Source organism: Eulemur rufifrons, chromosome 7 (genome assembly GCF_041146395.1).
Source record: "Eulemur rufifrons isolate Redbay chromosome 7, OSU_ERuf_1, whole genome shotgun sequence".
Lineage (NCBI taxonomy): Eukaryota > Metazoa > Chordata > Mammalia > Primates > Lemuridae > Eulemur > Eulemur rufifrons.
Genome location: NC_090989.1, coordinates 48,056,596 through 48,128,684, shown reverse-complemented (window position 1 = coordinate 48,128,684; position 72,089 = coordinate 48,056,596). Strand labels below are relative to the sequence as shown.

Sequence of the window (72,089 nt, the reverse complement as noted above, 5' to 3'; positions counted from 1 at the left end):
AAAAGTATATTAATCATTTTCGAAGCAGCAGTGGCTAGAGGTAGGAGGTAGAGGAACCCCTTTCACAAAGCCACAGATTTTGCTACAAGGATGAACATCACTGCCAAGAGGTCACAGATAATTAGACAAAACTAAGATTATTTAATAGTACTGCAATTACCCAGTTTCTGTCCCTGATTTAATCCACTGAGTCACTCAGTCTCTGTATTTGAATTAAAATATCACAGTACAGTTTTCTCTAATTTATTTACTGATAATTGGCAGTGAAATTGCAGTTATATTGGAAAAAAATACAGGATAAACATCACAAAAAGGCGAGGAATTTTTTTTAATCAAATTGATTTATGTCTCACATATCTACTTCTTTGATGGTAGAACTTCAAACTTCAAAATAATAGTAACAATAATAATAATAATGTTTCCATTAATTAGACATAACCTGCTTTAGTTATGGGTTGACTATTTCATACAACAAATAAATGCAAATAGAACATATTCCTTTTTTCAAATAGATTATCCCTAATCTAAGTTATTTTTAATTGCAGAAGCTCATTTTGGTGAAATCATTTCCTAATGAGATTTAGCTCAATTTGAGTAAGAAAAAAATATATACTACATAAATGCCTCATTTGTTCCTGCTCATTTGAATAACAGCCAAAGTAATATTGTTGGAAAGAGATTTTTTTCAAATATGGTTTATGCAGAAATAAGTTATTGACGTTAACATTTCTAGTAATTATAATTAAAAAGCTAAATATTACCAAAATCCATTCATTCCTATTTCATACTCAGGATGTGGTCAAGGTTGGGAGGCCCTACGTTGAATATATCGTGTTTTCTCTTAGGTTCTCACAAAGCCAATGTAATTTAATTGCATCATTTTTTGATAAAGTGTTGATTTTTAAAATGCCCTTCTTCCCAAAGAACTAAAATACAAAACTAGGACAGAAAAGAAAATTAATGTTGTCACTGACTGCTTTTTAAACATAAAGGCTGTATTATTGGTGGTAGATGGATTTTTGTTCTGAAAAACTTCTTCTTACTCTTCTCTTTCCCACCAACACAAAATTAAGCGAAGCCTTGGGAATTAAATATCAATGAATTTGGATTTTGAAAAAAGCCATTTTGAATCTTGGATCATTTAGCATTTATTGTACATGACAGGTAAAAGTGAATGCTTTAGTCTGAACTGTGCTAACCATCTACAGAGCCATTTCATGAGACAATTGTAAATCCTCTGATATAACTCACCCCCTCTCAGTGGGGCAGGAATCCCCTGCTCTAGTTACACTATGTCACTAGATATATAAGCAAAAGCTTGAACATTTTCATCTTTATTCTCCACTTTGAGCAATTTAACATTATAAGGATCAAACTGTATTCAGTATTCACTGTTCCCATTATTTTACTTTTTCTTCATAGATGGAAAGCAAATCATAGAGTAGGAAATAAAGTACAATACATAGGGAGTCCATTATATATAAAATTATTTGCATACTGTTGAAATCAAAACATCTTTGAATTGTGCCTCCTGGCTTGCTCTGCCATTCTCATTATCACTTAAGGGTGGTGAGTCATCATTAATGTAACCACTCAAGCACGAACAGTGGCAGTAACGACCCTCAGAGAAAAAAGCTCAAGTTGTGGAGTCATTGAATTCCAAGTTTCAAATAGCACAAATATGCATTGGTATATTAATGGGTACATCACACCATTGCCTGGTAGTTTTTATCTTTCTACAACTAGATTATACTGGGCATTACCCCGTATGAATTTCCTAACTACAGGAAACCTATTGTAAGAGAACATTGGTGGAAATTATGCATGTATTTCAGAAGAAAATTCTGCCCCAGAGCTTGATTTTTAAAATGACACACTGCAAGAATTTGAAATTCATCATTTGCCATGACTGTAGAAACTGCCACATCGAGATGCTGAAGGGCTCTTCTGTCCGGTTGAGCCAATCCTTTCAATTGCCAATCTTTATAAATGTCTTCTTCTCTCCTCTAATCTGTCCCTGAGTCCTGTCAGCTGGTAAAACTGGAATCGTGCCTTGGGTTGTGACTGCAGTGGGCTTGCTTTGTATAAGAGAAAGTCCTCCCCATTTGAAAGTTCCTTATTTCTAGGCTGAAGATGACATTACTTAATTATAGACTGCTTATTGTAAAGTGTTTCTTTTCTTCCAGAATTTAATTTCCAAAGTTACTTAATCAGCAACCAATATAATATAATGCTAGGTTTATCTTTCATAGCACAATTGAGTGCTCTGGAAATCCATGGAATCCTCATGTTTCAAATATTTTGTAAATACTGTTACCTAGGAACTTTACCAAATATATGCCAGAAGAATTGCTTCAGGGCTGCTACTGTGGTGCCCAGGGTTGGAGAAAATTTTTTTAACCCATCTTGTGTTACACTGTGGAAATGCCATCTTAAGAGTGGGGAGGATCTCCCTTCGTATAGGTCAAGAATGAGAAAGTAACTTTGTCAGAGCAGGAATACACACAGGAATACATACAGCTTCTTGGTATGAGGAGTTAGGATTTGGGTAGCAGCTGTTTAAAGGAGCCGTCTGGGAAAGCTAGCTGCCCAACACCTGGAAACCTTGTGGGATGTGGGATGCTGGCAAAGCAAAGAAGTCATTAGTTCTATGGGAGACTGAGGTTGGATACAATGCCACCTTCCCACTAGGACAAGAGAAAGAAAGAAGGCATATTCACTGCTGCCCATTGTGCAGGAAACCTAGACTGAGTCCTTGGGACGCCTTTCAGATGTTCTGCTCACTGCATCACACATTCTGTTCAGAGAATGGTGTCGTGGTGATTTGGGAAAATAAGTCAGCAAAGCTCAGGTTAATTTCATTTCGGGACTTGGTTCCAAGAAGGTTTATTTTACTCATTACTAAACCTTCGATCATAACAGAAACACTCTGGTTATCCCAAAAACAAAGACAGAAAGGTCTTGAATGACCAATATTTTACCATCAAAGTACTATTGACTTACTTCTGTCTACTGACAGTTATAAAACACAGCAGAAAATCCCTTAAAAGATGACTTTGCCCCCAAAATACATTTAGTGGACAGAAATGTTGACTCCTTTAGAGAAACATGCACTCAGTTGACTTTTACTTGGTTTTGCTTTTGATCCAAGGATTGGAACACTACTAAATCCTTTGCCAGCACCACAATTGTGACTTATTCATCTTTTGTTTTATTATGATTATCTATTTCTATACTATTAATAGTGCATGTCTTCTCATCCATTGACAGGTTGAGCAAAGCAAGAAGGATGAATTGTTTCAGATTTGCAGGAATTCTAAGTGGGTATATTGCACACCATACTGGTTGGAAGACTGCTGGTGTGAATGTTTTTATGTTTCTTTTCTTTTTTTTTTTTTTTGAGACAGAGTCTCACTCTGTTGCCCAGGCTAGAGTGAGTGCCATGGCGTCAGCCTAGCTCACAGCAACCTCAAACTCCTGAGCTCAAGGGATCCTCCTGCCTCAGCCTCCCGAGTAGCTGGGACTACAGGCATGCACCACCATCCCCAGCTAATTTTTTCTATATATATTTTTAGCTGTCCATATAATTTCTTTCTATTTTTAGTAGAGATGGGGTCTCGCTCTTGCTCAGGCTGGTCTCAAACTCCTGAGCTCAAACGATCCGCCCACCTCGGCCTCCCAGAGTGCTAGGATTACAGGCGTGAGCCACCGCGCCCGGCTGTTTTTATGTTTCTGAACACTCGTGTATAAATCTTATTTTATATATGTCTGCAAAGGAACTTTGAATTTTACAAGTATTTCCTTCTCCATGCAAATAATTACCCTAAAAAGAAAATAATTAGCACCTAGTTAATTTGCTTTATAAATTTGATATCAGATTAATAATATTTTCTAAAGTAAGGGTATATGTCTCATGTCATAAAGAAAGCAAATCATCCCTTTCAAGTCGTGCACTTTTAATTTTGAAATAGCATTTACTAAATCTTTGGGATAGGTAGGACTGAAAAAGAGTGTCATGATAATAGCAGAGTTTGTGACTGATAGCCACATTCTACGTATTTAAGCTGGAGCTGCTCTCTCTCTGAACCAGAGTTTCTGTGTGGATACACTGTAGCATGAGGCAGTGCTAAGTTGATGCAACTGTATGTTAACGTTCACAGATTTACTGAGGCATCATATTACTAGAGTGATTAAGTTTGGTATACATAATGCCATGGTGTCAGCAATGTTGATGTTGGCTCAGAAGCCGTTCAAATTAGCATTGCTCATGGCATTTTTTATATACCAAGATGTTACTCATAATGACAATATTGAAGAAAATACTTCTTCTGTAGGTGTCACACAACACCCCCAACTGTCAGAGAAACAGATTAAGCAGAATTTAAAGTCAGCTTTTGGAAAACAAAGGGATGAAGCATTAGGAATTATGCGATCATTTACAAATGACTGTTGCAAAATTCTTGTGTTTTTATCTTTACTGCAATTTTAGGCTGTGTTTACATTATGAGGATATAACTCCTGTGTATGCTGTTGGGTTTTATAGAGGCTTCTTTCAAACATTTACATTAGGAATTCAGTTTTGAAATAAAAGTCATTCCCAAACCAGGCTGATGTTGTTTATTAAAATTAAATTCATGCCCAAACCCCCAAATGGCTCTGATGGTAATTAACCAGAATCAAGTACTGGAATACAGCAATTTTTAAAAACCAAGCTGACAATTAATTTTCAAAGAGAAGACAGTCACCTAATAGAGATCAAATTTTAATGCATTTACTTAGCCTGCCACCATTTCAAGAGCTTTGTCAGACATTTCCTATTTTCCCAGTAGAAGAACAGTAGCACATTAAAAGAAACCTTTTTACAATGGTATTTCTTTGCTGAAACATGTATTCGGTTGAGCTTATTTACTTGAATTCTTCCAATAGCTCATTGCATTTTGTAATACAATTTAATTTTAGTAACTACAGTGTCTCCATAATGCCAGCAAGTGGAAAAGACCATTCCCATTTTCCAACTGAGTAATTCCCCCCCAAAAAAGGGTAAGTCACTTTTCTAAGATCACTTAAACGAGAAAAGCACACAAATACCTAAACAGAATTCATGGCCCAAACACTTACAATTCCTAGAACACATCCCATGACTCTCCTGAGCTTTCCTAGTTGTGTGTGAATAAAATCCCACCATTATATAGCACTAAAAGTTTAGCTGGAACTTTAACATATATTATTACACATAATTCTCACAATACTGTGAAGAGGTGAATATTTTTTTCTTTTCGAGACAAGGTCTTGCTCTGTCGCCTAGGCGGGAGTGCAGTGGCACTAATGTAGCTCACTGCAACCTCGATCTCTTGGGCTCAAGCAATCCTCCTGTCTCAGCCTCTCAAGTAGCTGGAACTAAAGGTGCATGCCATCACAACCAGCTAATTTTTTAAGTCATTTTTTGTAGAGATGGGGTTTTGCTATGTTACTCAGGTTGGTCTTGAACTCTTGGCCTCAAGTGATCCTCCCACCTTGGACTCCCAAAGTGCTGGGATTATAGCCATGAGCCACTGCACCTGGCCCAAGATGTCTATTTTTTATCCCATTTTATTCATGATGAAAATGGGAACTTTAAAGACACATACAGACTTTTCCAAGGTCACATAGATAATAACTGGCAGAGCTGGAAGAGGAACTTCAAAACAACATTCTTTACTCTTCTCCATAACTACAGTTGCCTTTTCCTGAGTCCTTTCTGTCCCTGCCTGCAAAAGCACATTTTGTCCTTCAAGATATATCTCTATACCACCTGCTCCACAAAGACCCTGGTGTCCCCATGTTCCCACATGTTCCAAAATAAAACAGAGGGATAAAGGACTGGTGAGCCTTAGACATAGCAGTTGTTCAAAGAACTTAGATTGAACAAATGGATGGAATGGATTGATTAAGAAAAATATTTTTTTAATTTTCACTTAAAAATAGTCATAAGATAATAGTTGACAGTATATTTAGAATATTTTCTGGCCTCCCTTCCAGGAAAAAGAATATCTGTGATCTCCTCTGACCTAAGTGTAGGAGAAGACAAGGCTAATTCTCAGCTGTCATACAAGGTGGGAACTAAATGCCAGTCTCAGGTGAGGTTAGTCCAGGAAACCTGGCAAGTTTCTGAACATTCAAGCCTAAGGGAGCAGGTGGGTTTGAATCTTGGCTCCTACTCACAAAAGAAGGTTGTCAATCAAGCATTTTTATGAATCAAGAGGTATTTCTCCTGTCTTAGCACATTACCCACACAGGTCTCAGGACATATCATGCATCTAAATTCCCTGCAGCATTTGCAATCACTGTTGAGTATAAGTTAACACAGAAGAGGCATTTCTTACTTGTGACCTCAATATACTCTAAGCTCTTTGGCAGCCACGACTGTGTCTGGATCATCATTATGCCACCATGTCACCAGTACAAAGCAAAGTACCTGACACTTTAGGGATATTTAACACTTATTTATAAAATAAACAACCCAAAATCTAGAGTCCCATAGAAGGAAGGCATTTCCTCTACATCCTCTGTGTAATGCCAGCTTGTTCTCATCCCAAGATGCTTTGCAGGCTAACATTAACTCAGTAATTCTTCCATGGTAGAATATCTGGCCCTTAGCCATGAAAAGTATGAAGTCTTGTCAGCACACATAGAGTGACCTGTCTCTCAGATGCAGACTCACATTAGCTAAACTCACAAAACTAATACTAGAGTGACAACTGATTGATTTCAGTATAAAATCCATTTGATTCAGGTTCCTCAATTCTAGCCAACAAATTATCTCTCTGAAGACAAAATATATGGGAAATCCAATTATAATCAAAAGGTTGCTGGATGAGAATACAATCGAAAAATTGGATATTCAAATAAAGCCATCATCTCCTGGTAAGGATAGTCTTGATAAAAGAGCAGCAATAGACAGTCATTTGTCAAAGGTCTTCTCCACTCACCAGACTGTGCCAGCACGAGTCTTCCCCATCTACTTCTCCCTCTTTTTGTCTTTGTCCTGGAGGTTTTTAGTGCTTTCTTTTGAAAAATTCATTCTTTTTAAAAATAATCTTGGTTAATATAGTTCATTTGGGTTACTATCAGGTCTTGCAGACCTGGAAGCTGGTCTCCTTCTTCAGCAATTTTGTGCATATCTCTGCTCTATTGGTACTAAAATTTAACTCTCAGAGCAATCTCTTAGATTTTCTTTATTTCAAAGTTCCTAGAAGCTCTATTGTATCATTATGTCATAATGACAATTAGATAAAAGAATAATTAATAAGAGGAAAAGTTGTTTCCCAGTGAACTCTACTGGGAGAGTTAAATTCTCACAATGTCAAAAGAAGCATGATTACTACTGAGTCTTACCTGGGTCCATGATGCTCTCCTAGCATCACAGAGGAAGCCTGTTGACTCCACCTGCAGTGCAGATCCAGCTCACCCACGTCTGTAATCACAGGCAAAGGAAATTCAAGAAGTTCTTGCCCTACATTAGGGGTTTCTTCGTTAGGTCCCATTGCTATTCAGCTGTCTCTGCAGTCTTCCTACAGTATGACAACCAGGCATCTCACAGTGACTAGAGACTATGTCCCCAGCATGTGCTCTAGCATTAGACATTCAGTAAGAGAAGGGACATAGGCTCTAGAAATGATCCTTTAGAGAAGGTTGGGGCAGAATAAATACTTTGACCTCACTCTCTTCCTTCCTTCTCTCTAACCTCCTTCTAATCTCCTCCTGTCCACAAGAGCAAGGTGGAGAAAGATGCAGAGTATGTGTGAGAGGCCAAAAGGAGATACTGAAACAGTAGGTGCAAGCAAGCAGTGCGAATTTGGTCAAGTACCTTCTCTAAACCTCAGTTTTCTTATTTTTAGAATGGGAATAACAATAGCTACAGAATTGCTGGACTAATTAACTGAGTTTGCTCATGGAAGAGTGTTTAGCAAAGTACCGGGCATGTAGTAAGAGCTTCAAATCTGCTAAATCTCATTGTTTCTGGTGCTATTATTATTTCAACCACTACCCCAATCCACTCTTTGGTGCTGATTCACTTTGAACAATCCTGTCAGCAAAGCCCCACATTTCTGTGGCCAGATTCCTGTTCATGAACCCTGGCTTGTGAGCAGTGGCTTCTTACCTGGTGAGCCAAGTGGTCAAGGCTGAATCCTTGCCTTCTTGCCTTCAGGATTCCCCACTGTTGGGCTCCACTGACCATTGTCACATCTTTGACTGCCCTCATAGGCATTTCTTTACTGAACTATCCATGCATTAAGAGTGCTCCACCTACTAAATATTACAATCTTCTTATTACAAGGGTGGTGTAAAGGTAGAAATAAGCTTAAGCCCTAGGTTTTGGATCTTGTAACCCTATGTTTTTGTTCTTCACTGGCTGTGGTTAATATAATCATATTCCAAGCTATGACAAGAGCACAAGTTTTATTTTTAACACCTTGATATTATTCAGAACCATATGCATTACTGTAGCATTTAAGAGTGACATTTGGAGAATGAAAGGATGCACCATTAGGAATTATGGATCTGTAGACTAATGAATACAAATGCAAACACAAAATGCCTTGGTCATTCCCTGTTTTCTTCCTGAGTCTATGGTTTATGGGTGAAAGCTTCATTGGCCACAGAAACCATTTTGGAAGGATCATTACCAATTGCATAAAAGTTTGACAGTCAAAACATATTAGGAGATTGTTGGCCATAACTTACTGAAAATATGAGCATAGGTGTAGCAAAGCTGAGACTAGGGATTGTTCTGAGACTCTTGATTAACAACAACATAGTTGAATCCAGTAATTTACTGTTGCCAATGTAGTATAGCTCTGTGAAGCACTTTAAACTCTACTGCTGGCTGGAGTGGTCATTTGATGGGTGAGAGGTTTTTGTTTTATTTTCTTACAGCCTTAAATTGTTTTCTTTCCTTGGCAACAAGATTCTATTACTGCTCCTTTTCAATCCCCAAGGCCCTACTCTTTTGCCCAGTTTGAGGTGTTAGGAAATGATATGGAAAATAATTTAATCATTACTCTAGGATTGTGCCCAAAAAATGAGGTAGAAAGGCTGGTTTTGTTTTCTCAAGAATCAGGAATCACTGCCATAGGAATAAAAAAAGGGCAGACCTAGAAAGTAAGACATTTGTCTCTTAAGCCGGACACCTGTGAAGTACCTAAATGGACATAATTTACACCCCAGGATTTCTCAGCCTGATTTAATTTCTTGTCCTCTTAATGGCTGGCTTAGTGTGATATGTTTGATATATTCCCAATAGAAGGTAAAATTAAAAGATTGCAATTGGGAAGGCATAAATTACGATTTCTGTAATAATGGGCAATCAGAAGATGTGAGACATCCTCGGCCAATGCTGCTGATTCCTGGCCTAAGGCTTTGTATGCGTCTTTGAAAAGCCTCCACATATAGCCTTTGAAATAAACCAGGAAAAAAAAGAATAATTATGAGTTGTACTGATGCTGTGATTAACAGTAATATCAAATCCTTTGAAAAATATAAAATAGCATTATAATTTAAAGCTCCTTTAGTGTCATAGAAACAACATGGAAGAATAAATAAATTTGAATATTCCAACCCAGAGGAAAATAGCTATTTCATCCATTTTTCAGTCACTTGGATGAATTCTGTGACCTTTCTTTGATTTGTTGATTGGGGAGTTTAAATAATGGAATAATCACTTGAAACTGGTAGGATTCCCTTAGATGCATATAGAAGTACTACTGCTCATGATGTCCTAGCCAAAGCGTGGTGTTGGGAGTGAGGGGGAATGTTTCCCTAGACCATTAGAAAAAATCATCCCTCATAACGTGAGCCATCACCTAGGCACTTATTAGCTGTGAGACCTCAGAACTTTCACTTAGCCTTAATCTTCAATTATAAAATAGGAAGTTTGGTAAGATGATCTTATATTCTCATAAAACTATTAAATTACAGGATCCCAGGGTACTTATATCTGATATCCTCTGGAGTGGCAGGACTGTCAAATGAGCTGAAGTTTATTCTTATATTTCTAATTTTAACAATTATACACTGTACTCTTTGTCAATGTGGTTGACAATTTTAATACCTCAATTTCTTCAAGAGTAAAAAGAGAGTTCTTCCTAGAAAGTTTTATTATTGTCAGTTTCAAACAAAATATAAAAAGAATGTCAAGTATTACTTTTATAAATTTTTCCCATGCCATTTTTTTATCCACCTCCTTCTTTTCCTCCTCCTCCTCTTAGTTATTATCTTTCTTTCATATCACTCATTCATTTCCTGGAATTGTCTATTCACAATTCAATGCTCATAATAAAATAAGTGTCTTCTATGTAACGAAAAATATTCAATTCCAATGCACATGTCCCCAGGTTTTGGACTGTGTCACAGAAACACCTTTGTTATAGGTGAAGAACCCCTAACCCAAAGAGATTCAACGTTACAATGATCTATGCAGCCTATGAGGTGTGTCCTAAAATTAGACATCTACTAATTGTAGGTGCTCTATGTTGGACCATGATTATCTGTCCTGATTAGATCCTTTTTCTTGAGAAACTTAAATACAAAGAATCAAAAGACTCAGAAGGCGTAGTGGCATAGAAGAAAAGACCTGGAGTGTTTTCAATACACAGATGCCATGACATAGGGTTAACTGTGAGTAAATGAAGTCTGGAGTTAGCTCAAGTCCCACTCAATAGTAGAAACAGAAGTAGACAAAGAATTACAGAGAGTGAAACTGAGTTGGGGGAATAATTTATTACTAGAATAAATTGGGCCACTAAAGCATCTTGAACTCTTATTGAGTTCCAGTTTTCTATGAGGCCTGAATGTGCTTCTCCTGAGACTTTTATCAGTGCTTCCTATCTCCTCAGTGTGAATCCTAACCAAAAACTCATAGTATCTGAAGAAACCTGTGTAACTTTTTTGTTCTTTGCAAACTTGAAAGAGCCTGACATAAGTGCCAATAAAATCAACTTGTTGTATTTAGTCCAAAATGGGATTATTACCGAATATGCAAAAGCCCAGTGTATTTTAGGGTAGGCAGAAGGGAGTTACAGTAATGTCTAGACACATCAGGTCTATTGTATTTTATATGTCAGGTTTTAGTAAAGGGGCAGTCAAGGATTCTAAAACTAAAAGTTTACATGAGATGAGTCTCTATAAATTGTATGTTTTCATTCTATGCCTGTTTATCATTAGCAAGGATAATCACAATTGAGGTGTAATAAGATTATTTTGTAAATAAAGTTTGGTTAATGTTATTATTGCTTTCTTGAATCCCTGGTATCAGCAGTATGGTTTATCATTCCCTACCAGAGAATTGTATAAATTAGGGCACATAATGCTTACTCTGTCTGCTGGTTGTTGAAGTATTTATCAGCGTGCTAATTAGAGTCCTGTTTATGAGGCTGAAAAAGCTCAGGGCCAATTTCTCATGTAGCTCCTGTTGGTGGGCATAGTTTCCAGAAAAGCATGGTTACATCTGGTGTGCATGTTGTAGCTCAGCATTGATATTTTATTCATTTTATAGCTAGCAGCAGTTTTGCAGGCAATATCTGTGTGAAACAGTGGATTCAGTACAAATAGCAATGTAGCTATGATATGCTTTGTTCTATCAAGTGGAAACTTTAAAAGGAAAACCTGTGTGATTTGAATAGCCTTGTAAACTGTGTTTAACACACCTTTAAATGAAAGAGGAGTTGATCATAGAAACAAAAGCATTCAATGCATCCCTCTCCCCAATCTCTTATGATGCAAAGTAATATTCATGTGATGTCATAAGAATGAAACCACCATCACAGGGTCATTTCAGGAATCAAAGACCAGAACAACATTTTGACACATTGAGAAAAGAGAAACGCTTTCTTAAGTCTGATTTAGTTTGTCAGTGAGGCAATGGGCCAACAAAAAACATTTCTTTTGCTCAGCATAATTGCCAATTTGCAGATAAATATACTTCCTTTTTCCTTCTGTCCATCTATTCTTATGTTTAAATTGGTATTCTAACCAGGAAGGATTAATATCTTACATTCCTCACAGTAAAAGATGACTAGTTTTTATTGTCTCTAGGTCTAAGTGAGATGCAACTTTAGCTGCTGACCAATTTTATTCACTTATTTAGAAAAATAGGTGGCTCTGGCTGAATTTAAAGAGGGATAATGCTATTTATCCAGTTAGTTACTCTGCCAAATGTATGGCAAACCTTGTAACAGTATCTTGTCTGCAGCCAACAACACCTTGGTCCCTAATGACTCTTCCAGCTACATCATCCACACAGTTCATAATCGCATCCTGTGACTTACATGAAGGATGGAGGATGATGTGAAAAGCCTGAAGCAGTCTTTGCAATGTTGCTTGATTGATAGACATGGTAAACATTGATAATCCTGCACCTTGGTGGTGTCGAAGGCCAAGAAAGCATTTTGTAAATCTGTCCTTCAATTTTCAGTATCTCACCTAGAAAAGTAAATTAGGGCAAAAGAGAACCATAAACTATTGGGGTAGAAATAGGATGCAGAAAATGAGGAGAATCGTCATTGATAAAATGTCATTTTGCTCTGTGATGAATTTTCCCCTTACTCTGAATATCAAACTGACCAGGTCAGGTTAATAGATACTGTCATCAAATGATTGATAAATAATTAAATAAATAAATTGGGGAGGTATAGATGTACCTTGTTGCTGTTGAATGACAGTGGAGATTTGCATAGGACTTTATAAAACACTTCGGATTTGGGTCCACAGTGACACTTTCGGTTTGGGGAGAAACTTTTTTTCCCTCCATCTTTTATCCATGATCTTCACCTAACACTTTTATCCTAGTGAATTTTTGTTAAAATAAATGTCAAAAGAATGTGCAGCCTAAGAGAAGTACATAAAAAAGGGAAGAGAACATCAAAGCCTACCTCTCTCCCTCTGGGTTTGGGGATTTTTTTTTTTTAATCCAGCTGCTGCTCTGTTTTTTGTTCCTCTATTTCTTTACTGAAGCTCAGTATTAGAAAATACATCTACAGAGTAAAGGATAATATTTCCTCTTATGAGTTAGCATCTTCCCTGTGAAAAGTGTTCCACTCAACATTGTGGAAAAAACTGCAACTTGACCCTTGCCCTCCAGGTCTCTCAGTTTATGTTGAAAATGACAAATTAAGGTATAAGAGTGAATGTGGATATATTCTAGAAAATGGAAAACAAGTGAGAGAGAGATTGATTCCCACCTAGGAGATCTGAGAAAGCTAAATGGATAAAAAAAAATTAAAATTGTAATTTTCAGGATAGAAATAGTGAAAAGAGAAATAAACCATTTGGTAGAGAGAGGAGGCAATCAATATTTGTCCAATCAGCAGGTGCAGTGGCTCACGTTTGTAATCCTAGCACTCTGGTAGGCTGAGGCAGGAGGATCATTTGAAGTCAGGAGTTCAAGACCAGCCTGAACAAGAGCAAGACCCAGTCTCTACTAAAAATAGAAAAAATTAGCCAGGTGTGGTGGCACACACCTCTAGTCCTAGTTACTTGGGAAACTGAGGCAGGAGGATTGCTTGAGCCCAGGAGTTTGAGGTTGCTGTGAGCTATCATGACACCATGGCACTCTAGCCCGGGCAACAAAGTGAGACTCTGTCTCAAAAAAAAAAAAAAAAAAATTGTCCAATTAATTAAAGAGTTAGCTACTTATATAAGGCAAGAAAGGTTAGAGCAAATTCAAGGGAGGTCATCTTCTTAATGCTAGAGAGCAGGGTATTGGTGAGATGTGAGGAAAATATTAGAAGATTGGGTTATAAAGAGAGACAATGGTCACATCGCATTCAGTAGGTCATCGTCCATTATGCTGAGGGGCCATAGAAGGTTTTTGAGCAAGGGCATAATCTGAAAATACATGCTTTGAAAGGTACCTCTGGCAGCACTATTGAGAATAAAGTGGGGAGTAAAATGATTAGTGGTAGAAGTATCAGTTAATTACTGTAGGTCTGATAAGTTTCAATAAAATGTTAAAAATAACTAATAATTCCACAGGGTGTTATAAAGTTTACAAAGCTCACAAAGTTCTCTTACATACATTTTCCCATTTGAATAGAATCTGATTTAGGGCAGAAGACAAGGTCTGAAAATGAAGCGCACATGCGCAATATCAGAGAGGCCAAACTGAAGGATCTGTCTGCTATTTGAATATGGACAATAAGAAAGCTGTCAAAACACTCCACTCTTATCTCAGAGCTCCTCATCATCATCACCATTAACAACATATTGAGGATATACTCCATGATATAAGATCAAATGCCATACATTTGATAGAGTAACTGGATAAATAACATTGTCCCTTTTTAAATTTAGCCAGAGCCACCTATTTTTCTAAATAAGTGAATAAAATTGGTCGGCAGCTAAGGTTGCATCTCACCTAGACCTAGAGACAATAAAAACTAGTCATCTTTTACTGTGAGGAATGTGTGATATTAAGTGGTAGGCCCTGTGCTGCGAATTTATATCGGATGATCTCGTTCAGTCCTCACAACAATCTGCAGTTTACAGAGGGGGGAACTGAGGATTAAGGGATATAAGAAAATTTTTTCAAGATCACATGGCTGGTAAGTGTCAGAGCCAAGATTTGTTTGAATCTGAGGCTGTCACCCATTTTAACATGGAAAGTGCCTTCTGTACTACTGGTTAGTGATGGACATGGAAGAAATCTCTTTGTTTATATCTTCATGTTTTTATGTAAGAGATGCAGATCTTAAAAAGAATTTAATTTGACTTTTTTAAGATTATTCATTATTTGGTTCAAGATAGACAGTGTTTTATTTTAAATTATGAGCCAAGAGACTGTCAAATTTGATTATAATGGCAACAGATCCCACTTAAAGAAACTTGGCAATCTCTTGCCACACTAGATTTTAATCAGGATGGTGTGCAAGTAATGGGAAGCTTTTCTGCCAAGATGCTGTAGCATCGTGATAGAGTCACTTTGACTCTTAGACATTGTTATATCAAAAATCCTCAAGCCGAAGTGACAAAAATCATTTTCCCCTTACCAGCCATTCACATATGATGATATCTGCATTCTCAAAGTTATTGTCATGCAGCCAGAAAAATTTCCAACACTGTTGACTTTTAGCACTCCTGTGTCAACTATGGTGGATTTCTTTTGGAGCCCACCTTGAATCTTTCAGGCCACTGGGACCACTTAGAAGGTTACTGCTTCAATGCACTAAGTGGGCCCTTGGTGGCAAGAAGCAATTAATGAGTTGTCCAGATATGCCTAGTAATAGCTTAAATCAAGAATACAAATGAGGCTCTCAATTGCTACATCTTTTATGATGTATTTTAATATAAGTGTAAATGTGCACTATCAGATGGATTCTCTATGATTTTTATCTATACTGTCCTTACAACCACAGTATGACTAGTAAGGATATCTCTTTCTCCATGTACTTCATTTAATTGTACAATTATATACTCTAGAAAGAGGTTGTATTTGAAATGACTGGCAGAAAGAAAGGTTTAAAGGTGCAGAGTCACACTATTATGAGAATATAGGGTTCCTAGTTCAAATGATAAAGCCAATAAGTCACAAATATTAAAGATATTATAGGCATTTTTTTCACAAAGTAGTCATTATTATGTTTCTCATCTTATCTTTCCCTTATATGGGTGTATTACTTTATTTTATTCATAAATTTTTACTAGAGTAAGAGAGGAAATAAATAACAGGGTGTGTTAAAACTATTCCTTTCCCAAGAAAGCACTAGCAGGGGAAAATCTGTTTAAAAAGTATTGTTTCTTTGGTTAAGCAGGAAATGGATTTGCTACAAAGGGCTGTGGAACCCTGCTCTGATAGAATTGAAGGTAATTAAAATCTAATGGTAGAATCTAACCATTTAAATTGCAATTTAAATTGGTCAAATAGAATTGAAATTAGAATACTTGACAACCTTAAAATGGGACTATAAGAGATTCACTATGTGCATGTGAAATATTTTGCTTACTCTGTATTGAAATTAACATTGCATGGATAAAATGAAATAGTTTTTAAATTTATATGACTTTTCATTAGAATAAAAAGATAGTGGGGATTTTCATCTTACAAAATATAATGACAAAGAACCAAAGAACTGGCAGAAAATTAAAAGCTTTCAATAACAAACAAAAGATGATTAGGTATTTGCTGTTTATGAGATCTTATTATTTTAGCATGTATAGTTTATTATATGAAGTCTGAAAATGGGAATTTCAAATTATCAAATCACATTTATTGCTGGTTTAACTTAAGGCTATATGGTTAGACCTAGCAGTTATTCTCTTTCCAAATGTGGAAAACTTAGTTGCAATGCAAAAGTTTCTACATGTAATTATACTATTTTTAGTAAAATGTTAATATATTAAAGAGGTTTGACACATAGAGTCAAGGAAATGCTATTTGCATTTTTTTACAAGAATTAATAAAGCACAATAAGGACTCTAATGGAAGTTTACAGAGATCATGATTTACTAAAGAGAATGCAGTTCTTCCAAAATTTTGCTCAACACTCTTTCTAGTATAACACCAATTCCTAGTTTTCCACACGCTACCTATGGCCCTGGGTATAACTACGTTTAATACCATAACGATTACTCAGAAGTCTAATGTTTTTGAGGGTATGATCCACTGCATCTATGTCTGTTAGGCTGTATCTTATTTCAGAGGCTCAAAGAGAAAGTTTTTAGGCCTCACTGGCCAAATAAAACCTAGATCTCTGAAGCAGGCTATCAATTGAAATACACTGATAGAAGAATGGTTAGTTAAAGTGCTGGCAATAAAAGACAGATGTGAGTAGAATCAATTTTATTTTCTATTTTGATAGCTTTCTTTTTAATTGCAATTGTTTTCTAATTAAGAATTTTTTGGGTTGTAATACATTTGTATATAAAATCCACCTGCCCCCCGCCCACCCACATACAGACAGTCACTTTTTAAGAACTTTAGTTTACTGAGAATTTTGCATCTCAAAGAAATGTGTGTTTAACTCATAGTAAAAGGCTTGACCACCACATAACATAACCACATAATTTTACGAGAAATCATTATCCCAAAAGGGCAACACAGCGAGGAAAAGAGTTCTAACAGAAAGAAGAAAACCTGGGTCTCCATCTATTAGCGTCAATGAAATTATAGACAACATAATTTTAAGAGAAATCATTATCCCAAAAGGGCAACACAGGGAGGAAAAGAGTTCTAACAGCAAGAAGAAAACCTATGTCTCCGTCCATTAGCTTCAGTGAAATTATAGACAAGCAGATGTTCATGAAAGACAATATATTTATGTATTTTCCCATAGAAACAATGTTAAAATTGAGAGCTCTGTTCTTGACAAGAGACTTGGCATAAAAGTAAGCCTAGCTTAGGCCAATGATCTCATAAAAATAACCATAAAGTTCTTCCATATATTCAATAGTAAAATTATGCTCAGAGCCCAATAAAATGAGCATAAATATCCTATACACATTGATTATACAAGAGGGCACTCTATGCTATAAAGCATACATGCTACACATAAATAAAATTATACTATACTATAAATTAAAACTACTTAAAATTAATATGCTAGTTATAATAAAGATTGAACATTTAATTAACAATATTTTTGCTTGCCTTCTTAGAAATTTTATGATTTGAATGGCCTGGGTCTCTTAAATTGCTGTCTAGGGATGTTTGAAATGACTTTTTTTTCCTTCAAAAGATTCTGTCTTAACCCACATGATCCAGGGTATAAGAGATTCTGAGGCTGCTCAGCATAAGAGAAGTAAGCTGAGAATAAGCATGGATGAGAATGCACATGCACCGGACTCCCCGAGGGTAAATCTAAAATTCAAATTGAACCTCAGACAAAGACAAGATCTGGACTACTGCAAAATCCCCAGGGGTAGAAGTGAAAGAAGAGACCCAAAAGAGAAATCTTCCAACATTCGTGATATCTTTGGTCAAGAAGCATTGCAGCTCACGATTCCAGTTTACAGCAGGGCCTGGGTAGCAATATATAAAGATAAAGGCAGAGAAAAGGGCTAGGCAGGTTGTCAGAAAAGTGAATAAGTCAAGACTTAGAGCTGAAGCCCAGTCTTGAGAGCTGACAAAAACAGCAAAGGATGCCATTTGATGGACACACAGAGAATTCCCAGGGATCCAATGGCAATGGGTCTTAGAGGCAGCAAGACAAACCTAAGACCCTATCATCACCACCGACACACAGTCAGGTTTATCTTCATTGGCTCCAAAATTGGATCTACAGTAATCTGCAGTTAGGCAGCCTGGAGCAGGAAAGGACCGGCACCTCTCACAATAGACAGGAGCTCAAATGTCATCAGGTGACCCTAACATGATGCTCAAAAATCAAGTTCTTGTTTCCAGATTATAATCTTTAATCCATTTGGGCTGCTGTCACAAAAATGCCATAAACCAAGTGGTTTATAAACAGCAGATTTTTTTTCTCACAGTTTTAGGGCCTGAAAAGTCTAAGATCAAGGCAGAGTCAGTGTCTGGTGAGTGCCTTCTAGCTGTGGCCTTACGTGGTGGAAGGGAAAACAAGCTCCCTCAGGTCTTTTTTGTAAGGGCACTAATTCCATTAACGAGGGCTCTGCCCTCGTGACCCAACCACCTCCTGAAGACCCTACCTCTTAATACTATCGCTTTGGGGATTAAGTTTCAATGTATGAATTTGAGATCACAAACATGCAGACCATAGAAATCTTGGTGCAATTTTAAGTGTTTGTTAAAAAAATAATTTTGGTAGTACACAACATGTTTGCAGCAGTATCTAAAGCTTTAGTTTAAGTTCTTGAGGAAGAGCATAACCTCATGAATTTGTTGCTTTTATTTATTCATTTTCTTCCTTGCTGAACTGTTTACTCTTTTTCCTCATCTCATTATAGTAAGAGCACTAAGGCTGCCAAAGAAAATGCAAATAGGAAACGGGGAGATGTGTTTGGAAAGGAGAAGCAATAGCTTTCCTCATCTGCCCTCATGATCTGTGATCTGGGGAGATGTTGATGTTTCAATTATCTGCATATGGCCTTGAAGCTTTTCATTTCCGTTTTTGTAATCACATTGATTACATCATTCTATTTACAACAATGTAACATAGATACTGAGAGAATTGTTGTTATCCTCGTTTTCAGATTAGGAAACTAATTTGGAGAAGTAGTAAGTAGTAAATGCAAATCTATGCTTCAAAAACATGAGCTAAGAGATCTGTGCTCAAGTTCTCTCACGTAGTAGATCCTCAAAAATATTTGCTAAATGAATGAATTAATAAATGATTTTTTTCACCAAAGTACTATGTTTTAGGGTACAAGCAGGGTAAGGAAAAATAGTCACAACTAGGCCTAGGATTGAGGATAGTAGCAATAGCTAACATTAATTACATGTTTAGTATATATCAGTCATTTGATAAACACCATGTATTAATTTATTCCTTAGAAGAACTTGTGAGGGTAAGTAGTGGTATTTTTCATATTGTATACATGAGGAAACTGCAGAATATGTTTCAGAGTTGGGATTCAAACTCGGGTAGGCTGACATCACAGCCCATGCTCTTAGGCTCCCACCTCCATATAGAAACAAATTGACAAGTCTGAAGTCACAGTAATGGCAAAAAGTAGGTGCAATAGCAAAGAGAAATAGGCAAGCTGGAAGGTCTAATATTTATTATACTGTGTGCCAGGGCTTTGGCTAGCAACTTTACACAGATTATCCCTAGTCCTTAAGTTAGCCCTAAGAGTTGATAAGAGAATTGTACTTCATCAACAAGGAAGCTGAAAATTAAAGGCTGTGATTTCCCCGAGATCACACAGCTAATAAATGCCTCTAGTGTGATTCATATCAGGTCCGATTCCAAAGCATGTGATTTTTTCTATTATATACAATGTTGCCAGATATGAAATCTACACAATCTAGATAATAGAAAATTTCCATATCCAGAAGCATTCTTTGTCCCTAAGCAATGTGGTAGTGAACATCAGAGGAATTCTGATAAGTGTATCTTTGACCAAAGAACAGTCTTTCTCAGTCGGGAAACTTCATCCTCTTTAGCTGAACATATATATTGCTCCTCCAGAGAATAACCAAGGAGCTATGAGGAAGAAAGTACACAGTTCTAGATGCCAGGTAATGTATGTATTCTTTCTATTTGGGGATACACAAATGATGCCACATGTCTATGATGATCTCTTTTTAGCTTTCTGGAATTGACTTCAATCTTATTCTAGAGCAGCGATCCTCAAACTTGAGAATTGACTGGAGGGCTTGGTTTGTTAAACAGAAAATATGGGGTTCCAACCCCAGAGTTTCTGATTGAGTAGGTACGGACCTGGTCCTGAAAAATTGCATTTCTAACAAGTTCCCAGGTAATACATAGGGTGCCCGTCAGAGGACCATGCTTTGAGGACTATGGTTCTAGAGTTATTGCAAATTTCCAATTTATTTCTCTTACTTCAGACCAATGTAAGCCATCATATAATATTAGTTATTATGAATGAGCAACATACTTTTTAAACAAAGTGCTCAATTCCTTGACTTCAAGTATAGCAAGGACTCCAGCAAGTTCTAAGTACTGATTTGCAGAGTGTATGCATTTCATAGTGAGTTTCATATTTTCCCAAAGCTTAGAAAGCACTGATAAAGATAATAATTAAAATTAAAGTTAAAAACAATAATGCCTATAACTTGCAATTTATACATAGGTCTTACCCACTTTAGATTCCTTGGGCTAGCCCTGCATGATCAAAATAATCTAGAAAACTTCACCTAATCAATATTGTATAACTTGTTCATTTTTCTGCCAATAATCAGATAGAAATAAGGTTTTGCTCATGGTTTGCAAATGATTTTTTAAAATAATTTTCATAGCTTCACTGCAAGTCTTAGACTTTTATAGTTGTCAAAGCTCAGCTAGGGAAAGCTATGACTGTTTCGTTCTGACAGTCCCTTTGGAACAATTATTTAATGTGAACATTATTTGAATGTGAGAGTGGAATGAATATATCTTGGTGTAGTTTTTAAATTTTAGTCTCAACATCTTTTCTTCCATCTACATTTAAAACAGCACATTATTCTTTGCTGCCTTTCTTCCATTTGGTGTTAACACAGAGTTTAGATATTGGGAGAAGTAATGTTGACTAAAGAGCAAAGGATAAACACATTGATGTGCGATTCCTGGCTCTGTTACTCTCTTACTCCCATCTGAAGAAAAAAAAATGTGGATTTTATGCTGAAGTAAAATGTGATCCCTTTTGAATCAACCACACAGTCTTCAAAGCATGATTTTAAACCCCTGGGTATGTATAAAGTTGGTTTCAGTGGTTGCCATTTTGAGGAAAGATCCTGATAGGAAAAGAGTTAATGCGGGGAAGCTGCTGTAGCCTTTCTCTTCAGACTTGCAGGATTTATAGTTATATTACAATGAAGTTATATTATAGTTATTTTTATAATGGAGTCCTGGCCACTGACTCCAAGAGATACTTAACAGGTAATGGAAGGAATATGGAGAGTAGACAAAGCAATTATCATTGTTCTGACAGGGAGATGGGGTGAGGTGGAAATGCATAGAAAATAGATATTTGTTTACTTCAAAAAATGGATAGTGTTCAACTGAAGGGGATAATCTGGAGAGTTTCTCTGTCTTTTTCACGTGACTTTTCTCTCAAGAATTGGCAGGAAGGGATGTTATGCTCATTCTGAAAATTGCCTTTATGTGCAAATAGCATTCATTACATGCAGCTTTTCTCAGCTCTAAAGGGCAAGGGGAAAACAGATTATTTATAAAATAAAAAATAAATAAATAATGCTGGCATAGATATTTTTTCTCCTCAGGGTGAGAGAGAAAATGCCTGAATGTTGTTTTCAAACATTCTAGCCATCGACTCCAGAGAGCATGGACAAACATAATTTTCATTGTTGACATAATGAAGATGATGATGCTTTTCAACCATTTCCCAGAGCGTAAACTCGTCTTCTGTGTGAGCCTGGCAGTGTGACCACAACAAATGCTAGTGATGTGGGAAAAATAAATGTACAAATGAAAAACAATGAGTCAGATAGCTCATTCATTGCTGTCAGTATGAGCCATAGTTTCCCAAATCTGCTTAGTATCCTGCTATTGTATAATCTATAGTTCACTGCAGACCATTTTCATGTTGAATAAAATGTTAGAATTCTTTAGGAATAAACAAAGCCACTGCATTCTCAGCATCTCTCAGAAAAGATTTGAAAATTTATTCTCTTGGTGTGTGTGCTTATCAGATTAGGTACAAAGAATTATTTTATTTTTTTGGTAGATGAAAGTAAAGTTGAAAATTGATACAATTATCCCAATAATATAGACAGAACACTTTCTTCAGCTCCTAAATTACCAGACAACTACTATATTTTTTTTTTTTTTTTTTTTTTGAGACAGAGTCTTGCTCTGTTGCCCAGGCTGGAGTCTAGTGGCAGGATCACAGCTCACTGCAGCCTCCAACTCCTGTGCTCAAGCAATCCTCCTGCCTCAGCCTCCAGAGTAGCTGGGACTACAGGCATGCACCACCATGCCCAGCTAATATATATATATATATATATATATATATAAAATTTTAGCTGTCCAGATCATTTCTTTCTATTTTTTTAGTAGAGATGGGATCTCGCTCTTGCTCAGGCTGGTCTCGAACTCCTGACCTCAAGCGATCCTCCCGCCTCGGCCTCCCAGAGTGCTAGGATTACAGGCGTGAGCCACCACGTCTGGCCCAGACAACTACTATTGTTCTGGTTTAAATTATGTGGATATTTTCTCAAAAAATAAAATAACATTCTAGATAGTAGCATAAGACAACTAGTATTAAAACCAATTATTTTTCTTTACTGTCCATAGTAAACATTTCTTTCTTCTGTGTTAGCTCATATTATATACATAATTCTATATCCTGCTTTTCTCTTATAATATAGCATAAGCATTTTCTCCTTTGCTAAAAGTTTTTATAACTGATTTTCATTATCTACATATCATTATACCACAAAAATTCTGTATTTGGAAACCTGTGTCACTTAATAATTTTGTCATTAAAAATAATACAGTGATGAACATTCTTATACACGAATAGATGTATCTGACATTTTAAAGTTGTAAGTAAATGATGACACTATTGAGTAACGTAGGTGTAAATCAGATCCTCTGATGATAGCTGGGCACATGAACACCCACACTAAACACTTCGTTTCCCAGACACCCTTGCTGGTAGGGTGAATATGCAAGTGTCCTGTGGGAGCCTCCACAATCCTTCCTTAAGCTATTGATGATGTATGTCCTTTGCCCCTTTTGTGGACCTTTCTCCATTTTGAACCACAGGACAAAGGCTACAGGCCAGGGATGATGGAAAAGTGAGCCTAAAGTAGCCTCCATCCATTCCTTAGGGCTTTGTGGAGCAGAGCTGCCATGCCTACCTTGGACATTTACATGAAACTTCTATTTTTATCTTAATTGAAGATACTGTTATTATGTTGGTGCAAAAGTAATTGCATTTTTAACATTGTTGAAATTTGCCATTTGATATTGGAATGTATTCTTAAATAAATGTGGTTATGTTATACATCATTTTATTGCACAATTCTTGCTTTATGTTTTTTTGCTAATGACTTATTACTTATTGTTTATTTTATATTCAGACTATGGAAATGATGTTAGACAAAAAGCAAATTCAAGCAATTTTCTTATTCAAGTTCAAAATGGGTTGTAAAGCAGCAGAGACAACTCTCAACGTCAAGGACACATTTGCCCCAGGAACTGCTAATGAACATACAGTGCAGTGGTGGTTCAAGAAGTTTGCAAAGGAGATGAGAGCCTTGAAGATGAGGAGCACAGTGGCCAGCCATTGGAAGTTGACAACGACCAGCCGAGAGCAATCATCGAAGCTGATCCTCTTACAACTACATGAGAAGTTGCTGAAGAACTCAACATCAACCATTCTATGGTCATTGGGCATTTGAAGCAAATTGAAAAGGTGAAAAAGCTCGGTAATTGGGTGCCTTATGAACTGACCTAAAATAAAAAAAAAACATCATTTTCAAGTGTGGTCTTCTTTTATTGTACATAACAACAATGAACCCATTTCTTGATCGGATTGTGACATGCAATGAAAAGTGTATTTTATACAACAACTGGTGATCACTAGCTCAGTGGTTGGACAGAGAAGAAGCTCCAAAGCACTTCCCAAAGCCAAATTTGCTCCAAAAAAAAAAGATCATGATTACTGTTTGTTGGTCTGCAGCCGATCTGATCCAGGACAGCTTTCTGAATCCTAGTAAAACCATTACATCTGAGAAATATGCTCAGCAAATTGACGAGATGCACTGAAAACTGCAACACCTGCAGCAGGCATTGGTCAACAGAAAGGGCCCAATTCTCCACAACAACACCCAACTGCATGTGGCACAACCAACGCTTCAAAAGTTGAACAAATTGGGCTACGAAGTTTTGCCTCATCCGCCATATTCACCTGACCTCTTGCCAACCGACTACCGCTTCTTCAAGTATCTCGACAACTTTTTGTAGGGAAAACACTTCCACAACCAGCAGGATGCAGAAAATTCTTTCCAAGAGTTCATTGAATCCCAAAGCACGGATTTTTATGCTATAGGAATAAATAAACTTATTTCTCCTTGGCAAAAATGTGTTGATTGTAATGGTTCCTATTTTGATTAGTAAAGATGTGTTTGAGCCTAGTTATAAGGATTTAAAATTCCAGTCCAAAACAGCAATTACTTTTGCACCAATCTAATATTTTGTGTCTCTATTATTTGCAACTGACTGTAATTCTAACCAATACAAACAATGCTTATTTTTTTAATGAAATGAAACTAACAAAGTAATCTGACAAACAATGCTATATTAGAATTTTATTACACATCTAAATCAAGTTTTTAGTAGTTTGATCTGCTATTAATGTTGCAAAATATGTAAAACCATATTAATGCTAATAAGTTTCCTTTATAATCAATGTTCAGGTCTTCCTCCTTCATCTTTCACACACACTAATTAATATATAAGGAAATTTGATCAACTCTATCCAACATAGAGTTCCTTATTCTCTTCATTTCTGTCATGCCCCAAATGGTGACTGAGAGCCCAGTTAAGGGACATATTTAAGACATGAAAAGAATGACTCCAAAAGGTGAATTAACTAATTAATCAAACTTAGAAGGCAGATTAAACTTCAAATATATTCAAATAAAAATATGCCCCAAATTCCTCTGAATATATTAGGAAAATAACATTTATTATGTGAGGTCACTACAATGTGATATACAAGCACTTACAAATAATAAGTATTCCCTTCTCCTTACTTTTTTCTTCCTTTATATTACATACAGATTTAAAATACCACTTACATAATAGAAAAAGCTAGGTGATTAAATTATGATTCATAATTTTTCTTAAAAATAAAATTTACAAAAAAAAATTATGAGATCAAACTTGAATTTTATGAAGACTTTACCATCTGTCATTGCCTCAAAATAAAAACATTTAATTTAAACTAAAAATTCAGATTTCTTTTAAGAATGGAACATAATTTTTGAAAAGCTGTTGAAATATATAATTCTCTAGTAGATAAGTGCTTAGACTTCAATTACACTAAAGAGATATTATTACCTCCAGGCTTCTAGAAAAAGTAATATTGTTACTAATCCCCTAAGATAAGGCTTTTAAGAGGAATTCATGTAATTTATTTACAGTTCCTTTATCTTTCAAGGAAATCAGGAAATTTGGAACTGTAATGTAGCCGTTCTTTGACAATCTATGGGAAAAGCAATATAAGTTTTAATACCTTGTAAAATTTATCTTTCAAATTGAAAAAAAAGGGTATGATTTATAAATGACTACCTTTAGACAGAAATTTATAGAGGCAACCAGCCTGTAAATGTCTCTCCATGTCCTATCAACCCTATCAACCTGGAGGGATTAAAATGAAGGAACAAGTGTCATCATCATGTAGGCATCAAATAAAAGTTTACACACACTGAATCAAGCACTCAGCAGCATCACTATGAGACATGCAGTGGCGCAGTCACTTTTTCCCACTGCTGTTTCCACCTCTTCCCCCAGCAATTGCGAGATGAGAAGGCCGACCTTGGCCATCACCTTGGACGGGTCTTCTCTCTAGTCCAACCTTGCGATCCTCTTTAGAAGGGACAGATGGCTTATCTTAGCACCTTAAATGACCTCTCTGTGATCCCCTTGCAGGGGCTGCTTCCCTGTAGAGTTCCCCACCCCCCATCAAGTCAAAATTACATTGTTTGATTTGGGGCCAGTGCTGGGGGCAACATATGCAGCATATGATTCACTCTCTTTGGATCATGGTACAGTAGGTCTCTGAAAGCAATGTCTAAAACGAAAAGTAAGTTTGATGCAAGAACATAATAATAATTAACATTTATGTATTTACCAAATGCATCCACACATTTCATGTAAGAGCTGGCAAAGGGCGGTATCCTCTGATCACTGTCACTCGCCTACTTCTGCCAGGCAGAGTTTGACTTTCAGAATTAGCCTTGGGCTAATAACATTTCCAAAAGTTCCCATGACACTAAACACTTTCCTGAATGACTAACACTATATACTACCATTCCAAAAATCCCTTTTAAAAAAGTCTTCATGTCAGAGGTACAGATAATAAAATGTGATTAAATAAAAAATTCTAAGGATTTTTACCGAGAAAAGTAGAGTACTTTGAATGAAAGGCTTTGACTCAGGACCTCATTGTGGCCTTTGGATGCCCTTGAGCAGGTCTGAGGGGATCCACAGCCAAAGGGGTTATAACCCAAACTTGACACTTCATCAATAGCGGTAAATAAAATATAGAAATAAAAATCACTAACATTTGTATCCAGCAGCAATATGTAAGTAGAAAGTTTAGTTCTTAAAAAAATGATTTCATTTACAACATCCACTAACATCTATGATACCTGAGAATAAATCTAACAAAAGTTGTATAAGATATTATGAACTTTTATAAAGTATTAGACTCAATCAATTGAAGGTATTAATAATATAGGAAGATGAATAAATGGAGAAATAGAACATGATTGATGATGGAAAATCTCTCAGTATCAAAAACATGGCAATTGTTTTCCCAATTAATCTAAGACTACAATGCAATTCCAATCAAAATTTTAACACAATATTTTTCATGATATCAGATTTGAAAATACATATATAAAAGTAATGATCCAAGAATAGCCAAGGCGGTTTTGAAGGCCAAAAAGGGGGGAGAAGCGAGGACTTCCTTACATGACATAAAGACTTTTTACAAGGCAATAACTGTTAGAACATAATTAAAGCCAAAAGTTATTGAGGCAGTAATGCAAAGAAGTCATGAAACTGATCTCAGGATGAAGAAATTTCAATAACATGCTGTTGACTTCAAAAAATCAAGATGCAAAAGAAAACATACAGTATGATAAGGAAATGTACAATATGATAACATTAAAACTCTCAGTCATTTGGAAGATATCCAAACGTAGTAAATTTTAAAACATGGGTAGAAAGAAAGCACACCAACTGTATGATGGTGGTTCCTTCTTTCTGGGAACAGAGTTAAAAGAATTAGCTTAGAGAGAAGGACAAAATGGACTTCAACTTATATGAAAATTTCTTTTTATAGATCTGAAACAATTAAAGCAAAATATACATATTTGTTAATCCAGGATGGTAGAATCTTTTTGGTGGTTATATTGCTCTCTGCATTTTTCTGTAAGTTTGTAAGCCTCAGGATCAAAAAATGGAAAAAATTGTGGATACGTTTAACTTCTACATTTTTGACATGCACTTAGCTAGCCTTTCCTCCCTATTCTCCAAACCTCAGTTCCACCTTTTTTCTAATTAACTCAAATCATGTGTATATCAAAACAAAAAATTACATAAACTTTCCACCATATTGAACCTCATAAACAGAACGAAGGCAAAGTGGCAGAGAATTACTATGGTCCAGTGAAAATACCATGGGAAGGGGTGAGGGGGCACATAGGTTTGAAGACCACGGGGGTGGTAACTAGGTGAGTTTCTTTACATATATGACTGGGAATACAAAGCCAAATGTGTGCGCACTTAATTAGCCTAGAATTTGTAACTGTTTATTAATTGAATAACCATACTGTCCTATCAGTTTAATCATAATGTTCATAGTAACTTTAAAAAAGTTTCTGATCAAGGCTTAGTGCACAAATCAAGTACGCTGGTGAATAATTTGTGAAATAAGAGACATTCTCAATATACATCCATTGACAAATTGGAAAGAAAGCATTAAAATTTTGATAAATCTTTTAATCAGCGATAGTGAATCACCTTTGTTCCATGTTGTATTAGACAGTGAGATGCGCTATCAAAGAAGCATCCATGATTTACCTTTATGGAATTCAAGAGGGCTTATTGGTTTAAATTTCTCTCACAATGGGCACCTAACTTTCTCTACTATCTCATTTTATCAACCACAAAAATATATCTTAGCTTAGATATAATAGCTTAGAACAATAGCTTTTAAATAACAAATTAGTTCTAATTTCCAAATAGTAAATAATTGCTAAAAACAACTATATTTCCTCTAGAGTAATTTTTCTGTTTAGTCAATTGTTCACTACTGTAAAAAAAAAAAAAAAGTTACAATACTACATACAGGAGGATAAATAGCTTCAGGACTTGTATAACTTTGAGTCAGAGTTGCGTGAAATTGTCAAACCACAACTCTCCCAGGATCTTCCAGTGTTAGTTGATTTGTCAAACCAGCAGGATTATTCAGTAATGGATTCTGCTTTGGGCAATGCTAACATAGCTATGCTCCTGATGAAAATGAACCTCAAAATTTGGGCCACATTGCCTTTAACTGAAACTCCATGTAATGATAGCATTGCTCCTTTCTACATAGAAAATGAAAGGGAAAATTGAGGTAATTATGTTGGCAATTTAAGTAAAAAAGGAAATATCCAGATACTTGAGGCAAAAGGGAAATGGAGGTTTAAACTATGCAGATAACAATCTGAGTTCTCAATTTCACTTTGCCAAGAGTACAAAGCGTTTTATAAATGAAGATTACTGATCAGAAATTTCTAAAGATTATGTATAGTCTACATGAGCAGAAGCCCCAAAACCAATCTTCTCCTTGCTTTCTCAGCAAAATGTGGCATTAATTAAGGCTATTTTAGTTCTCCTGTGTCATTCAAATTTGCAGAGACTGATTCTATTTGCCAATAAGCAGTCTGGCAAGATGTTCTCACAAACACGAAAATATAACTTTTTAATTCCGTTTCCACTTACCTTTGAGCATCTGGAAGAAACAGTGTGCCGTCATGAGGAATGTGGTAACAGCTATCAAAGATTCTAGTTCTGTCTCCTACAATGAACTAGTTCCCTCTAAGAAGTGGCCTCTCCTTCCAGTGTCCAGCACTTCCTTGTTGCATTTGCCCGCTATTATCTCTGCTACCGTGTTTTATGTTCTTCACTGCTTCTGGCCTGTTGTCACTCCTGTTATTCTTCTCCTTGGCTACCAGCATCCTCAATGTCAACCCTATAGGACGTGGGTCCAGTGGGCACTGCCTGGCCATCCCTCCTTGTACCCTATTTCTCCTGAAGTTGTGGGATAATTCGGCACAGCTATAGAGCTCATTGCTGCCCACCTATTTATGACTTTGTCTTTCTTCCATTTGATCCATATTATTCAGCTAATATAAAAGACGATCCTCTATTCATGAACCCTTATCTCCAGATATTAAATATTCCAAAACCATTTCCATTCTACTGTCAAATTTTGTTAATACTTTTATTTATTCATTCCCTAATATCACTGGGATGATTAAGAAGTTTTGCTGTTTAGCAATGTGATACATTGAATCAGTTGAAAACCTGAATAGAAATGTCTGACCCTCTTATGAGTAAGAGGGAGTTCCTCCCGCCTAACCGCCTCTCAAACTTGGACGTTGTCGTTGTTGTTGTTGTTCCCGGCCACCCCCTGCCTTTGGATTGAACTGAAATATCAACTCTTCCTGAATCTCGAGCCTGCCAACTTTCAAACTATAACTACACCATCAGCTTTCCTGGGTCTCCAGCTTGCCAACTGTGGTTGTTAGGATTTGTTCAGCCTCCATAATTATGTTAAACGATTCCTTGTTTTATATATGTATATATACATATATATGTGCATATATATACACACACACAGTATATACACTCACACCAATATCCTATTGGTTCTTTTTCTCTGGAAAATCCTAATACTGATCCTGATATTTGTTTTGTTTACTATCCAAGTAATCAAAATTTTTTTTCTGAATTACAAATTTGGATTTTTTAAAAATGTCTCCCCATTTGTAAATAATTGAAGAACCTCATTCCCCAAAGTAATTGATCTATGACCAGCTTGCTCTTTGTCTTATAAATATGGAATGAAAATAAATGTGTGCTGGCCCTCCATCCCACTGCATTTCTCTCCTGCCAAGTGCTCTGGGAATTGCTCAAACTACAGCTTACGTGTATTCACAAACAAGTGTCTCCCATGAACTTCTGCTCCATTCTCACTTCTGGAAGTTGACTGCCTGTGAGGCTGTCTATCTAAAATAGCCTTACATTTTCCGCAGCCAACAATGCCCCTCATAAACCATCATGTCTTGTGATGTTCCCAGAACCAATTGCTGATATTTGAGGGCTCATAGCGCCCACCTGTGTAAGATTGGTTTCTCTCTGAGTCAGGTAGAGATCTCTCCTCAGTGCTGTGTCACCTGCCTGTTCACCCCCTCCTGAGACAAGGGATCGCAGCCGGACCCTGCTGGAATTGTTATGAGAGACTGTGAAACTCTGGACAGAAGCTGAGCTCCTTGTCTTTATAATTTTTGCTGTTCCTGTCAAAGTTTTAAAAATTGTAAGTTCCCTTTTCATCAGAGCTTAAGCCCACGGTACAGTGTACTTCCCGACCCTCAGCTGATTTCAGGACTATCTTCCAACACAAGGCCTTGGCCACGAAGCCCAATATTGACAGGGCAGACTCCATCTACCTGCAGAGATCATTGACCTGCCCTTGCATTAGGCAGTTTATTTTAGACTAATTCTTTCTCAATACAGACGCTCCTCAATTTACAATGGGGTTATGTCCCAATAAAATCATTGTAAGTCAAAAATATCATAGGTCAAAAATGCATTTAGTATCCTGATGAACTCATCTTAAAGTAAAAAAAAAAAAATTAAGTTGAATCATCACAAATCAGGGACCATTTGCATTCATGAAAGTGGGAATAGGATGTTGAAAGTAAGAAGGAGAAAATTTTTTTTAAAAAAAGATCAGTATTTTAAAGACATTCATTTACAATTATTTTATTAAACAATCACCTTTTACACATCATCAGACCTTACCCCTGAAGTGCAAAAAACAGTTTGAGGTATTAAAACTGAAGGAACATTTGCACATATTTTGTAAGGTTTTCACACTATAATAACTGGAAAATTCCATATATCTAAATACTACATATAACAGTAGGTTTATAAGAACAAAGCTGTATAAAACAAACCTGGTTTATCTCATTATAGCTCTGATTCTCCCATTTAGGATGAAAGGGAGGCAAAAAATAATATGAGACTTAAGTTGCTTCTCAAATGATATATGTCCATTATTCCATTCTGTAAAATGGAGTACAGAATTTAAAAGGTCAACAGCTGAAACAGCAGCCATCCCAAAAGCATAAAAATCAAACTGACAAAACAGCTTCAGTGATATAACGTCCTAGTCACAGAACTTAATCCTTGGATCAATGGCAATTCACTTAACGTATCTGAAATAGATTTACCAGAATATTTCAATACTATCCATGTGCATATAGGATCACATTAGTAGCATGGTCAGTTCATCATGTTAACACAGATAAAGTTCAGAATGGTCACTTCAAAGTTATTTTAAAGTAACACAGGAAAGAGGAGCTTGGCTTTCTAAATGATTTAAAATTTTTTTATATTAAAGAAATTACCCAGAAACTTTCCAGATCTCATTTTACTTTGTGTCTACACCTTGAAATAGAAAGCAGAGGCAATTAGATAGCTAATTATCATACTATAAACTTCCTCCTGAAATATCCAGGCAAATTGGAGAAAAGGTGTTTTTTGACTTGATTATTGATTTAATTATTAACTGACAATGTAGAACACTTCATTTGAAGCTAATCTAAAATTGCATAATCATTTGTATGTAGCATAATAAATTACGTCCTAACAGGTCACACATATTGCATAGAAATTAGTCATTACAGCAGTTTCTTACAGTTAACACGGCACATCTGGTAACTGCACATGCTTAGTTTTGGTGTTTGTCATTGAATTGTTTTATTTGTATGACTGTGCAGTTAGCTTGAACAAAGAGAAGGTTGATCTTTTTGTAGGAACGTGGACTACTTAAAATGGCATTTTTTTTTTTTTTTTGCAAAGCTGTTAAAGGATCAAATGCTTCTTGCAGTTTACTGTTAGAGGAAAATACTGTTTATTTGTGGCAATTATGACACCTACAAGACTCCAGACTGGTTTGCCTGGCATCAAAAATATGAAGGAAGGAACATATTTTATGTCAAATCCAACAGTATTCTGCAAACTACACTTAACCTAAGTTTCCTCTTTGTTCTAGGAATAAAAAAAAAAAAAACAACTAGATGTTAAAAACGCTTATAGAACACTATGCTTATGTAGTGGTGACAATGTTCTATTCCCACAATTACGGTTTTACTTTCACATGCAATGATTCTTGAATTAAGAATAATCTTTGCACAGTTGCCTCGCTGCTGGAAGCGCAGCTGCAACAGCAGCTGAACTGTTTACCTGGGAGGAGCGTTAACATGTGCTGATGTTCTCACGTGAACCAGAAGGAGAAAACTGATCACAGTCATTCCTATGCAAATGAATAATGATCTAGAGCCACTTAGTATCAGCTTTGGAAGCTAATAACTGTTTTTACCATTGGCTACACAAATGGATGCCCCAGGTTAACATGGAAATTAGCCAAAGACACAGGAGGTCATAGAACGTGTAGTTAAATCTCAAATATCCAATTTGGCCAATCCAATTAAAACACATCCCAAGCTGAAATGATATCGAATAAAACAAAAAGCAACTTTCATTTTAGTACCATATATGCAAATCTAAATGCCATTGCATTGGGCTTTGCTGCTTAGGAAAAGAAAATGCAAATTTCATTTTTTTCTATGCCCACCTTTTATCTTTATAACCAGTGATCAATAGAAAACTGAAATAAAATGAAGTATCTCTGATCTTGTAAGATCTAAGTCCTGAATATTTTTACTTATTGTCAGTATACCCATTGGTGCCATAAAAATAGGGCTGGCCACATACATAAGTGACAAGAGCAATATTATCAAAATTCTTTCACTATCATCATGCTGATGAGCTACACTGTAAAAATCTATCAAACCTACAAATATCAAATGCTGGCTGGCATTCAATTCAGATGGAACACTGACTGCAGTCACACGTATCATAGTCAGTGAAGCCTTTTCCCAGGAGCTGGAACCTGTCACAGTTAGTCAAAGACTGGGTTTCTTATGCCATTTAACACCAAACTGGTGGGTCCCTTCCTATGTAGAAGGGCCAGTGAACACAGGAGAAGAGAAAAGCTCGTGACTCCAAGAATCACCATTCCTGATATCAGTGCGCTGGTGATGGCATTCAGCTGGAAAGGAGGCACATTTGGAGAGCCTGCAAGCAATGAAACGCACACAGTTGTAAAGGCCCCATATTATTTATCTCACTTTAGCCTAATTTAGACCTGCAAAACATCTGTCACCAGTATCTTAAAGAATAGCAGCATGACACAGGATTATGCTACAGTCTATCTGTAATTCAATCCAATACCAAAGGACTGAATGATTTAGAGGTCAGCTATCCTATGGGCTGCCAAAAAAAAAAAAACTATAAAATGCTATAAAATTACAATTTATATCTGTTGCTATAAATTGTTATAAATTGACAATAGATCACGTATGAGTTCTAACCTTCTCAATGAACTGTTATTTATAATGTAATAAACTTGTAAAACTAAAGCTCATTACATTTAGTTGATTACAGTTTTGTAACTGATCACCAGAAATTCTTTTAAAATAGCACTTTTATTTTCAACATATGTTAATTATCTTACCAAGCTGTGAATTGTTGGTTGGAGTCTCATCTGGAAGAAAAAAAAATAGGAAAAGATAAGAGACATTGTGTCTCCAAATCTTACTCTCTAATTACTTTGTACCTACATTTTTACCTTTGTCTCCCCTTACCTCCACCCACAATCCCCTCAGGGAGGGCAAGAATGAAAGGCACCGCAAATCATTCTACAATCTCATTTCCTGTTCCACATCCTGGATTTCATCATCTTTCTGTTCCCCAAGCCAGCATCCTGCTACTGCGCTGGGTATACAAATATACTCTCAAAATATACTATGCTGTACTCTTGCCTGCCAACTTTGTTTCATCATTAGCTCTCCAGTCAGGTTAGTGGGGGCAATAATTGTTAACAGCTATTACATTTTTTATGGCCCTATAACCCACCATTTGTTATTCTGTTATAGAGAAATATTCATTATTTAGTGCCACTCTATTTTAAGTATTGCCAATTTGCCCAACATCATCTGCAAACACATCATTTTAAGTTCCAAGAAGATAAATTTACACTTAATAACTAAATGAAAAAAAAAATGACTCCTAAGCTTGAGTTGTAGTTTTATTTGCATCTGTTAAGTAAAAGATTGAAGCTGTTGATTTTTCACTTTTCTCTGGCTAACATAATAATAGATACAATGAATATATTCACTTGATTTCACAGTTTTTGTTGTCCAATTTGCTATTAACCTTTGAGCTTGTATAACAAGCTCATATTTCATATTTGAAACAATTTCATATTTGTGTTTTAATATGTGGGTGTCTGTGTTTGTTATTTGAACCATAAAATGTGTGCAGTCTCGACTGTTTACTTCTCGAGTGTAAATATTATTACAATTAATGCGTGTATAATGCCATATAGTTTATAAAGTGCTGTTTCATATGTTATCACACTGCATCCTCACGATAGCCATATGGTTTAGATATTATTGCCACCCCCATTTTACAGATAAAGAAACTTCCATCTGTCACAGCTTCTATGACAAAGTAAACATATGCTTAAATCAAAGCTCAGGACTCTTCCTTTTTCTAAAATAATATAAATTGGCCAACTATGGAAAATATTTTTGTTTATGAAAATGAATATCTCAAGCTATGAAACTCCAAGATTAGTATTTGAAACAAGGGAAAATCAGGTGAGATATTTATAAAATATTTTATGCCATTTCTTTCCAGATAACATGAGTCTCAGCAGAAATGACAGGTCTGCTATCTGATCCTGAAGTGCAACGAGTAAAATTAATACAGCACTCATGGATAGGATTCTTTCAAATGGTGCAGTGCATTGTTATAGGACAAAAATTAAAATAACACAAATTTTCATTATAGGATACTCAGGAAAATCCTAACCTCTAACCAGCACTACTTTATAAAGATACTTCCTTCTCATAGAAATAGCTGGGATGAATGTACTATAATCAATTCATCCAAAAGATCCATGTGTTCTTTTCCCAAGACAAGCTGCCTCACCAGAACATGGGGGGAGAACATATAATACTCTAAAATTTCTTTTTAAAAGTTATTCCTTTTTTAAAAATCACACAATTGCTTTAAAAAATTCCTCTTAAAGAATAGATGCCAGGTGTGGTGGATCACACCTATAATCCTAGCACTCTGAGAGGCCAAGGTCGGGAGGATGGCTTGAGGTCAAGAGTTCAAGACCAGCCTCAGCGAGAGTGAGACCCCCATCTCTACTAAAAATAGAAAGAAATTAGCTGGAAAACTAAAAAAAAAAAAAAAAATAGAAAGAATTATCCAGGCATGGTGGCACATGCCTGTAGTCCTAGCTACTCTGGTGGCTGAGGCAGGAGGATCGCTTGAGCCCAGGAATTTGAGCTTGCTGTGAGCTAGGCTGATGCCACGGCACTCTGGCCCAGGCAACCGAGCAAGACTCTGTCTCAAAAAAAAAAAAAATAGAAAGTTCCTTTCTATTAAGTGTCCCACATAAGACAAAAATGCTATGGATGCTCCTCTCCCCATTTTCTGCATCCTGAGCTTAACAGAGGTCAGACTATCCCCCACCTCCCCTCATTACCACTAATACTTCCGTGGGAACAATATCCCAGGTGTCATCCAGAAGGACTTGGCTGTGGACAAAATCTCCATGTGTGGGGACAAAACACCCTCCACTGTCATATGAGCCTGGAACCATGAGCTCCAGGTTCCAGAACTCTGGAAAAATGAAAGCATCCTACCTTTGGCAGATGCCTGAAATCAAAACACATAATATTTAAATACTGTTTGGAATTGTATTTGATAGTGGATAAAGGTAGAGAGAATTACTTTATCTGGCTTCTATTTCTGGTGTCCTCCAATTTTTGTATCATTGCAATAAAAAGCAAATCAGAGCACTATCTAGCTCTGAAAAAAGAAATATACATTTTCCAGGAGCATTTTGTCACCCTACTCATCTATTCTTCTCTTGAATCCACTTGGTCTTGACATGTACATATATGCTAAAAGAAACACATGAAGCCTTCTGGAATTAGAAGAACAGATTGGAGTACTAAAATTGGTGGCCTCTTCAAAAAAAAAAAACATTTCTATGTGAGGATGTAAAGGACAAAGGTATTAACAGGAATGCCACAGCCATTTGAAAGTCATATAAGTAACTGAAATAAATGGGAAAAAATGGTCATCAGTGCAAAGAGATATATGCAGAGCGAATATTTTTTCCTTCTTAGCACTAGCAAACTATTTTTAAAAAATATTTAATTACCTATACAGTAAAATGTATCATATATTCCAAGTTAATGACCTCCAAACTTTTTACTTTCCACTGTGTTATGTTGGTCAATAGTCTATCTCTACCTCTGAACGCTAAGATCCCTGAGGGCAAAGTCTGTGGCCTGTTCTCTATTGTATTCCTAGTTCCTAGTAGAGTGCCAGTCTCAGGTAGGGACTAAATACATAGGCTCAAATGAATTATTAACTACACATAAAAACTCAATGATACAAGTTGAACAGGAGTATGGCTTGGGTTTCTCCATAGGAATTTAGGTAAACAAAACAATTAGGTATTATTGTTTTCCAGTGTTTGTACTTTTACATTTCCAGAAGTGTAGCCTATGATAAGCATTTCCTTGCCTAAGCATTTTTAGCTTTTGGAAGCATTAAATAAGAACACTTCAGGAATTTTGAGGATTTTGCATTTTGAGGATGTGAATATTTTCCTTTATCAGCTAACAAAAGTATTAAAAATGCTAGGTTAAAATATACAGAATGGATTTGATTTCATCAAAAAAACAAAACAAAACAAGAGTTCGCAGGTTTAACATCTTATGCTTGACTTAAGCCAGATGTCTAGGGGAAAGGAGTGGTTCAATGAGTAAAACCTCCAACTATCAGTGAGCTTTTTTTTTTTTTTTTTTTTGAGACAGAGTCTCACTTTGTTGCCCAGGCTAGAGTGAGTGCCGTGGCGTCAGCTTAGCTCACAGCAACCTCAGACTCCTCGGCTTAAGCGATCCTACTGCCTCAGCCTCCCGAGTAGCTGGGACTACAGGCATGCGCCACTATGCCCGGCTAATTTTTTCTATATAGATTTTTAGTTGTCCATATAATGTCTTTCTATTTTTAGTAGAGACGGGGTCTCGCTCAGGCTGGTCTCGAACTCCTGACCTTGAGCAATCCACCCGCCTCGGCCTCCCAGAGTGCTAGGATTACAGGCGTGAGCCACCGCGCCCGGCCTATCAGTGAGCTTTGAAGAGAACAAAACAAGCCTGAAATTGGACTTGTCTATATAAAATTGGCCACAGGACCTGGAGAGGTAAATTCTACCTGACCTAAGGTAAAGATAAAGTGAAACTAAAGAAAGAAGATAGCCCTGGTCATTAAACTGAACGTTAAGTTTATATAGGTTTTGCCTGTGGAAGGATATGGCTTGAGTTCTGAGTTGTGTGTTCATGTAGAATTTAAAAAAACGAAGTTTGCGTGGATGTCATAATATTACAATGTAAACATTGTTATATATGGTTCTCTAAGTAGTGAGGCCCCCATAATCACCAAAAAGTGAAGATTGTCCTACTGTTATTTATCAAAGTTATTAAAAAATAAATCCAGAGAGTGAGAGAGGATTCAAGGGGATCTGGAAGGTCTGAACGTGACCTTTGGGGGACTTTGTCAGTGGAGAGACCTGAGGTGACTCAGTGACAACCCTAGTATGTTGGGGAATAAGTGACATCCTTATGGTGCAAACAGATTGTAAATCGGGAAGAATAAAATCCAGGCAGGACATCAGAGGCATTGTACTAGCTCTTTGAGGTTTCAGCATAGATATTTGGGGCAACTGGACATGGAATGGGAGAAACCTACAAACCTGGAAAGCTGGTTAGCTTTGTTAGAATCAAAGGCTTCTATGTGGTAATATTTACAGGGATTTGGGGATCTTAGAAACTTTTTTTTGTCTTTGTAAAGATTACCTTACACTAACAAATTATTTAAAAGTTGAAATATTTAGTTTGACCAGACAAGAAGGAAGCAAAGAGGTTATTAAGGAGGAAAAGCCATCTACCCAAGATGCCCAAGATGGACAGAGGAAGTGTCACTTACAAGGTTCTTTTTTATAGCAAACTGACTCTAGATGTGCTCCATAGAAATAAAAATATTTTTATTGTGCCTACTCAAAAGCATTCCTAATTATTGGCAACAAGAACTGAGTTTCCATTCAATGTAATTCTATGAAGTACTTCTGACAGCTAGACAGAGATAAGAATCGGGCCTTTCACAAACCACAAACCAGTCATTTTCCAACCATTCAAAGCACATACCAAAAATCCTCAGGGAGTACAGACTAAGTCTGAAATTTCATATTTAATAAATTTCTACACTATTTTAAAGGTCTTATTAGCTTGTTTTTAAATAATGTTATGTCTATACAAATATAGGGAAGTCACCAATTAAAGTAATTGTCTGATTTTTCAGGCCCAGATCATCTTTTGCTTAATTATTTTCTTATTTCAGGCAAAACTTTCTTTTCACTATGTGATGTGCAGCATGGGAGGAAAAGTACAGAAAATCTAATTGAAACATACTATCAGCTTAAGGATAATATTAATGGAGGAAATATTATTAGCACATAATCCAAATCAAAATTATTCTTTTTTTTTTAAGACAAATTTAGAACTATAGAGTTAGAAAGAATCTTAAAGGCTACTTTTAAAACCCTCTCATTTTAAAAATGAAGAAACATTTGCCCAGAGAAATGAAGTGAATCTCAAGTCACATACCTTGTTAGAACGAAAGCTAGACCTTAAAACCAGGTTTCCCAACTTCAGTTTCAGTGTTGCTTACACTCCATGTTTGTTTTATATAATTGACTCTGGATGTCTCCAGGTTCATGCTGACTTAAATCTATATCCCTTTGTAGGGTGTGTGTGGATTGGTGTGTATGTACATGTATTCACACGTATTTGTATACATGAGAACATGTGTGTATATGAGCGGTGTCCATTACATCATAGAAATTCAAGAGCATGAATGAGTGCGCTGGGTGGGGATATGTGAGATACAGTATCCTGGAAAGAAACAAATGGTACTCAAACTGGACAGTGTCAGGAATGTTTAATAGGACTGTTTACAAAGATGTAGGGAATTTACAAAAGAAAGTCAAGTTTCCTGGCCCGGGGTTAAGGACAGTGTTTCTAGAGTGGTTTTAGGGAGAGAGTTGTCTGGCAGGAGCAGTGTGGACTTCACGTTTTCTGTGCCCTCCCATCTACTGACAGCGCCACCTATTGGTCAAACCCGTCAGAAACAGGATAGCAAGGGAGCCCGTGAGCACAGTCCTCCAAGGGCAGGGAAGGGCAGAGCGGATCCGCGGGGGGAATGAAACATGCCCAACACGTGTGTGTGCGTGTGCGTGCGTGTCTGTGTGTGTGTGTGTGTGTAAAGGGAAATGCGGTACGATATTGCCCTTTGTGTGAAAGTTGAGTAAACAGGAAAACTACTGTGAAATTAAAGTTGCTTAGCAGTTTATCTTGTCTCACGGTTAATTAATGCTGTTTAGGAACCACTCTGAGTTCTCGTTAGAAGCAAAGTAAGGAGCCATCTATTGCTGCAGAGAGAAGGAGGAGCACTCCTACCACTCCGAGTGATGATGGGACCGGCAGAGAGGACCGCGCTTCCAGAAGTGCCCTGGGGGCTCCCAGTTGTCCTCCTCCCCGCATCTCTCCTTTCTCTGTGGCCGCAAATCTGAGGTGTTAATGAAAACAAATGAAATTCCACACCGGCACAAAATCGTTTCTTTATGGCCCTTTGGAAAGCAGATTCTTTTGGAAGACATACCACATGTTTAATTTTATTCATTTCCTTCTGTGCATTTATTTAATTACTTTGCATATAACTGCTACAGTGTTTCCTACCCTGGCTTGGGCCACATTTCTTATTTCCTCCCGCTGTAATTGTGCACTGCCTCATTAATTTACATAGCTCAGTGGCTCTCCTGAAAAAGAGCTGTGTTTATCAAACTTTTCCGCTTTTATTTCTCTCAAGCCTTTTATAAATGCTTCCTGGAAATGTTGGTCAGCGCGGACCCAAGGTAATATGGACTCTCCATTTACTCCCATCTGATACAGTCAGTTAGGCCAAAGAGATCAGTGATTCTGAAGAAATAGCTTCCCATTTATGCATGAATTGAATATAAACTGAAACATATTAAAGTTATTTCAAATTTTTTAAATTGCCTGCATTTTTCTCAGGTTAATATTGATGTGACCCTAAGGAGCCTGTCAGAACAGAATTGTTTCTTATTCACTACTAAATGGATCTATATTTTAATAGTGGCTGTATGCAATTCAGAGCCACACCTTTCATAGCTTTTAACTTTTAATCCAAGGGATTCCCAGGCCATCTGGCCCCAGTCTACCTTTCCAGCACCAGCCCAGACCTCTCCCTAGGTTTTCCCATCACCCTTTACTCTGCTCCACAGCTTTACTAAAAGGACTAGAAGTTCCCTGATCCCACTGGTTTATGTGTCTGTGACTTTGACCATCCTTTGCTGTGGAGTGTCTCTCACACTCTTGATTTTGCCCTTTTCAGGTTCATCTGTCCTCACAGTTACAGTTGGAGTTCTTCTCCACCAATCCTCCCAACCTCTCCTGCTCCAACTCTCTCACTATGGTGAATACTGCCTCGTACTACAACCCATGTATTTGTCTGCCTTTGCACCATAAGATTTTTGTCTTGCTTTTTTTTTCACGACTATCTCATGATCCTAAAGGATAAGCCGATTGAATTCAGAATGCATGCAGGCTTCATCTCTATATCCCTGGAATAATACTCAGCAAAAAGTAGACGTTCAATAGCTCTTTACCGGATGAATGAATAAATCCTACTTCAAACCGTTTGATCTAATGCATATCCACTTTCTATATAGAAATTAGTTCCTGAAGCTTGATAACCTTTCAACTTAGATCCATTCAACAATTTAGAATAAAGTTGCTTAAAAAACATACTGGCATAAGGAAGGGGCAATCATCAGCTCTGCAGAGCTTGGTAACGCAGTGCAGGAAGACTGTGGACATTTTCTGATTCTTGTGTTTCACAAATCGGAACACTTCGAATGAAAACCGGCCCCGCTGGCTTCTGCCATTTTCAATGACGGTGGTCTGAGGATCTTTGTCACAGCTACATTGTAGGAAATGTGAAAACAGGACATCACTGGAAAGTACCAACCTACTGTGGTTTGTAAATTAATTTCTACGTTATTAAGGGTACCCCATCACATTAACAGCTAAAAGAACCATACCATGTTATAGATATTTAATATGAGCACAAACTAATTCAACAGATATGACAATAATAACCTGGATCATAAAATTTAAATAAATTAGTTTCTGGTTATAATATTACTGTCAAATTTTAGGGGAATTACATTTTCACATGGCTCAAAAATATATAGAGAGAGAGATAGATACAGTGAAAAGTCTCCCTCTCAACTTTTCCCTTGTCCACACCATTCCATATCCACATTCAAACCTGCCAGAGGTGATCTCACCTATTTTTACATTCTCCAGGGGTATATGAAAATAGAAACAGAACAATATATTCTTATTGTTCCCCCTCCTCAAACAACCGTCTAACTGTTACAGACCTTGCCTTTTAAAGATTTAACAGTGCATCTTAGTGATGGTTCCATATGAATATTTAGAAAGCATCCTCTTTCTTTTCCTACAGCTATATTGTATTCCATCAGGCACATGTGCAAGAGTTTATTTAATCATTTCCCTGTTTATATCCACTTGCATTGTTTTTGAATCTTTTGCTCTTGCAAAACAGAGCAACAATGAATAGTCTTATAATACATTACTTTGAATATGTACAAGATTATGTGTAAAATATGTCTCTAGAATTGTTTAATAGATATTGCCACATTGCTCTCTATAAATGTTTTTCTATTTTGGACTTAACCAGCATTATATGAAAGCAATCCTTGTATCTCCAGAGCTGTATCAGCAAAGTGTATGGATAAAATTTTGGATTATTCCTTATTTGACAGTAAAAAGAAAGTTTCTTTTTATTTTTATTATAATTTTAATTTATATTTTTCTTAGTATTAATAAGTTTGTGTGTCTTTCCACATACATTACTGCCATTTGTGGTTTTTGGATCTAAAAATTGTCCAAATTCTTTTGTGTTTTTGGCCTTTTTCTTGCTGATTCTTACAAGTTTTTTTATGTATTAGGAAGAGTGGCTACTGGCTTGTGATATAAGTTGCATGTTGTTTTACTTTGTTATTTGGCTTTGGACATCCCTCTGTGTGTGTGTGTGTGTGTGTGTGTGAGCGTGTGCATGCTTGCTTGCGCCTGGACAGTTTCATTTTTGTGTAGTTAAACTTTCAATATTTTCTTTTATGGCCTCTAGTATTTTGGGCTGAAGATGGTTTTCTTGCTCCAAAGGTTTAAAGGTATTTTGCATGTTTTATTCTGCCACTTTTAAAGTTGTACTTTTTACATTTAAATTGATTATCTGTTTAGAGTTTATTATGGTATACTAAGTGAAGTATAGATTCAATACTATTATTTCTCCTGTGGTTATCCATGACCAGTGCTGTTTAAAAAAATCTGTTTATCCCACTGATTTGTGGAATATCATATACTAAATTCCCATGTTTTGGAATCTATTTCTCCACTTAACTGTTCTGTAACTTTTGTCTATGTGTCTCATTTTGCATAATATCATATCCCTTTAATAAGTGTAGAGCCTTTATTAACTATGATGCCTGGTAGGACTATATTCTCCTCATTTCCATGTTGATTCCTCACTTGTCTGTTTGTATTTTATATTTGTTATTTATCCTTTATGTTCTTGATTTGATTAGCTTGTGATTCTCTATTTATTTTTTCAAGGAATCAACTTTTTCTTAATTTATTGCAAAACGTTGGTTCATATTTTCACATTTGAAACAGTGTTATTTATGAGTTCTGCAATTTCCAGGTGGTGAGGACTTTCTGTTTTCTGATATTGTTATAAATTGCTGCCTCTCAATATATAGCTCATTGCTTCTCTCATTGAGATCTTCTGTGTCCTAACTTAATTGTTCACCAGAATTAAGTTTCCTGACAGGTAAAGTCTCTAATTTTTATTGTATTTCTGACTGCATCTTTTTATATTTCTCCTAGTTTCCACGTTATAAAAGCTTCAATTTCATCTAGGGCATCTTTTCATCATGTTGATGTAAGGTTTTGTTTGTTTGTTTTTTGAATTTAGGAAAGTGTTCCTGGATTATGTTTTTAAACATTTGTCCTGTTATTTTGGCTTCTTTTAAGGGAATCTAATTATGCATATTATACATATATTGAATTCCCTTTACTTTTTATTTCTGTCTTTCCTACTTAATCCATTTTATCTTTTCTTATATTTATTTCTTCTTATTTGCATTTGTTATATTTATCCTCTATGTCCCATACTGTGTTTCTGCTGTGTCTGCACTCCCTTGAATGCCTTCTAATTATGTCTCCCTTCCTGTAATACATTTTTTCTGTTTCCATCTATTTCCATTTCTCCAAGTTCACTTTTTACATTTTCATAGCCTTACCTTTTACTGTCCTATCCTTGCTTACCTGAGTTCTTATAATTCTATCTTCATAGCTATAATTGGTTTTTATTTTTTTAAATTAATGTTGGACTGTTTAATTATAAATCTTATCTGTTACATGGCAACATTTTTCTGATGAGTTTAATTCATCTTTAAAATTTCTTTTCTGCCATTTTTGACATTTTTCTTGTGGTATATTGGAATGCTGCAAGAAATTCCTGCATTTGTTTATCATTCATATTTGAGAGTTGGGTTTCCCTAGACCTATTATTTTCAGCAGACTCCTAAGGCCTTGAGGTAATGACTTTCCTCAAGGGTTTGCTAAACTCAAGGGCTCCCTCCTCTGTTTTACAATGACAAATATTTTCCTTGAATATAGCACTGTGTACCTGAGTTTTCTCTGCCTCTCTGAACTGAAAGATATTCACAAGGGTTCTACCATCAGCCCTGGGTTCCTCAGGTTTATTCACCAGCCTAGCCACCAAGGGTAGGGCCCTGGCTTTCCCAGGTGATTCTTTCACCTTTAGGAGATGTACTTTTTCTGGCTCTTCATGAGACCTGCTACCTCTAAGGTTCTAGCACTCTCTACTCCTTCATTCTCCAGATTCCTCACCCCTGGTGATTGTTCGATTTCAGCTGTGCTCCTAGCAGCTTCCACTCAGAGTGATGCTCTCTTCTTCCAGGAGTGCACTTCTCCTGGCTGGTTCTAGGATCTGCCACCCTTAAAACCCCCTACTTCCCCTGTCACCTACCCTACACTGCTTCCTGCACCATTTTCTCCTGATCTTAACTGCTTTTAACAACACTAACAGTTATTTTAGAATTTTTCAGGTTTTTTTTTTTCTCCTAGTTTCACAAAAGAAAATATTTGGGGAATTTTTTTAGTTATCCATTTCACTGTCTCTGGTCTCCAATAACATACTGAAACGTATCAGAACTAAGCTGCTGCCATATTCATACTAGAAGTTTGATGATCATTTTCTAGATTATCAATATGTGATGATTATAGAAATTTGGGAAAATAAGAGAAATGTTAAAACAAAATAATCCATAACCCTACCATGAATAAATACCTGCTATGAACCTCTTGGTGTTTCTCCTTACAATCTATCATATAAATGAAGTTCATTATATATATATAATTGTATATGTTCATTCTTTTCCTGCATATTTTAATGCATTTAAATTTTAAAGAATTACATATTTTCAAGGATAGAAATACCGAAAAGACAAAAAGGGAGAAGGTAAAGTAGAGCCAACCATTTTTTTTCTATTTAATAAATAACTTTATATAATTGTAGAGCCTGTGTGAACTCTCAACTTACGAGTTCATCATAATTCACCCAGCCATTCCTTTATTGCTGAATATGCCATTTGCTCCCATGTTTTACTATTTTAAATATCACTGATAGACTAGAACATCATAAATGTTTTAAAATATACTTCCCAATTTGCAAAACTTTAATAAAATAATATGAAATCTTCTAAGGCTTTTGATACATACTGACTTTTTTCCCAAAAATGTTCCCCAAATTAACACTTCCAGCAATAGGAGTGTCAGTTTGACCATACCCTCTGAACATCATCTTAACCTTGATTAGCCAACAAAGCATATTCTCTTGGTTTCACATTATATTACTCCCATCATGTGTCAATAAGCTTCAGTGATCTGAGCCAATTGCATTTTATAAGCATGATAAGAAGACATTGCTTGACTCTCAACTCTGTTCTGCTGTCAAATAAAAATGCTGAAAAGGAACTGGGATGATTGAATGGTTTTATGATCAATGTCCCCTTTCCCCAAATGTAGATTACATTCACTCTATCACTGTCTATTGGGAAATGAAGTTGAAGTTATTGGCTCTAATAAAAAAGGAGTGGTAGGCGATCTTATGGTTTTATATTAAATACTGATAAATGAACAAAAGTATTTTGAGGTCTAAATTATCCAAACCATTACTTTAACTTTACTCTCCTTTTGACATACAAGGAGATGGTCTAGCTGCAGATAAATAGTAATCTTCCATTGCCTTTTTCTTTTTGCGAATAATATCTTAGCTATGCTTTCCCTAGGACAGTGAAATATTCCCATTTCTCCTAAACATGAATAAAACATCTTTGGTGGACCTAACTTACAACTCTCATTCAACAATAGCCTTATCAGCATTTTGTGTTGAAAATTATTCTCAACTTTTATACTTTCAGCTTTACAAGGACTAAAAAGTTCAAAATGTGAAACTTGAAATTCAAAAGCTATTAACAGTGCCCTATAATTTGTTTATTTGATTTAAATTTTCTACTTCAGTTATCTACAGTTGGGTCTTTGGTATCAATACAGGAGTTAGACACCTACCTAAGGAAGAGATCATATCGAATGTCATCATTTGGGTTCCCTGATGGGGTTGTGTAGCAGTAATCCATTAGAACATTCCATCTGCAGGAATGTAAACAAACATAATCTGGAGTCAGAACCTCCTTTTGGGTGTTAGTTACTAATCCAAGGAAAGTAAATATTGACAAACTTCTTATCCCATGGAGTATAGTTTTTTATTACTTGTTATTTGTAGAGGCTTCTTATTTATTAAAACTTTCTCCTAAACTCAAGGTGTTTAAAATTATGCACCAAATTGTCATCCCCACATCAAGTGGAATTAAGGCTAATGCCACAAAAAATAAAATTGTGTGCGAAGCAACGGAATGGTCAGTCTAAAAAACAAAATCCCAAAGTGAGCTACATAAATACATAGGTGCTTATATATTCACTCTGAACAATGGCCTGATATTTTTAGAAGTTAATGTCTCTGACAGAAGACAGAGGATATGATAATACCTAATACACCATTTGGTGGATTTGGTAGATCAGAATCAGTGGGCTGGGAGTAGGAGTCCATAATTGACACTGTGTTAGGAGAAGAAAGCCATGAGGCACACACACAGCCTTCCCCCACAAGGCCAGACTGTGCCCGGATCTAGACATTACTTCATTCCAACTATGGATGTCATAAAAAATAGTAATTCATAGGAAGTAAATGACAAAAAATTGGGGGCTGGAATCCTGCATTTAGTGAGACAATTTTAAGGACTCACGTATATGCAAGAATAGATATATCAAGCAGGTGGAAAGGGAGAAAGTAAACAAGAACCAAATTTGTATGGTCTACCAATCTCTTCAGGATACAAAACGTGAATAATAATAATACATGAGAAACCCAAAATAAATCATTACATTAGACATTACTTTTTTTTATATAGGGCAGGTTTAGATCTTCAGCTTTTGAAGTGCCTTTCAGTTTTAATCATTCTGAATTTTCTAAGTATCATATGAAACTTTTTTTTTTTTAACAGAGATGTCTGAGGATCATTTTATATCATTTTGGCCCAGACCCTTATGGGAAGAGTTCTTTCGTACTTTAATAAATTTGCATTGAATAGTAACATACATACAGAAAAATACACAAATCAACAGTGTTCACAAAATGACTACTTCTGTTTAATCACCTTTCACATGAAGAAGTAGAACATTCCGGCATCCCAGAAGATTTCCCCAGGCCCTCTTCCAGGCAATACCACCCCACTTTATGGGAAGACTTGTTATTTTCCAATTAATGACAGAGAGTGTCACCCCTTAACTTTGTAATTTGTTATTTCTTTTTATTAGCATGCCTAAATGGTGTGGCAATGACAATATTTTTCAAATTGAATTTAAAAATGAATGAACATTATGACTCATGAGGCTTTAGGCAGCCAAAGTGTTTTAACCAACAAAAGATAAGAGTTTGGAAGTACCTGCCATCCAGATTAGTGGCTTGTACAGCTGCAAATACTTTGGTTTTCAAAGGTAATCCTGTGCTGGGGATGATTAACTGCTGATTGTAGGTTGAATCCTAAGGATGAAACAATAAACAATTAATCTATCATTACCTCCCCCAAAACAGCACATTTATCACTTAAAACAATGTTATAGAAATCAAGGAGAGTAAATCAACATAAATCTATAGAAGCAATTTCAAAAAGAAATTATTTAATCCTCTGGTTTCTTGGCAGAACTGTTCTTAAACTGTGTCTGTGTAGCAAATTAATTTCTATGGATAAACTATCTTTTGTTTTCATAGTTTACCATATATGGTGGTTAATGTTCAGTATATCTAAATTATATTCAATGGTCAGTGGCTAATATTCAGTTTGTTTAGTATTCAATGGTCAATATTCAGTTTATTTAAATTATATCTGACGCTATTTAAGCCCTTTACTGTTAGAGTTGTAGGTCTTATAACTTTGATAATCTTTCATTTATCCCAAGTCACTTATCTGGCAATTTGAAATTACCAAAATTTAGCTGATAAACAAAAAGGAGACAAACACATTTTCTAAGTTGCCAGAATGTATGTAATAAAGTTCCTGCACCAAATTGCTTGGTGGTTACTTACAAAAGGGTGTCTCAGGACTTCATCTCAACTTTTTACCCTTATTTTAGACCAATTCTAGAGAGCTTACTCATATTGCTTCCCAATCTACAATAAATTAGAGCAGCAAATTAGAAATGAATAAGTTGTAGGTGTAATTTGATAATGAAGAAAAACAGAAATTATAGAATGCAAAAAACAGATACCTCAAAATATAAGCAGTAGTATCATTTAACATAGAGGCCAATTGTTTCCCCAAGTTTAGTAACTCTGAAGACTTTGCTATTTGGCAGCAAAGGAAAGTTTTTAATATTCATTAAGAAATCTTAAAGTCATCAAGGCAAGACAAAATATGGAGCATACTCTGTTTAGAAGGCTGGAAAGAAAGTGACATATCTGGAATTTTATAAATTAAAACAATAATAGTTTAGATGCCTCACTTTTGAAAAAAGTTTATTCATGTGGAACATTTTATTCCCAAATAAAGCCAGATAAATGAGGGATTATATGTTATACTTGAAAACTGTTACTCTTCAGTCTTTTACTTTCTATATTTCTGTGATAAACGATAATAGCTCCTCTAACCATGTCTGATAGATAGTATTTTTATTTAATTGTCTTTCTGGCTCCCTTTCCTAACTTCTCCAAGTAACCCACACTTCATTAACTATACAGCTCTTTCATCTTATATTTGCATCAATACTGTCCAGAAGAATGCTTACTTTCTTTATAACATTATACTGCTGAGTCATTTCAAATGAAATAAGACCCAGCTGTGGTTTAATCATGAATCATCAGTTTTTTACTCCTGAAATTGCTTCTAGGAGGTAATTTTCTGACTTTATTTTGTGTAGCTGCCTTTACTTTTGTTAGTAATATATTGTCCCTAAAATCAATTATATTTTAGTCTTTATCGAACTTTTAAAAAATATTCATAATCATAGCCCTATTTCAGATTTGCTGTTTTTTTACCCACTCAGAAAACACTAACATTCAGGTATAATTCAAATACACAAAGACATCCTCACTTTCCATTTCTACAGTGAAGAAAACTCATATATTTATGTCACACAAAAATAAGGCCACATTTAACTAGAAATCTACATACATGGAAATCACATCCTCAGTAAAAGTCACTGTGTTTTCTAAATATAATTTTCCTTGAGTACACTTACTAAATCCCAGAACTCATAGAAATAAAAAATTGTGCTACATCAACTTGGGTTCAACTTTTCCTCTCCAAATCAGAAACCAGAGACTAAAAGTAGTAGGTCTATAATAAAACTTTTCATCATTCCTAAGGATTAGAAAGTAAAAACTTTGCATGTGAAATGGGAAGACAAAGCTCTTAAAGATTACAAAATGATATTTTATTTGAAATGCTAATAAAATAACATTTGACTAACTACATGTTAATGTTTTAAACAAATAACAAATATGATTTTGGATCAACTAATAAAAGTACACTGAATTTTTTTCCAGTGTAAATTACTAATTTTTTAATGGCCTATAACATGGTAAAATACTATGATGACACTATGTTAAGAAAAACTTTTAGTTTGAGGCAGTGAAACTTTTCCGTATGATAGAATAATGATGGCACATGCCATTGCATATTTGTCATGTATACAACAGGAAGAGTAACTTAAATGTAAACTATGGACTTTAGTTAATAATGTACCAATATTGGTTTATCAATTGTAACAAATGTATCACACTAATACTACATGTAAATAAAAGAAAAAAATGTGTACAGCGGAGTCCACGTGTATGAGAACTCTGTTTTTGTGGATCAAATTTTCCGTAAAGCTAAAACTGCTCCAGAAAATTATCTGTTAATTTTTTAAAATTTTAAAATTAGTTTTTAGGGCAATGGTTGAATTTTACTAAAAACCTGGTTAGTAAATAATTTTTAAAATTCAATTTATTTTTTAATTCAACCACTAATAATACTTTCATTGCAAGCTGATCAGAAATGAGAAGTATTTTGGGCACCACCTATTTCTTTTGTAGTCTGAGATCTAAAAATTGGTTGCCTTCTTATCATAGAATTAAAATATTAAGATTATCATCAAAATATAAGCTTTTATTTAGCATTAGCATCCCAGCAACTCTTTGAAGGATTATGTCATGTTAGTAACAGGACCACAATACCATCTCTAGTGGTAAAGAAAAGATCTTAATAACAAAGTTATCCTGAAATCCACACTTCTAAATTTTGATTTTCTGCTTTTCCAGTGAAAGAATGTTTTCATTTCACAAAAAATAATGGCATTATTAAATGACATGTGGATATATTTTTTGCTTTTCCAAGATCAAGAATTCTCATCTTTGTCTCACTCGATTATAACAAATAATGTTGAGTTCAAACCAGCCATCTCAATTCTACCTCAGAGAGCTTACACATATAAATCAATAAGTAGAAACTTTCCAACTTCAAGTTCTTTATATAAATATTGCTCATAACAATAATAAATATCTGGCCATATCAGGAACAAATATTGGCACATAGTTGCTGAGTGTTGTAGAACCAAGTAACTTGGCAGTTTCTCTTTGCAGAAGAAAGTTCAGAAATGACAGAAAGGCAATCTTAATTCTAACACATTTTAATTTGTTGTTTAGAACTCTGCGGTGTCAGACTACAAACTTATAAACGTGATTTTTTTTAAATGCCTTTGGAAAATGTCCTACTACAATATTTATAGCTCATTATATTCAAAGTATAAAGCACTGACTTTTAAATCAGTTGCATGAATTATAACTCAGTGCCATGATGACATGAATAATAATGCAAAAATCAGATTCATAATTTACAAAAATGTTGGTTGATAGATTGAAAAATTGATATTTAAATCAGGCATTTAAAATGTATGAATAAAAATTTTTAATCAACATGAAAATATCATTTGGGGGATTAATGTTGCAGTTATAAATAGAAATCCGTGTATTTTTCACGTTTTGCTGCCACCGTCGATATTTACATGACAAAAGTTTAGACAATGTTATGTAGTCAATCCAAATTATTTCAGATGTGACAGAATTGTCATCAGCCAAAACCCATATTGAAAATGTTAACACATTCATCACCAAGGATGTGTACAAAAGAAGTATCATTGGGACTTCTTAAAAATCTTTTTATCACAAAAAATATTTCCTAAATCTTAACCCTGAATATGGCTATACACAAACATGTATGCATATGTGCACATAAATAAATATATGTGTATAAATGTAGATAGACATTTGGAGTAATAATTACAGAGTCATATTTATGATATAAACTTTAAATCATTTATCAACTTTTAGAAAATTTAATGGAGTTTTCAGATATACCTTTATCACTAAGATATATGAAAATGGTAGTAATGATGGATAAATGTTAACAGAGTATAACAGGGTTAATGTGGCTTTCAGCAGATTTTTATATAAAAGCCATTCACATAAATGACTCCTCACAACAGTGAAAGAGAAAATAATATCCTTTACCCATCAACTTACGTTATACAATAGCAGGTTCAAAGTGCTGACAAATGTGCCATTGTTCTCTCGCACAGAAATAGCAGCTGAGGACCTAAAACAGATTTTTAAAAAAGGAGAGCATTGATGAGATTTTAAATTAAAAGTGATACCTGAATGTTAGATTTAAAGCTTTAAAACTCTTGAGCAAGCCTGATATACTTTTAACTATGTGTGGAGTGGATACACTGTTTAAATCACTAAACAGATAAATAAATAATCAAAAAGCAAGAGGGACCAAGTAAAGACAAACTGTTTTTATGATCTTTTTATTTTTAAAGTCATTTTTATTCATTTTGCATTACATATATGAGGGTTTTTGCAGAAAAATTTTCTTTCATAAAAACATGAATCTGATGAAAATATATTTTCATCAATTCCATTAGAATAGAAGCTTCATGAGATCAGAGAATTTATCTTATTTTGTTCACTGCTAGAACATTGCATGGTAAATAGCAAGTGTCTAATGCATTGAATAATGAGTGAACTTCCATGGGCGTTGAAGCTCTGGAAGGTATTTAGTGTGGGGCCCGGGGGAGGGGGGAGTGGAGTAAGAGAAGTTTCTCTCTACACCCATATCCTTTTGATTCAAGGTTTTTCTTTTCTCATTTTCCACATTGAAATCTTGTACCTGACCAAGGTGTTTATCATCACTGTGCTATTAAAACCAGCTACAAATATTTTTGACCAATACAGGTGATTACATTGTAATATGGATATAGCCCTCTCTTGGAGCATGTGCTTTGGGAATACTGAACAGATACATGGCTAAAAATAAAAGACTATAGTCCCAGCCCATGTTTGGAGCTCCTTGGCTATGGGTCATGCCACCTCTCCTGGGCAATCATGAGCACCCATGCAGGTGACACCTTAGCAGAGGCCTGGAGACCCTGAAATTGGGGGCAGCAGAGTCCAACAGTGAGAGAAAATAGCAGAGAGGGAAGCAGACAGGACTCAGCAGTGTAGTTACCAAATGCCCACACAGTGAAACACCACAGGACCTTCATGATTGGTTAAGCACCCAGGGTTCTTGGGCAAAAGGAGTGAGGAGAATCCAGGATAGACACCTGACTAGTTTGAGCCAGTTTTAATTTGGAAAACAAAAATTTTATGTTTCTAGTTGTTTTGGGTCATAACAATTAGATAAAGATAGATGGATAGATAGAGATATATAATATTAGACTTAATATTCTTTGCATTACATTGTTTGAGTTTGGCTATTCTCAACAAATCCTGCTTTCTTTCTAAGTCCCTCAAGGATATGATACGACTCAAATGTAAAGACAATATGAGAAAGCAAGAATAAAATGGGAACTTACGAAGCAAGCTGGGTATTGTTTACCAGATATTCCAATGGATAACTACAACTAAATTTGTAAAGAAGCCCAGGTAGATAGCTGATGATTGTTGGTGGATCTGGAGTGTCAATATATCCTGAAATATTTCCTATTTGTACTGAAGTTGCATTTCCATAAGCACTGACTCCAGGAATTGTGGATACCTGTTAGAGTGGTAGATCAAGTTTAATGATTAAATAGCTACATATGAATCTAGGCACTTCATATGCAAAATAAAACATGAGACAAGATCATTTCTAGGGTCTAATTCAACACAAAATGCTATCTGTAAGTGTCTGTCTATATGTGTCTTAGACTAAATGAAACTTCATATTTACCAAAGACACTTTACTCTTACATTATAAATAAGAAAGGAGAGAGATTATAGGTGCAATAGGCTACAACAAATAACTTGGAAACACTCATGGATATAGTCCAAATTCTCTGGTATGGCTGAAAAGACCCCTGTAATCTGACCCTGTTTCCCTGTTAGCTTAATATCTCCAGGCTCCCACTCTCCACAATAAGGCTGCTGCCCTATGGCCCTTGTTGCTCTGGCCTTTGTGCATACTCCTTAAGCCATTGCTCTCCCCACTTCCCCCATGATGTCTCCTCCTCCTCCCTGGGATCTCATCTTCCCTGGGAAACTTCCCCTCCCTCCAACCCCACATGCAAGGTTTATCTCCATGAGAGTGGCAGGCACAGCAGAAGCAGCCTGCACCTGGGAAGTCCCCTTGGCCATCATAGGAGCTCTTTGTGGGCAGGGAACAACTTGTTCACCTTTGCATCCTCGGTATAGCACAGTGACCAGCATCTTGGGCCCCAGAAATAATTTTTGAACAAATGAATGAAGGTCGTAAATTTTCTGAGGATTGATATTCTCAGGTTCTTTCTCTCTGGTTCATAAAGATACTCATCTACTTCTAGGGCAATAGTTTATAGATGGGTTTTAGAGGGATCATGAACTTCCAGAAGTTATGTGAAAATGTTAGACACGTGTGTTTTCTTGGGTCTGCTTAGTTTTCATTGGATTCTCCAACCCTACTAAAATTGAAGAACCACCCTTCAATTGTTCTTGGCCTTCATAAGACCAGAGAGAGACACAGCTTCTCCTACCATGGCAAATATAATATTGACTCAATAAATATTTTAGCAGATATTTCTAAGACCTGTAATAATTTTCAACAATAGAATAAAGTTTATGTATAAACCTAATTGCACATGGGCAAAGCTGAGGCAATTATCCATCTAATTCACGAATGCAGCAAGAATCTTTATGAATCAAAACATTTTGATTCTAATATAGTGATTTAGTAGTCTACTTAATTTTTCCCATGTAGGAATGCTTTTGGAGCAGATGCCAAAGCTGGTGGCATCTAGGGCAAAAACAAAATAAGCCAATCTTCTCCTCTTCCCACAGTTTGCCTGACTCAATAGCTAAGCATATCAATTCTTTCTATGAAAAGACATACACGCAATCATATAACAATTTCTATACTGGAGTTATTCAGCTCTTAAAAAAAAAAAAAGCAAAAAGCAAGCACACACACAGAGACTCTTTTCCTGGACTTTCTCCTGAATTGTTTGCTAGGCAGCTGGGCAAGGTGCCTTAAATCCAGAGAGGAAAGTGGAGGAAAGGCTCCAGGGCATGGTGGGGGCGGGGAAACGCTGCAGATCTCCACACAGGCTCCTCCCTCCACAAGGAACTGGGGCCTGTAACAGTCTACCTGTGTCACTCTCCCTTGGCCCCCCTTCATAACCTCTCTGCACACAACTCAGAGAGTTGCATAAACATTTTTAATAAAAAGAGTCAACAATACCCAAGCTGCAGGCTTAGAAATGGTCATATGGGTGCAATATTCCAACCATCCTCTGGGAAAAGGAAAAGAATTAGATTCAAACAAATCTCTTTTCTCTGTCTTCCATCCCCTACCAAGTCTTAGAAACCCTGGTCTCAGAATATCAAGCTTTCCTTCATAATATGAAACAAGAACTGGTGAAGAGTAAAATCCAGTGTCTCCCTCACTGAACTAAGTGGTCATGCTAATCATATCTCCTTTTTAATCTTTAGTCAGATTTACCAATAAGATTATATTTAAGCAAGCAAAATAAAAAATAGCACTAAGTGAATTTCAGTGTAAGTAATACCTCCCCCAAATCATAATATATTCACTTCAATTAATTTTAATTTACTGGAAATTCAATTCCTTATTCAATTCAATTTTTGCATACAACACATTAATAAATAAATGAATGGTATAGACCAGTAGTTCTCATTCGGGAGGAAATGTTTGAAGTGGTGCTTCAATTTTCATGACGACAAAAGAGCATTGATACTGGGATTTCATAGGTAAGATAGAGCATGATAAACATTTGAAATGCAAAGGACAGTCACATGCAATGAAGAATTTTATATGAGAATACCGACAGCCTTCTTTTACAAGGCACTGGTGTTGATCATTCAATGGTAAACATGAAAGAAGATTCCAAGTTTCCCATTCTTTCATCTTTCTTTCTGAATCTGGTCACTAAGGCAACAGGCAAAGTAGTTCACTGCCAGACTCACCATAACAAACTTTGAATGATCAGACACTTCCATAAAAGTCATAGAAATATGGCTAAAAATAAACTGCAGAGACACATCCGTCTACGCCATCTACACAAAAGAATGTTGCTTAGAAAAGCACAGCTGACCTCAGGCCACTTGACTGCTCAGCTACTATAAACAGAACCATTATTAGAGACAGAATTGTATATTTGGGAGTTCAAGTCTCAAAGAGTCAGAGGGAAGTGATTTTTTCAGTTTTATTGAAATTTTCTTGAGAGATAGATTGGGCTTCTGATTACTTCATGAAATGGTGGGATTTTTTATTGATGACCCCAGACCAGCACACAATTTCACACTAATCTTACCACCAAGGTGTTTCCACAGCCCTCCAAGGTGCTGAGATTGATGATGAAAATGACCACCGCTGGGAAGGTGTTGTTATTGATGAACCCCCTGCAGTGGGAGTCCCCATGCCTTCCATTGAGTGCCAGATCTGTTTCCGAATAACCCGAGAAAAGAACCGTGCAAAAATTAATCTTCATCGTAATGGTCTGTACCCCACAGTAGACATTGATATCTCTTTCAGCTGAAAATAAAAATATATAAAAAACAAATGTTAAGTCACAAAAGCAAGCAAAGTAGAAAATACTCCTACATGAATAACTTTAACATCTCCCTGATACATTTAATCATCTCCTTTGTCTAACCCATTTTTATATTTGAATACATCATATCCAATATGCAAGTTATTAAGAAATGTACTAGGGAAAAAAGTCTTTAGTTATTTAGGGAGAGATCTCTGTGTGTAGATTATAGTTCATCTCCTTGTGCCTGGTGTTCCCTGGATGTGCATTAAATGTTAACTGACTATTGCTGAATGACCAAGGAATTAAGTGGAAAACAATCAGGTTACTGAGGAAATTCAGAACTAGAGTGACTGAATTATTCAGATCACCTATGTAGATCAGTGAAACTCACTGCAAATGATGCATTTTCTCAAGTGGAAGGAGGAAACAGTTAAAATCCACCCTAAACCAAATTGTTAAGCACTTTCGTGTTTGATAGCCCATCTTATCCAGGATGTATAAACAAAAGCCATCCATCAGAATTCCATTTTATTTTGCCTAAATTAAATCACACTAGAGAGAAAGGCAATGAAAAATAGTGTGCTGATATTATGAACAAAAATTTATAGCTTACTCTAAGAAAATTTTGCCAATGACTATGCATGCCTCAATAAAAGGAATAGACTAGGCACGGAAATGTATTATAAAATACAATTTGCATAGTTCTCTATGACTCCATGAGTAATCAGTGGTGGGATCCATTCTATGTATGCAGAAGTCAGCACTTGCGCACGCATGCACATACACACACAGAGCTTTCCATATCTCTATTTAGTTATTTTTCTACATGTAGTGAAGAAAATGTATGCAGGAAATGGAGAGTTGGCTGTTAGCTAATTTCAAAGTGGCAGAAGACTTTACTTTTATCAGTTTTGGTAACTGTTAATGGGTTGAATTGTGTCCCCACCTTCTATCCTCTGAAAACGTATGCTGAAGTCCTAACTCCCAGTACTTCAGACTTTCTTTGGAAATAGGTTGTAGCAGATTCAATTAGTTAAGATGGAGTAGGATGGGGCCCTAATCCAATATGACTGGTGTCCTTATAAAAGAAACAGGGGCACAAGGAGGACACCACATGAAGACAGAGGATCTGAGTGATGCATCTACAAGCCAAGGCACATCCAAGATGGCCAGCAAATCACAGGAAGCTAGGAAGAGACAAGACAGGATTGTCTCTCAGAGGTAGTGTGGTCCTGCCTTGATTTTGAACTTCTGACCTCCAGAATTGTGAGACAATAAATTTCTGTGTTTTAAATCATCCCATGAGATAATAAATTTCTGCTGTTTTAAATTACCTCATTTGTGATACTTTGTTACAACAGCCCTAGAAAACTAATACAGTAACCTTACCACTTTTTATCACTCTATTTTACCAGTTAGATAAAAAAATCTGAAACAAGCATTAGGTTTTCAAAATGTGGAAACAAACAAAACCTAATTAGGCTATTTGGACAAATAACTTTGTTCAAAAAAAGAAAACCAAACAAAATAAAATATATTTTTGGCAAATGATAGGATGTCTACCTAAGTAATATGTAAATGTCATTCAAGATTTTTAGCATAGGATTAATTTGCTTAAATAACTCAGTTCTACTGTAAGAGTAGAAGTGTTCAACAACATCTCTCTTTGGAATATGGTATTTATTCTATATACTGTTTTTTTTTGCTGGCAAAGTGAGTCATATATTGAGCATGTGAATAAGTCAATATGGAAATTTCTATGTGTAGGAATAATTTTAAGCTAATTGCAATTAGCTACAAAGAAATAGTAAAATTTTTTTCATAGCCAAGGGCAAATATTAGAAATTTTATAGAAAATTCCAAGCAATATTTCCTTTGTAGGTGGAAAAATAAAGTGAATTAATTATGTAGTATACTTTGCCAACCTAGAAAATAATAAATAACATTTAAAATTAGGGGACTATCTCTATGGCCTTCAGTAAATTAACTGTTTAAAGGCAATCATAACTTTTAAATGATGCTCTTTCCCAAAATAATACTGCTCATTTTAATAACTATTTATTGTCCATGAACTTCAAAGTTCATCTTAAATCTATTGATTTTTATCCCTCTACGAGCTATTGCTTTGCCTATGCCATCATTATCTTTTCCCTGGAATATTGCATTAACTTCCTAATTGTTTCCATAATTTCCACCCTTTTTTTTTTTTTTTTGAGACAGAGTCTCCCTCTATTGCTCAGGATAGAGTGCAGTGGTGCCATTATAGCTCACTGCAACCTCACACTCCTGGGCCTAAGCTATCCTCCTGCCTCAGCCTCCCAAGTAGCTGGGACTACAGACATGCACCACCAAACCTAGCTAATTTTTCTATTTTTTATAGAGACAAAGTCTCACTCTTGCTCAGGATGGTCTTGAACTCCTAACCTCAAGGGATTCTCCTACCTTGGCCTCCCAAAGTGCTAGGATTACACCACACCCAGACTTATTTCCACTTTTAACCTCCTTCAATTAGTACAGCTGTTCATACATTAATCTGATCATGTCACTGTCTAGCTTAGATCTTCAACAGCTGCTCATCACACCCAGGCCAAATGTCCGAATCTTGATCCAGGGCCTCAAGACTCTCCATGATCTGGCACCTGCCTACCTCTGCATTCTTTCTCTCTTCCTCCTCTATCACCCTTCCTCCATACATTTGTTATACCGAACTTCTTTCAGATCTTTAAAAGCATCATCCTGAGTGATAGAAGCCATGTGAATAGTGGTAACCTCCTGGGTGGCATTATCTAGTATAGGGGGCACGAGAAAAATTTGGGGGCAGATAAAAATGCTTTCTATCTTGATTTGGGTGGGGGTTATGTGAGTGTAAACATATGTTAATATTTAAAGCTGTACCCTTAAGATTGGCACATCTTATTATAGGTACATTATTCCTCAGTAAAGTACTGTGGAGCATTTTGGAAAGCATAATACAGATTTATGAACAAAGCTTTGAATCAGTGTTCTTTCTTAGCCTTGGAGCGCTCTTCCAGCCCCAAAGCATTGCCTGGGTAACTCCTACTCATACTTCAGTTCTCCAATTTGAGTTTCTTTTTGCAAAGACTTCCCTGATTCCAAGTCTAAAGCATGCCACTCTGTTTTATGCTATTGTATTCTCTTAGGGCCATATATGTATTTGTATATTTGTCTTCTCAATAAACTGAACGTCCCAGAAGGCAGTAAAGCTATTATGTTCACTGATGGGTGTACTCCAGTGAGTAACAAATTAATCACATAAAGTACTGGGAGATTCAAACAGTAGTGTCCCGTTCTCAAATATGATATCCCCCCTCTTAACCTCAGGAAATATGTTCCAAGACCCTTAATGGATGCGTGAAACCATGGGCAGCACCAAACATACATACTCATGATAAAGGTAAATGTATAAATTAGGCACAGAAAGAGATTAACATTGATAACTTATGATTAAGTTATTTTTAGTAAAGTATTAATATTATTGAGTAACACAAGGGTTACTTGAACCCAAGCACTGGTATACTGCAACAGTTGATTCGATAACTGAGATGAACACATTAACGTGGTCCCTATTGACAGAAAGATTTCACAGAGAGCTATGGGGTGGCCAAGAAATACAACCTCACCCAGATCAGCTGGTTAGGAATAACTTCCTTGAGAAGATGGTATTGAGCTTAGTTTTGAAGTATCAGTAGGAGTTAGCTACCTAAAAGAATGGAAAATGAATAGCACAGAGGGGACAGTGTGAATAACGAAACATGCTCAGGCTGATGGGAGCTGGGCAGTTCCATTTTCATTAAAATTTAAAATGCAAAGGAGGAAATGGCAGGGAATGAGTCCAAGTGGCAGGCACAGGTACGATCACAGGAAACCGTTACATGTAAAATGGTCTCTTGAAGGAAATAAAACGTCTACCTGAATGTCAAATCAAATCCTCAACTTTTAAAGCGTTCACTAAAAGCTTGCTTTATGCTCAGTAATAGAGAACAAGCATCATCGCATTACTTGATATATCATAAACTCACCAAAGTGAATACATATCAATAAATACGTCACAAAAGAGAGGTATCATTCTTCTCAACTTAAATCATCTAAGGAACCCAGCTTCCTTACCTCTATCTGAGGGGTTAATTGATGCTTAGAATACCTTAACAAATGACAATGATTTCTATGACTAGATGTAGAGCTTTCTTCTGTTTTCTGCTTTATAACTGAAGATTTGTGACCCCTGCAATGGAACTGAATTTGCTACAAGCTGATCCCACTTGAAGATATGATAACAAAGTAAAGGCTTTTTGTAGTGTGAGAAAAGAGATTTGCTCAAATCTATCCTAACCCAGTTTTCTGAAGACTTTTCACTATATTTCAGAGGAACACATTTTTTCTTGGTTGTAGGTACTAAAGACATCCATTCAGCACAACTTTACCATTTGTGAGGCTTTGAGGGGGAAAAAAATGATACTTCAAGTTGCCAAAGGGCATTTTCTTCCAACAGTTGAGTTTTTTTTTTTTTTCCTTCGGAGATATTGAATGACAGTTGCTCTTAGCAACTAAATTTTTTGAGCCTTTTACTATCCAATCCCTGTCCTGACTATTCCTTTGAATGATTGTCCAGTATTAAATAACCTAATGAGTATAAGCTAATGCCAAAAAAAAAACAAAGGAATACATATCTTTAGGGGTTTGATTTTAATATTTTGTGTTTAAAGATACTAAATATGTTAAATAGCAGTCTGCTTGTAGAGTTTATGTGCAGTTACATTGCCAAAATAGCAATGTTTCTCCTCTGGTATTTTAACCAAGCTAAGCTTTCCATAGGAATTAAATGTAATGTAATTTCCAATCAAAAAGGGTAAAAATAATATTCTGTACTCCTCTCACCCATCAATCAGGCAATGGGCTTGTCTGTCTCAGATTTTCTAAAATTATGCAAATTTTAAATATCCTGTCACACTGTCAACCATCTATCTCACCATGTATAAAAATGTTTCCTGATTTGGGTTTCATAGAATGTGGCTATCATATAAATGAGAGTAAAGAGGGGCTGGATTCAATTATATATTTATGAATAAGGATTCATCCAACTTCTATATCCCCAATAAATTTCTATTCCTAGAACATCTAATTATACCCTTGCCTTTAGATACAATTACGGAAAATATATTTGCAGTATACCATTTACATATCTAATAAGTATATCTAATTTTGTTATTTTTTTCAACAATTCCATACTCAACTTGCTTAAATCCAACAGCATCCAGATGCGGCTAAAGATTCCTAGCTTTTGATAGACTGAATCATTTTCATTTCATCTTAATACTGTTAAATTCAAGACCTATACTTCCTCTCACTAGCATCAGAATGTTTATTTTAACATTTTCTAATTATTTATAGAATAATGAGTACAGACAAATGCAATTATCAAATTACTTGCACACATATATTCTGCAATACAAAGATTACGACTCTTCAAAATTTGTCTGTAGGCTGGTACTTAGCACTACAGTGAAGTGACTCAAAATGTTTCTGCACGATTGATCTAAAAAAGTAAACATCTCTATGAAAAGCAATTCTGGAGGTCAGTCTATAAAGTAAAATAAAAAGGTAGAATGTACCAGAATTGAATATACAAGATCAATGCCACCAGTTTTGTTCTAAGCTAGAGGCTATCGGTTCTATTTATTTTCTAGTTCTAAACTATATGTCACTTCATGTGAACAAAGTATTCCAAAAAAATATTTATTGTGTAAATATTATGTCGGTGTCTGTGCTAGGTTCTAAAGATAAAAACATCAACAAGAGGCTCCATTCCTTCAAGGAGCTTCTTTATAGAGGAAAAGTGGACAATTAATATGTAGCATGGTAATGATGTGCTAGAGGTTTGTAAACAACACTATATACAACCTTGTCTTGTTAGAGAAGAGGTGTTTGAAAGGGATTGTAAGGAAGAAATGAAATAGTTACAACCGGTTAAATTTTTATAACAAATTCACTAAATGAATTTGTTATTCATTTAGTGAATAACACTAATGAAGAGAAGGGGATGTCACTAATGTTTAGGTTTCTAGCTTTGATGAACAGGTGGATTATCCCTGAGACAAAGAATTCAGAAAGGAGAAAGATAATGAGCTCGGTTTTTAAGAGGCTGAGGTACATATGGAACATTGAAGCAGACATGTACAGCAGGTAGTTGGAAATATGAGTCTAATATTTGGGGGATAGAATAAAGCAAGAAATACAAATTTGAGAATTACCAAGTATCAACATACCAATAATAATAGTAATAGCTGAAATTATCCAAGAGAGCGTTCAAGTAAAAAGAGAAATAAACTGAGAACACAAAAATAATATCAAAGTTGCCCTTTGATGAGACTTATGAGTCTTTCCCTAGTTTTCCCAATGGAGTGTAATCCTCCTCTTGTACTCTATCCCATATCACTTTAACTGTGGATCTACTATATCACTTACATAATATTTGGGAGTGAATATTTGCTTTTCTATTAGATTATGAACTCACTGAGAGTTCTGAGTTTTCCCAGAATGCCTAACAAGTACTCAGCAAATGTTTATTAAGATATATTTAATTCAGTTCTTTCACAGCCTGCATGGTTTCTAACTCTTTAATATCAAGTTCCAAGATTCACAAAAAATATGTGCACAATTGATATGGGTTCATATTGACTGTTTGTCCAGATCTCCTATTTCCTATCTGTACTCTGCCAATTGCCTGAAATTATGCCCCTGTTTTCAGAGTTTTTGATGAACATCAAAATCCTTATTGTCATATATTTTCTGGCTTAAAATTGAGAAAATGCAACCCATTAAATAATATTAAATTAATAGATTTTTGCAAGGTATTTAGGTATTTTACCTCTTTAACTGTATTGGTCTTGGTAACTAGCTATCTTGCCTCGTTTTAAAAAGTGAATTTTTAAAATGAATTTTTAACGGTGATGTATTTTTTTTTTATTTCAGCTTATTATGGGGGTACGAAAGTTCAGGTTATATATATTGCCCATGCCCCCCCATCACCCCGAGTCTGAGCTTCGAGCGTGTCCACTCCCCAGACAGTGCACATCACACTCAGGTGATACATTTCTTGATGTCTACTATCATAATAGCAAGCAGGGGCATGATGGTCTACTAGAGTTGGCATAAACACTATGATTCTGTAAAAACAAAGCTAGCAAGGTCATCATGAGGACCATGCTTTAACCAGCACTTCATATACTCTACTGTGCAGATGAATCACCAAACACTCTTGTTAAAATGCAGATTCTGATTCAGTAGATCTCAGGTGGGTCTTGAATTTCTGCATTTCTTACAAGCTTACAGGCGAAACCAATGTTGCAAGTCTCTCAGTCAGTGCAGGCGCTAAGACACAACTACACATTTGGGTGGGATAGAAGCTAACTCTTAGGTGCATTCCACTTGGTGGGGTTAAGCACTCCCACCAAATCTCTATTTGCATGATTTACATGCTTAAAAGAGGGAAAAGTTTGTAAAGTGACAGGAGAGAAAAAGACAAAAATCATTAATGGGGTAGGAGTGTGTCAGGCTGGCTTCTTTATCTGAGGAACTAACTAGTTTGAATCTCAGGGAAAGAGGGCTCACAAAAGGCTCTGTGAGACAGCTCAAGTAAGTTTACTTTAGTGCTCTGGTAGCAACAGTGCAAAACAAAACTGGGAAGAGAATGTCTTCTCTTACCCTTATCTCTACCCCATTCCACAAACCATGGCAGTTTAATAACTGGAAGAAGCAGAACAGCCCACCTCAAAAAGGCAGCTATGACAAGTGGCCCATTGTTTTCATGAAAAGCACTTCTACCAAAGGTAGTGCCCACGATACTGTGGTCAAGAAGTTCAGAGTAAAATAACTTGAGTGGATTTTTCCTGAGCATGGTTTAAATCCCACCCTGGGGACTCTGAAACAACCGGAGAAGACATAGGGTAGGGTGGTGATCCACAGCAGAGGTTCTATGCAATTCGGATGCAGGGATTTCTGAGAATATCATCACACTTGTATCGATGGGCTGGTTTGTATTACTTAAAAGTAGTATTGGTTTAAAACTAATAGTATAAACAAAAACCTATTCAATATAGTAGGAGGAACCTTTTCTGTATGCTGGAGGGTGTTTTGTAGTGCCACGGAAAATCTCACCTGGAAATAATTTACTTACTGGGTTCCAATAAATATTCCAATACTAATTTTTACCCTTTTAGTAGATTATGAGTTGATTTATATATCATTTCTGCTTTTATCTCTAAAATAAGAGTAGGGATATCTGGCACTACATAAACTTACAAATTGCCTACAGAACAGATGCCGTATACGTTGTTTTAATTCTTTTTTGAAAGTTACATTTCCTTTCACCAAGCTTTTAGACAATATTGAGGCTTTGATGCTCAAAGAGCAAGAAGTCCTAAAGGGGTATTGATATTTCATCTACGCAAAGTACTAACAGCTGATGAAGAATTCAAAGTGGATTAGGAATGCAAGTTTCCTCTCTATATTGAACAGGTTTCTTGCCACCTCAGTTTTTTATCACAACATCTGTTTCTCGTTAGCAAGTGCAAGCTGTTTCCAGTGCTGTAGGACATGCATACCCTGTCTGAGGCAAACTTTGCAGACCTATAATCACACTTGCTGCTTCACGTTCTTTGGCACCAGAAAAGTTTGGTCATCTTTTTCAGGCAGCAAAAAAGCATATGGGTTTTACTTACAAAAACAGAGGAAGTAGAAAATTCATGCAACTATAGAAAGAAGTATAGACCCTGAATTATTCAGTCACTGAACTTACTAATTGCTCTCTTCACTGCACCTTATCACTGTAGATTACTCAGAATGTGATAAACAACGGCTGCCTGGATCAGTTCTTCTGCCTCATCTGGTCTAGTAATTGCAGTCATATGTGCAGAGTGGGAAGCAGCATCCTCTTGACAACTTGAAGACAGCAACACTACTACCAAGTAGGAAGACAGGAGAATCAGCCTTTCGCATCTACACAGAGGGCCAGAACATATTCCCCGGGAGAATTACTCCATTAACCACTCTTACTTTGCCTTTGGGCACAGGACAATGCAATGGCTAAGCAAAGCCTAACATGAAATTAGACAGTTCATTTTGTTTAATTCACCCATGAATTCTATTGTTTAAATCATTGAATCTCAATTTTATTTCCTGTGGAACACTCGTGTTCATTGAAATATTAATAGGTATTACGGGAAAAAAAGATTTCCTTCATGAAGCAGGTCTTGAAAAGGCTAAACAAATTCCCCTACCACATGACTTTTCAGATTTTTTAAGGTGGTAATTTCCATTGTGATTCTCCATCCCAACATCATTTTAATCCTCTGTTTCCCTAACTATAAACTGAGGATTAAAAAAGATTTTTTTAGGTTTTTTTTTTTTTAAGAATAGAAGAGAGAATTCTGCAATGTGCCTAGTACTCAATACATGGAACCTATTGTCTGCTTCCTTATTAGTGTTAATAGAATATACAAGTTATGACAAGTTATAAAACATGGACTCACATTCAGTTTTCCCTGTTTATTTCACCATTAGACAGTGTCAAGCCATGAAGTTTCTGGTGCCATAAACCCATTTCTCTCCTTGGTTGTGCCTTTATCATTATAGACTTCTTTAGAGGCCAGAAATTTTAGCCTGACCCTCATATGTTACCCCCTTTCAAAACAGGGGGCTAGTTTCAGAAGATATCCATCCATCATAGTGGCCAAGTGAATTTATCTGTATATTTTACTCTGGCCAAATAATTCCTTAGTATTCTGAAAATCAACTACGTTTTGAGTTTTATTCTGGAAAGATCACAACTAAAAGTGGTACAAGAGTCTGCTCCTTGCTATTAGTTTGGATATTCAAGAGTTAACTACCTTTAAAAATAAATGGTATCCCTTTAAATTTCAATGAATTAGACCATGGTGGTTCTCTTGGCCCCACGAAAAATGCCGTGGAAATGAAAGAAAATAGTTTTAATGTTATGAAACAGCAAAGGTCAGATAGGGTGAGATGATTACTCTCATCGTTATTAACATTGCTTTGCATTTAGATAGCCCTTCTCCTTTGCCAGACTCATTCTCATTCTGTCCCATTGCTTGGGTTTGGAGCAGCTTGTGGGGGTCCTGATGACATCTAGGGTGATCCTGATGTGGAAGAGAAGCTGTAAGTCAAGAGGGCAGTACGCAATTAATCTTTAGGCTTTATTTGCTCACTCTGATCTTCTTTCTGCAAACAACCTGCAAAAAGTGGGCATTAAATACAAACTTAAAGCCTCTCCTGGGGCTTCTGCTTTATTTAGATTTTAGGTTTTTTTTTTTTTCAATACAAATTTTAAATTGTAACTCTGTGTCTGTATGTGTGTTTTAATGGGTGTGTGCACATATGTATGTGTGGAAAGTTTGGAAATTTGTTGTCTAAGCCAGATAATACTAAAATGAGTAAGGAAAAACACAAATTAAAAATAAGAAGCTTAATTCTCCCTGTTGGAAATAAAGGAAGAGAATTCTTCTCCCACCTTTTTTCTAGAGCATTTACTTCAGAAAACTTGTATAATAATTACATGTACTTTCTCCTCTCTTTGAAATGTGTATAAATCCTTTTGAAAACTAGATGAAACTTTCATAAGCTTTATGATCCAGGAATGTCTTTCTCAAGGGCCTGGGAGCCATCTCTTTGAAATGTAACTGTCAAGGGAGCTAATACCCCTTTCTCCTAGTTTCTGTGTAAGGGTAGGAGGCTAACTTTGGTGTGAACCTCACTCCAAATGACAAAACTACCTCCTGTCTCAAAGACTTAAGTTAATTTTTCCTCTGGATAAAGGCAATAAGTTAACACAGATGATCACCCTATTTACCAGGTAAAGTTGGGATGAACTAGGTGTGACAAATGGTACTGTCAAGTCCTCTTCTTTGAGAACTAGTTATTGTCTATCTTGAAAGCATATATGTAATGGGTTCTATCTGCCTGGCTATATAAAAAGGTGAGATTTGTTCTGTCTTTGCAATTCCCTTCGAGATTGCCTGTGATGCTCAGCATACTCTGGTTTAATGATTACTCAGTGATAAAAGTGTTTTCTCTCTCTGCTACCTTGGCAGAGAGGATTTCTGGATTGGGAGATTTTGTTTTTAATTATATTTCCCCAACACATTATTATGCTTTCGATTAGAATAATGGATGCAAGCAAAATAATAGAATATACTATCACTTCTTAACCGTAAATGTACCTTAGACTTGTCTGCAGGGTTTAAAACACAGATTCCCAACACTCCATTCAGGGACTTTGACATCACATATTTGGGGTGAAGCAGGGGAGTCCCCACTTTTAACAACTATCCCAGGTGATTTTGATGCAGATGGTCAGTTGATGCCATTGCAAATGGATGTTTTAACATAATTTTTTAACTTACCATATGATAAATACTTCCTTCTGCTGTCCTAGTCACTTCCTGGCTCATTAATATGTTTTATTTACCTTTAAATAACTACCACACCAGCCAAATCCTCCCTGCTGAGCAATCTTTTTATGATTTGGCCTTCGTATCCATCCATACCAGGGTCACGGCTTGACCACCCTCCCTGGGCCCCAGTCACTCTGATGAGGGCCACTACCTCCCACTCCACTGAGACGGTGAACAGGGTTAGCATCTGTCACCTTTTCCGCTGTGTCTGTATCTCTCCCTCTCTCCTAAATCAAAGGAATAGCTGCTATTTTCCCAAGGTTAACTCTTTCCCACGTACCATTGATCTCTTCCATATTTTCTTTCCTCATTACATAATTATTTCTTCATTACTATGTCCAGTTTCTGAATTACTCCCCCCCCCCCCTTTACTCACATATGCTCAGGCCTCTCTAATCGAGAACACCTTTTTTCTCATTTCAATTTCTGGTTCAGGTTACTCCTCTCTTTCTTTCATCACAAAGTTATCTAAATAGTAGCCCGTTTTCATACCTTTCATTATTCTACCACCTATTCATTGCTCACTCACTGTATGGGGATTCAGCCCTCTATCTTTAGTTCAAACTCTCTTCTCAGACCCAGGTCCCTATTTCCCATGATTGGATAGAAGCCGCCACTATACATTCTAAAAACGACTCAAACCTATTACTTCCAAACCCAAACTTTCCTTTCTAAAACATGCAAGTGCCCTATGTTTTTGGTGTCAGCAGCATCAACATGCAGTTGTGCAAGTTCAAATTATCCTCTAGCTATCTTTTCTCTCACCTCCCAAATAGAGTCACTTCTCAAATTCTGCTCAGTCCACCACAGAAGTATCTCTTAATAGTTGTCCCTTTGTATTGCTTCCACTGCCTTGCCTTCGTAATATTTCTTTCTGCTTTTCTAGTCTCTTCTAACTATAGTCCATTGTTCACATTTTTTCCCAATATCTGCTTTCTAAAACAAAATATGACCACATCAAACCCTTAAAAAGGTTTGTTTTAAAAAACTCAATGGCTCTTCGTTGCCTAAAAAATAAAGACAAAACACTTTCATTGTACGAAATAACACATAAAGCATTATTGCCAAAGCAATTGAACCTGAATTTACCCAAACCTCTAGCTCTAATTAGTTTACAGGGTAGACAGAAGAGGAGCCGTTGCAGTGAGCCAAATCCAAGTGTCACAATTCTATAAGACAAATGACCAAATCACTCAAAGAGATAAATAGTATTTTGAAAATGCAAAGGACAGAGGGGATATAATTGAAAATAGAGTAAAAGACACACCAACAAACACACTGTGTGGAGATTTAAGAGGCAAGTTGGCTAAGTATTAGATGATAATAAGGGATTATTAAGTTTATTAGATGTATACATGAAATATAGTGATTTTTAAATTCTTTTCCATTACATATAAATATCAAAACACAAACAATGAATTTATTTAAAATATTCTAGAGATGGGAATGATGACAGAGAGATGAAATAAAATTTACAAATGTTGAAAATTTACAATGCTGAGTGATAAATGTGAGTGCTCTTTTTCCTAATCTCTACTTTTGTATATGTTTGAAATTTTCCATAATAAAAAGTGTAAAAAAAAAAAAAACCTCATTTATGAGATTCAAAAGTATTAACCCTGCTGTAGCATACCTTTCTAGACTTACCTTTAGGTATTTCCTGCTATGATTTTTATATTTTACTTAATGCCAAACACTTGCATACCAGGTCTGGGTTCATGAAGACCTTCAGACACGTGCTGGCCTTTGTTCCGATGTAGATGTCTCATTTCATCTATGGGACTCCCTACTGAATGCTCTATGCAGGTGTACTATTTCCTAGCATGTGCCAAACATAGGAAAACTGGCAGGTTTAGAGAATGTAAAACATGGCCAAAGGTATTCAGGTTGCATGGCAGACTTGGAAAAGTATTTCAGATGATCTAATCTTTATTTTGTAAATGTCGAACTAACTATGTAGTTCTATAACTTTAGCTAATATAAAATGAGAAATACTTAAATGAAAGGTTGATTGCCTTCTCACTCAGTGCAGATTTTAGGAACCTGTGGGACACGTCCATCAATATGGTCAAAATCTCATGTCACAATATTTCTTAGTTTCTGTGAAATTTATTCTGAAGCTGATCTGTGTGCTTTGGTGGTTGTCACCATTTCTTTGAAATAGTATTTTTTTCAGTATTGCATAATATTTCAAACATTTTCTTAAGCATATTCCTAAATAAATCTATTAGTATAAAAGAGAAGTTTTAAAAGTCTGAATTAACTTATAAAGAAAAAAGGCACAAATTAGGCAAATTCTGAATGAAATTAGCTTCTCCCAATTTTTATTAGTCACTAGCCAATATTTTTCACATCTGTAACCATCCACTGTATTAATAATAATATTAACTATGACGAACACTTTGTATGTTAATGTGGATATAAATTACAACTCTAGAAAACTGTCTTTTGTCATTTGCCTCTTGTTAACATTCACTTACTGTAAAGGATAGCTCCCCATTTTCCATATATATTTAAATGATTTGTTATTCAAACATAATTACTCTTTCCAGAGGCAATTAGAGAATAAATTAGGTTCAGACTTACCAGGAAATCTACTGTGGAGGTTGGCATCACAGTTGTAGCCATTGAACTGAGCAGAGCCTAGAAGCACTCTAATTGTTAGAAGCAGCAGCAACCATATTTGTTCCATTGCAAAACCTAGAAAAGAGTTATTTGTCATATGGTTATCACCAGCCTTCACTCCTACTCACTAGAGAGACTGAGGCTGATCTCAGCTCACTGTTGGATAAGCAGTCTACATCAATGCAGTTAAAGCTCACTAGAGGAATGAGGATTACCAGAAGTAACTATCAGCAATGAAGGAAGAGGGTTTGGTTACACTATTTTAATATTATTTTTAATGTTTGGCTTTAGTTGTCTAAAGCTGACAAAGCTAGACTTTTGTATTAGAAGATAAGGTGTAACTCATAAAGTTTACAAAACAAAAATTCTGTATTACAAACAGGAAGAGCTCAAAACAAGTATCTGGCAGACTAGAACAGCATAACTAGGCAGACTGACCAATTTGGAGACAACTCTACACTTTATAATACCAACATGAATAAAATCACAGCAACTTGAATACTCAGTATTTGATTCTGAGAGAATTCTCAATACTTTTAATGACCAAATAATGTTAGAAAAAATTTTCTCTCCACAAAAGAATGTGGACCAGACTACTGCCACTTTTCAAAGTCAATAGTTTGTGTATCATTTTCTCAGGAAACACAGGGATACAATAAAAGGAAAAGCAGGCATGTACTATGTATGTGAACAACATCATAGTTCCTCCAATTACTGTTCCTTGGTGAGTAATAAGGACAGACACAGACATATGAAAATATTGAATTCTTAGAAGAGAGTGATAGAATGTGTTTTTAAAGATGTCAATGTGGGTTGAACAAATAAATAAAAATTCACTTTAGTCCACCTTATTCTCAGAGCATAGTTTGCACGCTGAAAAAAATATTTTGGGTTGGTGGTTTTGGTCTATGCCTAAAAAGCAAAAAGAAAATAAAAATTGGAAATGCTGTACTCAAATAATTTAGTGAATTTTAAGTGCTTGGGTTTTGGGGGGGGGGGAAATGGTGTTTTTGCTATCCTTAAAGATCTGCCCTTAGCTAATTAATAAAGTCTTTAGCAAAAGGAAGGAAATACATCTTGCTTTGAATCATCATTTTAAAATAACAAGTTTATGGTGAACAAAGTCATTTTGATGAGGATGTGGGAAAGGAAGGCATAAGTTTACTTTCAAAAATAGACTGAAAAAATTATTAATTCAGCAGGAGCTTCCTTCCCCTGGTATTATAACACAATATTCAGGCACAAACTTAATGACTTTGGAGAGAACAGTCATATGTCTGGTTAGTTCCGATTTCCTGTAACAGTCCATAAACAAAAGGCTCATACAGATGCCTAACCCAGACCCTGGGCTCCCTTGGGCTCACCCACGCCACCATTGTCAA

The 72,089-nt window shown here is 36.0% G+C and overlaps 1 protein-coding gene across 1 annotated transcript; it reads right to left on the bottom strand.

Moving 5' to 3' along the window:
- Positions 1–33,546: 33,546 nt before the first annotated feature.
- On the bottom strand, positions 33,547–70,782 carry ZPLD1 (zona pellucida like domain containing 1). The gene is made up of 10 exons (XM_069472568.1): positions 70,669–70,782; positions 56,372–56,592; positions 53,441–53,622; positions 52,104–52,176; positions 47,989–48,086; positions 46,556–46,636; positions 41,621–41,792; positions 40,250–40,358; positions 34,162–34,191; positions 33,547–33,722 (listed from the first exon to the last, which is right to left on the bottom strand). Exons 1-10 carry the CDS (start codon positions 70,772–70,774, stop codon positions 33,547–33,549), a joined length of 1,248 nt encoding a protein of 415 aa, XP_069328669.1. The 5' UTR covers positions 70,775–70,782.
- Between the last annotated feature and the right edge of the window lie 1,307 nt (positions 70,783–72,089).

Coding starts and splice junctions, on each gene's coding strand:
- ZPLD1 (XM_069472568.1), bottom strand. CDS start 70,774: ATGGAACAAATATGGTTGCTGCTGCTTCTAACAATTAGAGTGCTTCTA. Junction 48,087..52,103: donor TGAACCTGCTATTGTATAAC/GTAAGTTGATGG, acceptor TTTCATCCTTAG/GATTCAACCTACAATCAGCA. Junction 46,637..47,988: donor GCCACTAATCTGGATGGCAG/GTACTTCCAAAC, acceptor ACATTCCTGCAG/ATGGAATGTTCTAATGGATT.